This window comes from Eschrichtius robustus, chromosome X (assembly GCF_028021215.1).
Source record: "Eschrichtius robustus isolate mEscRob2 chromosome X, mEscRob2.pri, whole genome shotgun sequence".
NCBI lineage: Eukaryota > Metazoa > Chordata > Mammalia > Artiodactyla > Eschrichtiidae > Eschrichtius > Eschrichtius robustus.
Genome location: NC_090845.1, coordinates 106,438,178 through 106,510,266, shown reverse-complemented (window position 1 = coordinate 106,510,266; position 72,089 = coordinate 106,438,178).

Below are 72,089 nucleotides of genomic sequence, written 5' to 3'. Positions count from 1 at the left end.
TAAAAAATGGACACCAGCGGTCCAACATTCTCAAGGAAGAAAGGCAATAGTGTGGGGATTATACAAAGTGTGATCCCAGGCTCACGTACATCAGAATCACCTGGAGATGAATATTAAACCTACAGATCTCTGGGTTCCACCCCAGATCTGTTAAATCAGAATCTATAGGTTGGAGTCCAGGAACCCATATGTTATTAAGCTCCCCCAGGTGACTTTGATGCTCACCAACATTTGGGAATCACTAGCTTTTTGCAAACTCATCCCCACAACTAGACCTCAAGTAATCCATCAAAAAAGTATTTTGCTGCCCAGATAACAGACCTGATCCTCTCAGTAAGTCTTCTGTTTTCTTTCTCTAAAATAGAAGTAATAATAGTACCTACCTTACGTAACTATATTACCTCATCTCCAACCACACCCCCCGCCCCACCTGACAATTTGTACTCAAGACAAACAAAACCAATTGGAGTTTCCTCATACACTATGCTACTTTTTATCTCCACTCCATTGCTTATACTCTTTCCTTGGCCTGGAAAGTCACAGGACGCAGCTTCTTGACTTAGAAAGCTCGTGCTTGATCTTCAAGGCTTAAATCATTGGCTTCTTCTCATGGATTCTTTTATTGGATGCCTAGATGTAAGTTAGGAGCCTCTCCTCTTTGATCTCTCAGCACCCTGAACTCTACCCATTTATGTGTTTGTTTATCTGTCAGTCTCCCCCATTCGAGAGCAACCTCTTTGAAGTCATGGACAGTGGGATTTTGTGGTTGTTGCTCTAGTTGTTGGTGGTAATTTTAAAACATCCAGAAAAGTACAAAAAATAATACAACAATCATCTATGTTTCTAACATCCACAAGTAACCATTATTGATGTTTTGGCATTTTTGCTTCCAATATTTTTCTATCTATTTCCTTTAAAAATAATTTATGAGAATATGGTCCACTGTTTCAGAATAAAATATTAGAGGTAAAGCCAAATGTCCCCTTGACCTCCACTTCCAGAGCTCTATTCCCTCCCTGCCTTTCCATAGGCAACCAAATACTAACATGAGTTTGATATGTATCCTTCCAGTCCTTTTTATACATTTAGAGACATACCTGTATCCATATAAAATATACAGTATTGGCTTGAACATCATATCCCAAATGTCATGTGGCTGTGTGCATCATTCTCTCATTTCCTTCTTTCATTCCAAAATGGTTTTGAAATATATCCATGTTGATGCATATATCTGGTTAATTCGTTTTAATTGCTGTATAATAATCCACTATATAGATGTACCCCCATTTTATTTAACCATTCCCCTGTTGATGAACAGTTACGTTGTTTCCAAGACTTTGCTAGTACAAAAAGTCACAACAAATATGCTTTATTACATATCTCTTGGTGTATATGTATAAGTGTTACTTTAATACAGAGACCTAGAAATAGAACTGCTGGATTGTAGGGTATGGGAATTTGTAGCTGTAGCAATGTTGATGCCCATCAGCATTGTTCAAGAGTTGTCATTTCCCTATATCCTTACCAACACTTGCTGCTGTCAGCCTTTTAAATTTTGCTAATACTATCAGAGCAAAAGGATATCTCATTGCTGTTTTTGACCATTTTATTCATCTCCATATACCCAGCTACCAGCAAGTAGTTGGCACATGTTAATTGCTTGGTAAACATTTCTGATTATGCCACCTATAGGTCCTGGCTCTGCCTTGCTGATCATTCTGAACACATCTAGGTGTCTCCTTTCAGCAAGAACCAGAGAGAGATCCCAGTTTCCTCACCTCTAGGCAAACCTGTGAGGAAAAGGTAAAGGGAAAACTGCAGGTGGCATAATTTCATTTAGAGATTTATCATTCCCTAAGATGGCATTCAGTGGATGATTCTTGACTTCTGGATCAATAATCTTTTACAATCAATCAGGTTAGGGTCTAGCTCCTTGCACCTGAGAGCTAAGGGCACGTCTCAAAAGATGACAGAAGGGCTTCCCTGGTGGCGCAGTGGTTGGGAATCTGCCTGCCAATGCAGGGGACACGGGTTCGAGCCCTGGTCTGGGAAGATCCCACATGCCGCGGAGCAACTAAGCCCGTACGGCACAACTACTGAGCCTGCGCGTCTGGAGCCTGTGCTCCGCAACGGGAGAGGCCGCGACAGAGAGAGGCCCGCGCACCGTGATGAAGAGTGGCCCCCGCTCGCCGCAACTGGAGAAAGCCCTCGCACAGAAACGAAGACCCAACACAGCCAAAAATAAATATAAATAAATTAATTAATTAAAGAAACGTTTAAAAAAAAAGATGACAGAAGTGGGAAACAAAGTATCTGTTCCCCAGTGGCTGGCTCTGTTGCACCAGTGGAGCAAGACAGGTATAGAAGGAATGGTTTAGCTTTCTAGTGGTCTCCCTGGAGGTACTTGTTGTAAATATTATGTGTTCATGAAAATACGTTTCCTTTTCTTCCTGGGCATACATCTAGACCATATTTACTATATCCCCTATAGTTAGCTGTATTTATATGATTGATTTTTGCCCAATGGATATGAACCAAAGTGATATATAATATCTCCTCAAGGTAGTGGAGCAGAGATGCAAGTCAGTTGGCACCTAGAATACAGTGTGATCAGTACTCTCACAGATGAAAGGCAGGGCAGGTTGCTGTGGGAGCCGTGGGATGCCAGCTTGCCAAATCAGAGTAAGTGTTTCAGAAGAGACTCATTGAACACCCACCGTGTGCCAGGTTCTGTGCGGGATGCTGGAGTTACAGAGGTGCCTGCGACACTCACTCACGTTCTAGGAACTCTAGGAGCTCATGAGGGACTCAAGGGAGACATATCCACCCAATAACACCAAGGAAAAAGGCTGAACATAAAGTGTGCTGTGGAAGCACAAAGGAAGGTGCCGCTCACTCAATGTTTCCTAGCCTGTCTTTCCCAACGCAATTCCACTTACTCCACAACTACTACAGCAGAACAATGGTTTCATGGGGTAACACCCTGATGTGCCCAGGATGAGGATTCCCTCTTCCCAGGACTTCCTGGAGGTAAAGCCATTCAGTCCCAGAAGGAAAGCACAGTGATTTCTGAGCTCCTGTTCATTTCAGTGCTGGGTTTAGACATTTCCCTCAGATGCCATTCCCCAAGAAATCAGATTCACACTATTAGGCCCCAGTGCTTTTCCCCTTTTCCTCCAAAACTTGGTTGTTTGTTCTTCATTTAGGAAACTAAGTTTACAGTTAGGGACCTGAAATAATTAGTTCTGCTTATTATATCTTACAACCCCAAAATAGAGAAAACAAGCTCAAAAGGCCTTATTGTTTGCATGAATGATACAGAATACCTGTTGCACCAGTCTCTGGGGACTCAGTGATGCCCTCCATGGGACATAATCAGAAGACTCACGAATTTAGAACCAGAGAGCCAGAGCCAGAAAGCTTGGAGGAATCTTAGAGATCTGGAATCTATGTCAACCCCTTAATTTTACAGATTGCTCATCTGAGGAAAAGGACGCTACCCAAGGCCTAATGGGTAGTTAATGAGAGCACTGAAACTGCAATCCAGGCTTCTCAACCACTTTTGAGAACCTAAGATTCAGGTCAATGTAGGAACAAGAGAGATCCTAAGAGAGTAAGAGCTCTCCTAAGAGAAAGAAAATTGAGGGTGCTAAGACCCAGGTGGCCCACCCCACATGGAAATCCTCCCTCCAGTACTAACCCTGGAAAATAAATGGATTGGATTTCATTAAAGGAACTTCCAGATTTCCTTACATTCCTCCCTCATCCCACATCCCCAACATAAACAAATACAAATACCTACCTCCAGCTTGGAGGGAAAACAAGACAACTGTGTTGGATTGCTCTCTTTGGGAACAACCCTATTCATTTATACTGAAGTACAACATGTAAAGAATGAGAGAGGCCCTGATGTTAAAAGAAACACCCCTTCCTTTAGGGGTATTCCTCCACCACCACCAATAGACCATACATCAGCTAATGTACACTGAGGCACTGAGGCTGTTACAGAAAATAAGTTTACAAGTGCAACTCCCAAGACTCTCTCTCACTTCAGAGGGGCTGTGTCATGTGATAGGATGGATGGGGAAATGTTGATTCATCCTGTACAGCAGTGGAGGAGAAGTAGAAGGCACCCTGTGGGCCACAGACAGCACTTGACATGGCCAAACAAAGAAGTACAGGAATGAGGCCTGGCCTGATCCTCCTCCCGTGGGTCCCAGCCACCATTTGGAGGTTGTCAGAAAATGGAGAGAAGGAAGTAGAAGAGAATCTCAGACCTGAAAAATAAAAGCTCAGGACCATCACATTCCCAATATGTTTTCCCCCTCCCTTTCCAGTCCCTGAAATAAGAAGTGTCTGGGCCTAGGTACCTAAAAATATCTTTTGAAGATGGGGAACAATTGCCACATCAAAATGATGAAGCCCATCAAGAAATCTGAACATACAACAGTTCCACATCAAGATGATGGCTATGCAAGGATTCCAGCCCATACCGACTTGAAACAAGGAGCTGTCATGCCCCAGGGGCCCCTAGATGAGGCATCCACATATTTTTACTCCCTGACAGGCAGGGTCTATGCCCCTACTCAGCCTGGAAGCAGTTACAGAAGATGGACCTTCACCCCTCTGCCTCCCATAAGAATATGGGAGTAAAATCTCTGAGGGGGGAATGAAACAGGAGGGAAGGGGGCAGGGCACAACCTTTAAAAGAATGACAGCCATAGGATATGACAAAAACTGGTTAGAACCAACTAGGTCCAAGATGGCAGAAGATTCGACTTCCAGTAGACCTTGAGCCTCATTATATGCTCATTGTAATACATTAGCGTATGCTAAATGACACACCCACAGGTGCCATGACAGTTCAGAGGCTAACCATAAAAGGCCAAAAAGTGGGCAGTGGTCCAATTCCTGGAAATTCCCACCCTTTCCCTGAAATAGTTGGAATAATCCTTCCACTCATTAGCATATGGAATTACCCAGCCCATAAAAACTAACCACGCCACATTTCTGGGCCTCTCGCCTTCTGAGACAGCCCACACTCTGTCTGTGGAGTGTGTTTCTGTCTAAATAAGTCCACTTCTTACTTATCAAAAAAAAAAAGAAAGAAAGAAAAACAGAAATCTGAACAGAGAGATGCTGTAAAACATGGCTTTGAATCCAACAGTCATTACTAGTCAAACTCTTTCAAAAAAAAAAAATGAAAGAAAGAAACCTGCAAGCATTCCAGTTGAGTATTGCTCTTATCTCGAGACTTACACATTCAAACAGAAGGGAATTACATGTCTCTGATTGATAGCCTTGTCTTATTTCCACATTCAGCCAGTACCAAACAAGGGAAAAGATGAGAGGGTAGGGAGCAATGACAGAATAATTTATCTCCACGAAATAATGGTCTTAGAGGACCCTCCAAGACCCAATTTACACAGATGTTTTTTCCTTCAAACTCACATCACACTTGGGATTCTTTTTCACCTGCATGAGAGAAAATGGTTTTGAAAGTGTTGAGCTTAATTGATTTGCAGCTGCACTAACTCAGACCCCAGAGGCACCAATTATATATCCCATCATACCCAGGGCCCATGAGAAGCAGACTTTCCCCCTGAGATTTGTAGATGGGTTTCACAGTCAAGTATTATGATTAACCCAAAGTTCCTCCTTCAAGAGGGACGGGGGAACACCACAGTTCTCTCATCGTTTATGCAGGCTTAGGGAAACTGACTCTATTAGAAATGTGATACAGCAGCCTATGATAGCCAGAGAGAGTGGAACTCTGGAAAAGTCAAATGAATTGATAAAATGCTTTGTTTGCCTAGTTTATTTCTGCCACTTTGCTAATGAAGCAAAAGATGGGAGGTGACATTTTCTCTTCTATAGGCAAAGAGTTAATAGCTCTCAGATAGACCAAGCACTTATACCAGGTTGTGTATGCATTTTTAGGAGCTTGGAAAGCTTCAAGCACTTTCAAGTGCTTTCAAGCATAATAGTCTTGCTTCACACAAAGCATAATAAGCCTGGTTGACGGCAGAGAAATAATAATGTTGTTCATCTAAGCAGCTTGGAAGTGAATCATCCACTCCAACAAACCCAGATTGATTTTATGCCCTTTGGACAGCCTGACTCAGTCCCTTCTCGGAGAGCTAATGGACAATCACTATCTCATTTAGGTCCCATTCATAATCCTCTTTGTTTATTCATGGACAAACAAGCCAATGGCCTCCTGTGATCCAGCCTGAAATGCTGGCCTTAAGTGATTTTGTGCCTCCACAGGAAGAGCTCAGCTATTACACAAAACTCAGGGCTGCAAACACCTTCTTCCTTAAATTTATCAGCCCTCTTTGGTAATTGCTATTACCTAGGGAAGATGGTAAGGATAAGGTCAGTGTGAACCAGGGGAAAATCCAAATAGGAACATTGAAAAGAAACGCAGTTTTATTACTCTCAAAGAAAAACAACTTGAGCTGGACTCAAAATGCTTTAAGGAAGTGTTGTTCCAGAATGACCCCAAGAGACCTATCTAATGAACAATTAGGAATTACTTGTAATTGATAGATCAGTTACTGCTATGTAAAGTAAATACTAAAGTATTTACAGTTTCTTAAGATAGTTTAAAGTCTTAAGTGCATTAAACAGTCCTATATGAAACCAAGATGAAACTCTGCATGAAGAAACATTTTGCTAATATGGGCAAAATGGTAATAAATGTTGAAGTTGGGTGATGGGTACATGGAGGTTCATTATACTATTCTCACTATTTTTGCACATGTTTAACAGTTTCCATAATAAAGTTCTTTTTGAATACATTGCTGAACAAAGGTAACTTTCAAGCCAGCCCTCTGAGTTATTACAAATTTGGAATTACTGGGATTAATATTAGAGCTTTGACTCTATTAAAAATTTTTACCAAAACTCCCAGACCCTTGAACTTCACTCTCCCAAACTCAGCCTGCCTATATTCAAGCTCAAGGCAAGGGTAATTGGGATCCGACAGAGCCATACTTGTTCTGCTTCTTGTGAAAATATGAAGGGAAGCCTGGGAGAAGGGAAAGAGAAGGTATTGGGCCAGGAGATGAAGGGCTACCTTTGAAAGCCAAAGGCTGTTTTGATGGCATCACCTGCTGTCAGCTTCCCACTGTCAGAGGGGTTTGTCATAGAGAGAAATTGTCCTACATTCTCTCTCTTGCTTTGGTGCTGTTAACCACCATCATAAGTAGGCCACTTTCTCGTGGACAGAATAAGCTCAGCTAGATGGAGAACCCATGGGGGACTATGGCTTTGGTCCATTGCTTTACTCTAATGAGGGAAAGACTTTCCAGGCTCCAGAGTAGCTTGCATACTGGGGCAATTCTTAGTCAAGCACATTTCTCATTTGCCTTTGTTCTACTGAACATCTTCTTGGAGGAGCTTGGAGGGGCAGTGAGGCTTAGAAATCCTCCTATATGCAAATAGTTTATTTTACCAAGAGAGTATTTCCAGGCAAGAAGCTATAATTCCTATAAACAAATTGCACTCTCCCTAAGGCAAAGTAAACTAAATTCAGGAAGGAAGATATTTTACAAAGTGAATTCCATACAAGTCATGCAGTCCAGTAGGCTTTTTCAAGACTTCTGAACTGCAAAAGAAAAAGAAAAGAGAGAGAAAGTGTTGGCTAAACTGTCTGCTGTGGTTAGTCACTTGGAACAACCAGCACACTCACAAATCTACCCTTGTCTCCATGGAGACTGCGGGGCCTAGCAACTATCTAAACATTATACTACAAGGTATTACAGATAAGCATCAGGGGCCACAGGGGAATACTATAAAGTAAAAAGAAAAACATGTCCAGCCATCTCAAACTATAGTCCTACCATAACACCATGGGATTCTATGATCTTGCCTTGTTGTGCTTTTATTATTATTCCCACTGAATAAATTTCCTCCCCTTTAAGCAAAGAGGACTCTAAAGCTGAAAGATTCAGGGTGATTGAATTGACCTTAATGTTCTTGAGGGAAATTACCTTAAAGACAGCCTTAGGTGTACACTGTGTTGAATTACCTTTGGCATGAACATTTTGGCAAAAATGTTTGGCAAACATTTTTGAGACTTCTTATATGCTACTCATATAAGTAGCATAAGTACCTGCTACTACGTGGCAGGTACTGTGCTAGGCACTGGGAAAATGACACTTTAAATTTTTAAAAGGTGCTTTCACAACTGTAACTACATTTGACCTCCTGGATAATGTAGGAATTGTCATTGACTGTTTTATACAAATAAGGAAATTAAGACTCTGAGAAGTGAAAAGACTTGCCCAAGGTCACAAAGCAACATTGTAGTGGGTCCAGAATCTGGACCCTGGTTTCCTGACACCAAATCCCACTTTATTTATTTATTTTTTTTACTGAGTATCTATTACATGGCAGAAAAATTTCTAAGCAGTGAATGAAACAAGTTCTTGGTCTCACAGAGTAGGGGGGGAAATACACAAATAAATCAATTCCTACTTAGATACCAAATCCCACTTTAGTTTCAACTGTATAACACCTTAACACTCAAAGACCAGCCATAGAATTCCACAGTGGGGGATGCTAGGGTGAATTAAGTCACTTGACTCAGCATGGTTCCCAAAGAGCACTCTGACTATGAATCCAAAACAGTAACTCTTATCGCTGGTTTTCAGTTCGTGAAAGTTTATCAAGCTGTGTACTTATGACATGTACACTTTCTCTGTACGTGTATTATACTTCAATAAAAGTTTTTCAAAAAACCCTTCTCCCCTCAATGTCCTGAAAGTGTGCTTTCCTGTGTAGACTGATCCTCAGACTTTGCAGGCCCCATGCATTCAGGCTTTATGCCCTAGGGTCAAACAGGTATGGTTTTTCACCTGCAAACCCTTTTGGAGTTCTCCTTCCTAAACCACCATCTACCACCTTAAATTTGTCTCTCTCTCTCATGGGGACACTATGGGGTCAGCAAATCCCTAACGCCTTTGCTGCCCTGTCTTACTCTGAGCCAAAGGGGAAGAAGTGCTCTGACTGGTTCCCTATAGACTGGATCCCGTGCCCACCCCCCCCGCCAAAAAAAACCCACTGTAGTTCATTTTTCTAACAACCCTTTTGAGAGTCTTTCCTATTGACCAGAGGAAGCTATGCAGTCAAAACTAGCTTTTTCACACAGCACCTGACTCTTGAGGGCAAAATGCTGAGTGTAGATTAAACTGAACTGCAATTTGTGAAGGAGAGGATAAAGGGGACCAGGCTAAGTACCCTTTGCCTTTGGGCTTCTAGACCCCCTGAAGCTTACTTCCTCACTTCCAATAACTTACCTGTTCTACTACTGGCACAGGAGCTGTGCTCAGCCACTTCCCACCCTATCCCCACAGCAGTTACTCTTTCCAACTGAGCCCAGAGAACCAAGGGGCACAGGAATTGAAATCCATTTACCATTCTTGTTTTCAACTCTCATTTCTTCATCCATATGATCTCTTTCAACATCATAACCTTGTCAGGGTAACAAAGAGCAGACATGTATCACTATCTTTCTTATACAGATAAGATAAACCAAGACCCAAAGACGGAAGCAACTGTCTCAAAAGCACCTGGGTAATTAGGGTTTGGCACCATTTTTGTCCTTGATACAACAGGAATAAAGTTGTCTAGAACTGGAAAAATAGCACCAAGTCTTTGCCTACAAGTAGCTGGGGGATAGCTCGTACTATTTCAGCTTTCTTTACCCTTCTACTGGCCAGAGCAGCTGATTGGCGGGAGCACAGGGATCTAGGCCAAATCCACAGATTTCTTCTTAACGACCTCGTGTTTAATAGCTAGTCAATACGAAAAAGGCAGCAGGTTGAATCTGGAGATAGAAATTGGGATTAAGAATTGAAAACCAGGAGAGGACTTCTGTATCAGAGTGATGGAATACCTCAACTCTGAACTGCCGTCACCCAAATCACTGGATGTTTTGGTCATTTCAGTAAAACAACAGGGCTATTTTCTTGGATGGATGATTTGGTGGGTGAACATTTGTCTAGCAAGTTATTTAGCATTACATCACACAGATCACAGAATGAATCATAGAGACAGAAATAAACCAAATATTAAGGCTTGATTATTATATTAGAGATGGGAATATTAAGGCTCAGATTGGTTAAGTGACCTCCTAAGCTCAAGCAGCTATTTAGTGAAAGAACTGGGATTAGACTTTATGTCCCCTGACTCCCAAGCCAGTGCTCTTTCCACTTCATTGGCTGAATCTATCACGATTTAATTGTATGTTTGGTCATCAGGCAGATGTGGCTAAAATAGGAAACATGAAAAATGGTCCTATTCCTGAAAGAAAAGAATAACAGAAAAGACCAAATAACATAGGCATTTCCCATTTCACACCTATAAATTGAGATGTAGGTCTACAACCTTAAGAAAAATAAGTTTCCCTCATAACCCTAGAAAAGGCAGCTCTTCTAGGAAAGAAGTAGGTCTATTAAAGGCCCTAATATCCTGACAGTTATTAATCCTGACTTGACTTTGACGAATTATAAAATCCCCATGCCTCAGTTTCTCCATCTGCACATTGATAACTACATACAATAGTACTATAGCTCTCAAGCATCTCTGAAAGGGAACCATAAAGACATCTTGACTCTTAATTCTCATTACCCGCCCCCCCCCCACCATTTACTTAGTTACTAGTCTTGTTAACTGGGTTTCTCAAATATCCCTTAAATTCAAACCTCCTTTCCCTCTTTAATGTTCCTGTTTTAGTCCAGACCCTCCTTATCACTTGCTTAGATTACTTCATCAAGCTCCTGACCACTCTCCTTGCCCCCAATCTCTCCCCACTCCAGCCCATCCTCCACATTGCCACCAAGGTAATCTATAAAACACCCAACCTAGCTATGTCATGCTTCCATTAACTCTTTATTCCCTGAAAAAGTCCAAAACCTCTTAGTATTACAAATAAGACTCTACTCTGTCTGGCCGTCATCTACTTCTATTTTTTTTAATTTTTGTTTTATATTGGAGTATAGTTGATTTACAATGTTGTGTTAGTTTCAGGTGTACAGCAAAGTGGTTCAGTTATACATATACATGTATCTATTCTTTTTCAGATTCTTTTCCCATATAGGTTATTACAGAATATCGAGCAGAGTTGCCTGTGCTATACAGTAAGTCCTTGTTGATTATCTATTTTATATATAGTAGTGTGTATATGTTAATCCCATACTCCTAATCAACATCTACTTCTTATGCAGCTTAACATCTCCTATCACTCTTCCTGATAGCCTATCTCCTATGCAGACAATGCTTCAGTCACCTTGAATTTCTTACCATTCTATAAACACAGTATAATGTTTAATGTCTTTTTACCTCTACCTGACATATATGTCTCCTCCTTTCCTCTTTCAAAAATTCCTACTTATCCTATAAGACTCGGCTCAAGTGTTACCTCTTCTGTGAAACATCACTAAGCTTTCCATGAAGAATCCCTCCTATATGCTCTCATAGCATCCTGGACATAAAATCATCATAGTATTTGTGTTCCTTATGATAACCATACTGTATTGTCAGTTTATCTCCTGAGTTTCTTGAAGGGAGGGCTGTAATTTTTTTCATCTTTGTATCACAAATATATAGCACAGTGCCTGGCCCCAAATGTTGCTCAATAAATATTGTTAAATAAATGAATGGATGACTTATGATAAGAACTACTATTTATGGTCAACATACAGCCTATATGGTCAATAAATAAGGCATGACTGGGCTTCCTTGATGCCCCCATTCTTTATTTGAAGCTTTTATCTAAGGATTTAGGGAATTTAGAATTGCCAGCTGGAAGAAAGAAAAGTTTGTCCTAACTATATCTTCCTTTCAGAACTGTTGATTGTTTTGTGGATATGAGGGAAAGGGATTGACCATCTGTCTATATTTCAGTCTTTCAGCAGCAACAAACCTCTCATTGTACCACTCCACTTCTAATTTTGATTTCAATTCCCTGCCATTATATCACATCTCCTAAAAGTTAGAATTTATTTTCCCTTTTCCTCTTTAATATCCCCCAACTTTATCCTCCCACACACACTGATTTTCACTGCATGTATTTAAGTACACTGTCAACCCATTATGCAACTTACATCAGAAGCACCTTCTTCAAGGTCATTTGTGTACTCTGATATCTGGGAAACTGCCGAGAGAAAAACAGGTAGATAACTCAATCCATCATGTGGACCTAAGGAGACTGTACAAATACCTCATTTCCATAACAACATTGTACTTGGTGTCCCAACATAATGAATGAATATGCTATGACTGAAGACTAAACAGAGGCTAATGGTGAATGCATTAATTAGCGACCTGTTTACACTTCTCCTGGGAAGGATGGCCATTTGTTACAGCTGCTGTCATGCAAGAATACTGACTGGGTTTGGGTCTCCACTCTGGGAATGCATATAAATTTGTGAGAATCTCCCACATTATCATTTGCTGACAGGCATTAATGACACTAATGAAGGCAGAAGACCTTGATTCAAACACACAAATGATTAGAGTTGATAATAGATTTCTGAACAGGGCCCTCATTAATGAATTTATTAATGATGCAGAGATGGAAGTTAAAAAAGGATGTCTAGACATGTATTTATAGCCCCTCCACCTCCTTCAATCAAAGGTAATTCTTCTATCTCTTTGATTTATCCGTTTTTCACTTATATACCTAAGAAAGCAGAATAATCATTTTCTGGTAAGAGAAATCCAGAGAAAAGAGGATAGGTCCAGCTCTATTCAATTAATGACAATTATGAATGAGAATATTTCATGAAATCAAAAGATCACCAGCTCTTGTCTTAGGAAATATGTGGTGATGGATGCAAACTGGAGGGTTCATTCAGAGCAAAAGGAGCATTTACCAATCATGCACAAACCTAGTTGAAGTCTTCTAGTTCAGAAAAAGATGAGTATATTATTACTAATTTGCCTCCCACATCATTGATTTCTTAGGTAACTACACCCTTGACAAATAGTCACATTTTAGTGAGGGAAGTGGTATGTGTTGACAACATTTCTGTTAACAATTTACACTGCCATTATCTTTTTTTAGCATGGTTGAATGGCCAAATCTTTCTATTTCTGAGCAAGAGAGAACAACAGAATGCCAATGTTTGCACAGGGTCATGCCTGTAGTCATTCAACTGTTTACACTGCTTTGACCAACTCGTAGACAGGTTTTATCAAAGACAAAATTCAATACAGAATGCCAAAACAACTGGTTGGGGCAAACAATTCGAAAAAGGCAACTGGTTTGTCCAGTGTAGAAAGAAATGAACAAAGCCAGCTGCATTATTAAATTAGCCTTTTACTAATTACTTTACTGAAGAGACCCATCACTTCAAGTGAAGTGCTCAGACCAGGGGTCCTGAGTAGGTATAATTGTATTAAACAGTGAATAATACATTAGTTCTATCAAGTTGCATTATCAACCCGAGAATTCCAATGATTAAACTGTAGTTGTAGCTCTGTATTCTGAGGCACAAGACAGACAAGCCGGTCTCTGCCATCTTTTAAGTGAAAATTTATTCTCTTAAAACTTTAAAAATTGTTTAATGCCACATAAGGGCCCCAGAGTGAAGGCAGAGAGATTGCATTTTTAAGAGAGTGATTACCCATTTAGGCTGTTAGGCATTTTTAGGAGTCTGTTTTAATAGGAATCTGGTTTGAATTAAGAATAAAATGGAGCTGTAACACACAAGAGGCCTAATACTAGCCCTGAGTTTGGTCTCAGAGCTGAGAGACAGATGGTTTCTCATTGCCTCTCAGATGCTTTTATGTTATAAGCATGTTGATTATTTCATTCTGCTAAGAATCCGTATGCTCTGTGATCACATGATCAGGCAGTTCTCCAGAGAACATGCACGATATGGATAGTTTCCAGCTGCTTCTTGTTGCCTTTGTGTTACAGATCCGTATCTGTATGGATAATCATACAGATTTTTAAAATCATAATTGGGATTCTCTCCGCCTAGGGTCCTGCTGCCTCTGGGCCCAGTCACAAGTCAGCAGGTGGCATCTAGGGTTCAGATACAATTTAGAGCTGGGACTCAGAACCAGGGGATCCACTTTAGCAGATCACCAAAGCCAGGTAAAGCTGATGTTGTGAGCAAGGGCATTAAAGTACAACTCTAATTGCCAAGATTCTTGGCATCACACGAAACAAACTGGTCCTATGTTCAAGAAATTTCACCATTACTAATTAGCTAGCTGGTAATGGGACAGTTCAGTCCATACAGCCACACTGGATATTCATTGCAAACCAATGTTTATTCACTTATTTATTCCTGTATTAATGTAATGAATATTTATTGAGTATCTATTATCTGCCAGTCATTTTACTGGGTGATAGGGATTCAGCAGTGAACAAGAGAGAGACAGTTCCTGACTTATTTTTTGTTTATTTATTTTGTTGAGCTACACTGTGTAGAGGTTTAGGACTCTGCAGCCAGACAATGTAGCATGTAAGTCCTGGCTCTTCTACTTACTAGCCTTATGACCTTGGCAAATCACTTCCCCTGTGAGCCTTAGTTTCCTCATCCCCAAAACTGTGATAAAACCAGTACCTGACTCATTGAGTTGGTATGAGAAATAAACAGGTTAATATATGCTAAAAACTTAGGAAAACGTCTGTCACATGGTAAGCACTATGTAACTGTCCAGACGTTCTTGTTAACTATCTTGTGTAGTGTCTGTTGATCATACTGGAAACAACAGTACAAAATTCATGATTTGTTGTTTGCAAGGAACAGCATGGTTCCTCTTACCGCTCACAACGAGGATTCTCCAACTTCTGAGGTAAAGGGGCCAGTGTAACTTCAAAACCTACTACCATTAAACTCCTAAGGCAAATCTCTGCCACCTCTTGACCTCCATTACCCCATCTGTAAATGAGAGCTTGTAAATAAATGATCTGGTAATAGTGATTGAAAACACTCGATTTGAATACTGACTTCACCACTTACTAGCTCTATGATCTTGAGCAAGTTAATCTTAAGAGGTTTTGTCTTTGGTGTTCTGCAATTTCACCATGGTGTGTCTAGAAAGCAAATTTCTTTTTATTCATTCTACTCAGGATTCATGCCTCCTGAATCTAAAGGCTCATGTCATTCATCATTCTGGAAAATTCTCAATCATTCTCTTTAAAAATTGCCTCTCCCCCCATTCTCTCTAGTTTTTCCTTGTAGAACTCATTTTACACGTAATTTGGACCTTTTATTTATTTAAAATTTTAATGTTTTTAAAAGTTATTTTATTAAAGTCTAGTTGACTTACAAGGTTGAGTTAGTTTCAGGTGTACAGCAAAGAGATTCAGTCATACATACACATATTTTTTTTTCAGATTCTTTTCCCTTATGGGTTATTACAAAATATTGAGTCTAGTTCACTGTGCTATATAGTAGGTCCTTGTTGGCTATCTGTTTTATATATAGTACTGTATAATGTTAATCCCAACCTCCTAATTCATCCTTCCTCCCCGCATTCCCCTTTGGTAACCATAAGTTTGTTTTCTAAGTCTGTGAGTCTGTTTCTGTTTTGTAAATAAGTTCATTTGTATCATTTTTTTAGATTCCACATATATTTTTCTTTCTCTGTCTAACTTACTTCACTTAGTATGATAATCTCTAGGTCCCTCCACATTGCTGCAAATGATATTATTTCATTCTTTTTTATGGCTGAGTAATATTCCACTGTATATATTTACGATATCTTCTTTATTCATTCATCTGTCTATGGACATTTAGATTGCTTCCATGTCTTAGCTATTATAAATAGTGCTGTAATGAACATTGGGGTGCATGTATCTTTTCAAACTATGCTTTTTCTCCTGATATATTCCCAGGAGTGGGATTGCAGGATCATATCGTAGCTCTATTTTTAGTTTTTTGAGGAACCTCCACACTGTTCTCCATAGTAGCTGTACCAACTTACGTTCCCACCAACAGTGTCAGAGGGTTCCTTTTTTCCTACACTCTCTCCAGCATTTATTATTTGTAGACTTTTTGATGATGGCCATTCTGACCGGTGTTAGGTGATACCTCATTGTAGTTTTGATTTGCATTTCTCTAATAATTAGCAATGTTGAGCCTCTTTTCATGTGCCTTTTGGCCATTTGCATGTCTTTTTTGGAGAAATGTCTATTTATAACTTCTGCCCATTTTCTGATTGGGTTGTTTGGGTTTTTTTTTTATTTTGAACTGTATGAGTTGTTTGTATATTTTGGAGATTAACTCCTTGTCGGTCACATCATTTGCAAATATTTTCTCCCATTCTGTAGGCTGTCTCTTCGTTTTGTTTATGGTTTCCTTAAATCTATCCTCCATGTCTTTTAACCTCTCTTTAAAGATCTCACATTACTGATTTAAACAAAAGATGCTAAAATATCAAGATGTATGCCCTCAGTAACTTTAATTAAACACTCTGTGAATTAACCTAGTGAAAGAGACAATTCACTCAGACAAATAGATTGGCTAATTTTTTTTAATGTGACTAATCATCTGAGTGAACTAACTGTTTTTAATGCCCTAAAGATGGCCATAAAGAAAATGGACTATCCAAGGATTTCCAAAGTTATTCTCAAACCAAAAACTAATTCTCATTTTGGGAGACGACATGAAAATCGTAAGCTAAATGGAGATGCTTTTGACAATAATTACTCATCTCCCATGTTATAAGTTAGAAAAAAAATTGCTAAAGCATTTAGAAACAAGCTTATGCTATTTTCACACACTACAAAGAGGACCAAGACAGCACTCTCCAGTTAATTATTTGCTTCCAAAATGGAGAGCAACCTCTTAAAATATTTTATAGGCATCAAATTCTAATACAAGAGACTTCTTTAAAAAGGTATTACAAATATAAGGCAAATGCTAACAGCCATAAGAGGGGAAATCGACAGTAACACAGTAATGGTAGGGGACTTTAACACCCCACTTTCACCAATGGACAGATCATCCAAAATGAAAATAAAAAAGGAAAGACAAGCTTTAAATGACACATTAGATCAGATGCACTTAATTGATATTTACAGGACATTCCATCCAAAAACAACACAATACACTCTCTTCTCAAGTGCACATGGAACATTTTCCAGGATACATCATATCTTGGGTCACATATCAAGCCTCAGTAAATTTAAGAAAATTGAAATCCTATCAAGTATCTTTTCCAACCACAATGCTATAAGACTAGATATCAACTACAGGAAATAAAACTAAAAAATACAAACACAAGGAGGCTAAACAATGCACTACTAAATAACCAAGAGATCACTGAAGAAATCGAAGAGGAAATCAAAAAATACCTAGAAACAAATGACAATGAAAACACAGCAACCCAAAACCTATGGGATGCAACAAAAGCAGTTCTAAGAGGGAAAATTCTGGCCATACAATCCTACCTCAAGAAACAAGAAACATCTCAAATAAACAACCTAACCTTACACCTAAAGCAATTAGAGAAAAAACAACAACAACAACAACAAAAAACCCCAAAGTTAGCAGAAGGAAAGAAATCATAAAGATAAGATCAGAAATAAATGAAAAAGAAATGAAGGAAACAATAGCAAAGACCAATAAAACTAAAAGCTGGTTCTTTGAGAAGATAAACAAAATTGATAAACCATTAGCCAGACTCATCAAGAAAAAAAAGGGAGAAGACTGAAATCAATAGAATTAGAAACGAAAAAGGAGAAGTAACAACTGACACTGCAGAAATACAAAGGATCATGAGAGACTACTACAAGCAACTCTATGCCAATAAAATGGACAACCTGGAAGAAATGGAAAAATTCTTAGAAAAGCACAACCTTCCGAGACTGAACCAGGAAGAGATAGAAAATATAAACAGAACAATTACAAGCACTGAAATTGAAATTGTGATTAAAATCTTCCAACAAACAAAAGCCCAGGACCAGATGGCTTCACAGGTGAATTCTATCAAACATTTAGAGAAGAGCTAACACCTATCCTTCTCAAACTCTTCCAAAATATAGCAGAGGGAGGAACACTCCCAAATTCTTTCTACGAGGCCACCATACCCTGATACGAAAAGCAGACAAAGATGTCACAAAGAAAGAAAACTACAGGCCAAATATCACTGATGAACATAGATGCAAAAATCCTCAGCAAAATACTAGCAAACAGAATCCAACAGCACATTGAAAGGATCATACACCATGATTAAGTGGGGTTTATCCCAGGAATGCAAGGATTCTTCAATACATGCAAATCAATCAATGTGATACACCATAATAACAAACTGAAGAATAAAAACCATATGATCATCTCAACAGATGCAGTAAACACTTCTGACAAAATTCAACACCAATTTATGATAAAAACTCTCCAGAAAGTGGGCATAGAGGGAACCTACCTCAACATAATAAAGGCCATATATGACAAACCCACAGCCAACATCGTTCTCAATGGTGAAAAACTGAAACCATTTCCTTTAAGATAAGGAACAAGACAAGGTTGCCCATTCTCACCACTATTATTCAACATAGTTTTGGAAGTTTTAGACACGGCAATCAGAGAAGACAAAGAAATAAAAGGAATACAAATTGGAAAAGAAGAAGTAAAGCTGTCACTGTTTGCAGATGACATGATACTATACATAGAGAATCCTAAAGATGCTACCAGAAAACTACTAGAGCTAATCAATGAATCTGGTAAAGTAGCAGGATACAAAATTAATGCACAGAAATTTCTTGCATTCCTATACACTAACGATGAAAAATATGACAGAGAAATTAAGGAAACACTCCCATTTACCACTGCAATAAAAAGAATAAAATACCTAGGAATAAACCTACCTAAGGAGACAAAAGACCTGTATGCAGAAAACTATAAGACACTGATGAAAGAAATTAAAGATGATACAAACAGATGGAGAGATATACCATGTTCTTGGATTAGAAGAATCAACATTGTGAAAATGACTCTACTACCTAAAGCAATCTACAGATTCAGTGCAATCCCTATCAAACTACCAATGGCATTTTTCACAGAACTAGAACAAAAAATTTCACAATTTGTATGGAAATACAAAAGACCCCAAATAGCCAAAGCAATCTTGAGAAAGAAAAACGGAGCTGGAGGAATCAGGCTCCCTGACTTCACACTACACTACAAAGCTACAGTCATCAAGACAGTACGGTACTGGCACAAAAAAAGAAATAGAGATCAATAGAACAGGATAGAAAGCCCAGAGATAAACCCACGCACATATGGTCACCTTATCTTTGATAAAGGAGGCAAGAATATACAGTGGAGAAAAGACAGCCTCTTCAATAAGTGGTGCTGGGAAAACTGGACAGGTACATGTAAAAGAATGAAATTAGAACACTCCCGAACACCATACACAAAAATAGATAGCTAGTGGGAAGCAGCCGCATAGCACAGGGAGATCAGCTCGGTGCTTTGTGACCACGTAGAGGGGTGGGATAGGGAGGGTGAGAGGGAGGGAGATGCAAGAGGGAAGAGATATAGGGACATATGTATATGTATAACTGATTCACTTTGTTATAAAGCAGAAACTAACACACCATTGTAAAGCAATTATATTCCAATAAAGATGTTAAAAAAAAAAAAGACAACCCTCAGAATGGGAGAAAATATTTGCAAACAAAGTAACTGATAAAGGATAAATCTCCAAAATATACAAGCAGCTCATGCAGCTCAATATCAAAAAAACAAAAAAAACAAACAACTCAATCCAAAATTGGGCAGAAGACCTAAATAGACATTTCTCCAAAGAATATATACAGATTGCCAACAAACACATGAAAGAATGCTCAACATCACTAATCGTCAGCGAAATTCAAATCAAAACCACAATGAGGTATCACCTCACACCAGTCAGAATGGCCATCATCAAAAAATCTACAAACAATAAATGCTGGAGAGGGTGTGGAGAAAAGGGAACCCTCTTGCACTGTTGGTGGGAATGTAAATTGATACAGCCACTATGGAGAACAGTATGGAAGTTCCTTAAACAACTAAAATTAGAACTACCATATGACCCAGCAATCCCACTACTGGGCATATGCCCTGAGAAAACCGCAATTCAAAAAGAGACATGTACCACAATGTTCACTGCAGCACTATTTACAATAGCCAGGACATGGAAGCAACCTAAGTGTCCATCGACAGATGAATGGATAAAGAAGATGTGGCACATATATACAATGGAATATTACTCAGCCATAAAAAGGAACGAAATTGAGTTATTTGTAGTGAGGTGGATGGACCTAGAGTCTGTCATACAGAGTGAAGTAAGTCAGAAAGAGAAGAATAAATACCGTATGCTAACACATATATATGGAATCTTAAAAAAATTGTTCTGATGAACCTAGTGGCAGGACAGGAATAAAGATGCAGACGTAGAGAATGGACTTGAGGACACGGGGTGGGGTGGTAGAGGGTAAGCTGGGACGAAATGAGAGAGTAGCGCTTACATATATTCACTACCAAATGTAAAATAGATAGCTAGTGGGAAGCAGCTACATAGCACAGGGAGATCAGCTTGGTGCTTTGTGTTCACCTAGAAGGGTGGGATAGGGAGGGCAGGAGGGAGGTGCAAGAGGGAGGGGATATGGGGATATATGTATATATATATAGCTGATTCACTTTGTTATACAGCAGAAACAATCTTTTTTTTTTTTTATGTCTGTGTTGGGTCTTCATTTCTGTGTGAGGGCTTTCTCTAGTTGTGGCGAGCGGGGGCCACTCTTCATTGCGGTGCGTGGGCCTCTCACTGTTGTGGCCTCTCTTGTTACAGAGCACAGGCTCCAGACGCGCAGGCTCAGTAGTTGTGGCTCATGGGCCCAGTTGCTCTGCAGCATGTGGAATTTTCCCAGACCAGGGCTCGAACCCATGTCCCCTGCATTGGCAGGCAGATTCTCAACCACTGTGCCACCAGGGAAGCCCCCAGCAGAAACAATCTTGACATTGTAAACAACACTGTAAAGCGATTATACTCAAATCAAGATGTTAAAAAAAATGATTAAAATCAGAAAAAAAAATATGATATGCAGAATCAAAAAAAATTGATACAAATGAACTTATTTACAAAACAGAAACAGACTCACAGACTTAGAGAATGAATTGTAGATGGTTCATTGTAAAGTGATTATACTCAAATGAAGATGTTAAGAAAAAGATTGAAATCAGAAAAAAAATGTATGATATGCAGAATCTTTAAAAAATTGATACAAATGAACTTATTTACAACACAGAAACAGACTCACAGACTTAGAGAATGAATTCATGGTTACTGGGGTAAGGATGAGGGAAAAGAATAGACTGGGAGTTTGTGATTTACATGTACACACTGCTATATTTAAAATAGATAACCAACACAACATTGTAAAGCAACTATACTCCAATAGAAATTAATTTTAAAAAAAAGTATTACAAGACAAGGATGCCCACTCTCACCACTTTTATTCAACTTAGTATTGGAAGTCCTAATCACAGCAGTTAGTTAGTCAAGAAAAACAAACATAAGCCATCCAAATTCGAAAGAAAGACGTAAAATGTCACTTTTTGCAGATGACATGATACTATATATAGAAAACCCCAAAGACCCCACCAAAAAAAAAAATATATATATATATATATTAGAACTAATAAATGAATTCAGTAAAGTGGCAGAATACAAGGTTAACATACAGAAATTGGTTGCATTTCTATACACTAATAACAAACTATCAGAAAGAGAAATGAAGGAAACAATCCCATTTACAATTGTATCAAAAAGAATAAAATAACTAGGAATAAATTTAACCAAGGAGGTGAAAGAGCTATACACTGAAAACTAAAAGACACTGATGGAAGAAGCTGAAGATGACACAAATAAATGGAAAGATATATTGTGCTCATAGATTGGAAGAATCAGTATCATTAAAATGTCCATACTATCCAAAGCAATCTACAGATTCAGTGCAATCCCTATCAAAATACCAATGGTATTTTTCACAGAACTAGAACAAATGATCCTAAAATTTGTATGGAACCACAAAAAGACCCTGTATTGCCAAAGTAACATTTCAGAAAGAAGAACAAAACTGGAGGTATCATGCTCCCAAACTTGAAACTATACTACAAATCTATAGTAATCAAAACGGTATGGTACTGACACAAAAACAGACACATAAATCAATGGAACAGAATAGAGAGCCCAGAAATAAACCCATGCTCATATGGTCAATTAATCTATGACAAAAGAGGCAAGAATATATGATAGGGAAAAAACAGTCCCTTCAATAAATGGTGCTGGGAAAACTAGACAGCTACATGCAAAAGAATGAAACTGGACCACTTTCTTAAACCATACACAAAAATGAACTCAAAATATATGAAACACTTAAATGTAAGACTTGAAACCATAAAACTCCTAGAAGAAAACATAGGCAATACACTATTTTTTTTGACATCAGTCTTATCAATATTTTTTTTTGAATCTCTCTCCTCAGGCAAGGGCAGCAAAAGCAAAACTAAAAAGTGTTTACACAGCAAAGGAAACCATCAACAAAACGGAAAGGCAACCTACTGAATGGCAGAATATATTTGCAAATGATATATCCGATAAGTGGTTGATATCCAAAATATATAAAGAACCCATACAACTCCATATCAAAAAACAAACAACCCAATTTTTTAAATGCGCAGAGAATCTGAATAGACATTTTTCCAAAAAAGACATACAGATGGCCAACAGGCACATGAAAAGGTATTCAACATTGCTAATCAGCAGGGAAATACAAATCAGAACCACAATGAGATGCCACCTCACACCTGTCAGGATGGCTATTAACAAAAAGGCAAGAAACAACAAGTGTTGGTGAGGATGTGGAGAAAAGGGAACCCTCATGCACTATTGGTGGGGATGTAAATTGATGCAGCCACTATGGTAAACAATATGGAGATTCTTTAAAAACTAAAAGCAGAACTACCATACAATTCAGCAATTTAACTTCTGGGTATTTACCTGAAGAAAACAGAAACACTAATTCAAAAATATATATGCACCCTTATGTTCATTGCAGCACTGTTTACAATAGCCAAGATATGGAAGCAGCCTAAGTGCCCATTGATAAATAAATGGATAAAGAAGATGTGGCATATATATACAATGGAATATTACTCAGCCATAAAAAATAATGAAATCTTGCCATCTGCGGCAATATGGATGGACCTGGAGGGTATTATACTAAGTGAAATAAATGAGACAGAGGAAAAACAAATACCATATGATTTCATTTATACATAGAAACTAAAAATCAAAACAAATGAGCTAACAAAACAAAATAGAAGCAGACTCGAATATAGAGAACAAACTGGTGGTTGCCAGAGAGGAAGAGAGAACAAAATAGGTGAAGGGGATTAAGAGGTACAAACTTCCAGGTATGAAATAAATAAGTCACAGGGATGTAATGTAGACATAGGGAATGTAGTCAGTAATACTGTACCAACTTTGTATGGTGACAGATGGTAACTGGTCTTACTGTGGTGATTATTTCATAATGTGTAAAAATATCGAATCACTATGTTGTACACCTGAAACTAATACAATATTTTATATAATTCATTTTTTAAAGTATTACATAAATACAAAAAGTGTTAATACAAAAAATTATTAATTGACTTCCTATAGTGTGCCTAGCACTGTATATGATACTGAGTCTATACAAGACACAAAAGACATGGCCTCTGTCCTGAAGGTATTTGGAGTCTCATTGGAAAAACACAAGCTAGTCACCTGAGAGAAGGAAGAACAGATGGAGAAAACTTTCATCTAGTATCTGCTATGTGCTGGGCATGTTCACATCTAATCCTCACCACTCTGCTGCAAGATATGTTGTTTATTCATTCATTCATTCATTCCCCCATTTATTTAAATGATGTAGGTGTGCCCAAGGTCAAACCACTAGCAAGAGGACAAGTTCAGATTCAAATTCAGGTCTGATGCCAGAGCCATTGTTTCCACTATATCACACTGCCAAATGATTAATTAAATCATACAGATTAAGTAAGGAATACTGACAATAGAGGCAGTACAGCATGTGGTTGAAATCATGGAATTTGGAGTCAGACTGACCTGAGTTCAAATACCAGCTGTGTGACTTTGGGCAAGCTACTTAACCTTCCTGAGCTTCTTTCCTTATCGGCAAAGTAGGTACAGTAATAATATCTACTCATGGTGCTAAGATGATGAAACAAAATAATATACATAAAGGATTTCACGTAGTATTTTCCATAGCAAACAAGAAATAGCAAGCGTTCTTAGTATAACACTGATTTTATGTTACCTTTTTAAACGCAAAATTAACTTTTCTGTTTCTGCATTCTAAAGAAGGAGGCATATTTCATACCAGTAACGATATGTTCCCTTCCTCTCACAGAGGTTGGTGGGAACAGAGAAGAAAAATACATTTCATAGCCTCTGCCAGTTCTCTTGAGCTACTAAAGTAAGGGACTCCAGAAAAGATGGACTACGAAACATAAAAGATATTTTGGATATGCGAAAGGAGGCCCTAGGCAATAAGAAGTGGAAAGCCAAATTGTTCTCAGTTAACATGGCAATATAATACTTCTCCATCAACCCAAATCTTGAGTTGACATCTGGATACCATACATAAGAAGGGCAGCTAAGATGGGAGGTGGTCTGTGCCACATCACTCCACTCATCACCATGTTTCATTCAGCTAATTTGGCTGCATAGGAGAGACCCCTTCTTTCTTCATTGCTTCACAGATGTTGGTTTCAAACCTTCCCAGGTAATGAAGGCTCATGTTTCCTTCCATCAGGGAGCAGCAAGAAGCTGGATCTCCCTGCTAGAACCACAGAATAAGCTGTTTAAAAAAAGCTAGAATAATCAGAGAGGGTTGTCTGAAGGACATGGATTTGGAGGTTGGACCTGACAGGGTCGATTAGAGTCAATGTGTAGTGGGAAATGGGAAAGAAAGATTCCAGGAAGAAAGATGGAAATAGAAATGGTCAATGAGTCTAGAAAATAACTCTGCCTTGGAAAACAAAGGGCGCTAACTTCCTCTTCAATACAATTATCAATGTGGTCCCAGTCTTCTTATGACTTCCACACAGAAGGAAAAGGCAGCTAATGACCCAGCAGCTCTGCTTGGGTTAGAGGAAGAAGGTGAGGACAGGACTGGGATAAAAAGGGACACCTCTCCCCAAAAGCAGGCCTGGCAAATTTCCCTCATACCAGGTCACAAGCTGGACTACATAAGGGTTAGTTAACCACTGCCTTCTGCTCAATCCAATATTCTGACTCTTACTGGGGAGCTTTACTGTATATAATCTCTCAACAGTAAAAAGAGGGTAGTACCTCCTGTCACACTTACAGAATCAGTATTAAGTTTGGCTGCTTATAACAACAAAAAATAACAACAGTATCTTAAACAAGTAGAAGCTTCTCTCTCATGAAGAGAAGTCTGGAGAAAGGCAGTCCAGGACTGTTACAGTACCTCCACATCCATCAGGGCCCCAGACTCTGCCTTGCTATTCCACGATCCTTAGCTTGTTGCCTCCTGTTCCAAGATCGCTGTTCAAGCTCCAACAACATTCCAGCTGTGAGGAAGCAGGAAGGAGCACCACTTCCTAGATATCTCACACAACACTTCCACCTACATCTTGTTGGCCAAAATAACAATACAAATAATAGAGTGTTTACTATTGTGCTAGGCACTGTTCTAAAGGTATTACCAATACAAACTCGTTTATTCATCATAGAAACTCAATATAGTAAGTACTGTTATCATATCATTTTACAGATGCAGAAACTGAGGCACAGAGAAGTAAATTAGCAGTTAGTAAGAGATGAGGCGGAGATCTGAGACCTACATAGCCTGATGCCAGAATCTGTGTGCCTAACCACGGTGCTCCATACACTGCTAAAACAAGCTAGGCCTCACCTGGCCCGAAGGAGGACTAGTAGTCTTTTAACTGGGTAGCAATTAACTCAGCAAAATATTGAGGGGTTTTACTAGGGAAGAAAGGGGGAACTGGTATTAGAACACAAATAGCAGCCTCTGCCACACCTACGTCAAAAGTTCAAGATGACGTCTGGGACAGCACTTTGAAATACAGTAAAAAGCAGTATATATATAATGCAGGTAGAGCAAGTTGCCCTGTCAGTCCCCAGAGAAATATTAGGTAACCCTCTGGGAATTCTGGGACATTTTCTCCTGAATTGAGGTAGGAAAACTCTACCTGACACACCATTGTTTTCTCTTTCCCAAATAAGAATGTGTAAGTGAAGTAGTGTTTGGTAGGGGTCCCTGGGAAAATCCCCTTTAAGGGGAATGTAGGCCTTTCCAAACACAACTCATGTCATAAGGAAAATTTCTCTCATCACCAGACTGTTCCCTAGAGTAGTTAAAGCCTATAGGCCTCAGACAGAAAGCCTGCTGATACAAACTGACTGCATGACAGCAGCTTGACTTTAGATACTGTATCAATAAGGGTTCTCCAAAGAAACAGAACAGACAGGATATACATGTATATGTATATTGAGAGATTTATTTAAAGGAATTGTCTCACGTGACTGTGGAGGCTGGCAAGTCCAAAACTTATAGGGCAGAATATCCTCAGGCAGAATTTCTATATTATAGTCTTGAGGCAGAATTTCCTCCTCCCTGGGAAACCTCAGTTTTTGCTCTTAAAGCTTTCAACTGATTGGATGAGGCTCACCCACATTATGGAGGGAAATCCCATCCCTTATATCTACCATGCTTGGGCAGATACTTAAGCTCTTTAGCCCTCTAAAGTGGAATGATAATACCTTCCTCAAATAAATGTTGATAGGATTATATGTAATAATGAATTTTTTTAAGTTCTACCGAAGTTAGGTATTATTTACTACAAGGATGCTTTGGAAATCAAGGCCGTGTCTGAGTACAATGTGATATCCTTCAAGCTGGCCCCAATGGTTAAGGAAGATTCTGTAGTCATAGCATCCGGGCTCATAAACCTTGTAAGAGGGAGAGCTGCCCAGGTTAGCCACTGCATCCTGATCTGTATGTCTGAAGTGAAACACTGAGCTCAACGAACCTATCTGGGTTAGTTGATCCTCTGGCACATTTTGCTTCCATTTGAAGAAGCTGGTTAACTGAAAGAGGCTAATTAAATTTAGGAAAAAAACAGATTACACGAAGTTAAACATGACTTTATGGTAGGACTTATCAGAGCCTTAACATGAATCATAAATCTCTAAACGGACCTTCTAGTATGCAGCATTGCAAACTTCTCTAACAACAGAACGCTTTTTGTTAGCAGAACCACTGTTTCCATTTTGTAGAACACCTTATGTAACATCATTTGAGAAACAGTGCTTCACAGAGATGCACAGTACAGGGCTATTTTTTTAATCACTATTTATTAGAATGTGCTATCATTTCTACCTACTGCTTGTCCTTAATCCTGAGAGATCGTGGGAGATCCCCAGAATGTTTCAAAGAGTATCATTAGAGAGCTTCACAAAGTACTCCATGATCTTTCCCTAACTAAATTTAAAATGCCAGCTATGAAACAAATGGGACCTACTGAAACTTAAAAGCTTTTGCAAAGCAAAGGAAACTACAAACAAGATGAAAAGACAACCCTCAGAATGGGAGAAAATATTTGCAAATGAATCAACGGACAAAGGATTAATCTCCAATATATATAAACAGCTCATGCAGCTCAATATTAAAAAAACAAACAACCCAACCCAAAAATGGGCAGAAGACCTAAATAGACATTTCTCCAAAGAAGACATACAGATGGCCAAGAAGCACATGAAAAGCTGCTCAATACCACTAATCATTAGAGAAATGCAAATCAAAACTACCATGAGGTATCACCTCACACCAGTGAGAATGGGCATCATCAGAAAATCTACAAACAACAAATGCTGGAAAGGGTGTGGAGAAAAGGGAACCCTCTTGCACTGTTGGTGAGAATGTAAATTGATACAGCCCCTATGGAGAACAGTATGGAGGTTCCTTAAAAAACTAAAAATAGAACTACCATATGACCCAGCAATCCCACTACTGGGCCTATACCCTGAGAAAACCATAATTCAAAAAGACACATGCACCCCAATGTTCATTGCAGCACTATTTACAATAGCCAGGGCATGGAAGCAACCTAAATGCCCATCAACAGACGAATGGATAAAGAAGATGTGGTATATATATACAATGGAATATTACTCAGCCATAAAAAGGAACGAAATTGGGTCATTTGCAGAGACATGGATGAATCTAGAGACTGTCATACAGAGTGAAGTGAGTCAGAAAGAGAAAAACAAATATCGTATATTAACGCATATATGTGGAACTTAGAAAAATGGTACAGATGAACTGGTTTGCAGGGCAGAAATAGAGACACAGATGTAGAGAACAAACGTATGGACACCAAGGGGGGAAAGGGGTGGGGCAGGGGGTGGTGGTGCTGGGATGAACTGGGAGACTGGGATTGACATGTATACACTAATATGTATAAAATGGATAACTAATAAGAACCTGCTGTATAAAAAAATAAATAAAATAAAATTCAAAAATTCAAACAAATGCCAGCTATGATTATACTAGACTTGAAATTAAAGCTGAAATGTTTCTGTTAGAAATCTAACACACAAACGGAAATTCAAAAATCAAGAAGGAACTAAGAGGCTTCTTGACAAAAGGTACCTTCTAGAATGATGACCTTATGCTTCTCTTCGACAGTAGCTCCTCAGCCTGGAATGGGCCTAGTCATGGAGCTTTTCTGGAAACAATGCCTGTGTCTACACATGCCATCTAGCTTTCTAAAGAATGCTTAATGTCAGCCAAACAATCAGGGGGGTTCCCCTGGCCATTTTAGTGGGGGTGCAGAACATTTTCTTTTCAAATTCTTTTGCACATTTAGACACAACCCTTGACATAGGTAACCTCACTTCTACCTGGCACCCCAGTGCCATATCTTACTCATGCAGGACTGAGAAAACCCTATGAGGGCATGACCAAGACCACCAAGACAGCCAAATCTGCAGCACTCACCTGAAGGACTTGCTGTACACAGATTGCTGGACCATCCCCAGAGTCTCACAGGCAGTGTCCCCATGGCATTCGTATCAGCATGGCAATCAGCTTCTCCCCACCCCTGATGTAGACGGTCTGTGGCCCGCACTTCAATATATTGTCATCTTGGACACATCAGTCAACTGCCACCACATAAAAACTGGTGCTTAAGCTAACTTAGACCCAACACATGAGCTTTCTTCAGATGTAGAAAACTAAAATAAGGGTTGTAACACAATTCACTTGCAGGTTCACTTTCTAATAGTGATATAATTGTTTTATTGGGAAAATGTATTATTAACTTGTTCATTTAGCAAGAAAATAAAAATATTTAGTTTAACCCTTACTTTTAATTATAAGAAATCATTACTTAGCGAAAGCAAAAGCTAAAAGAATTAGAAACTCCTAAGTATCTTTGCCTTTACTGAAATGCTATAATAAACTTTATTCACCTAAAGACTTTCTTTTTTCCTTCCTTTCTCTTCTTTATTTCAGAAGAGACATCTTCAAAAAGGCCATTCTCTTTCTTAGTTGCTTCTGGACTGTTCTGGAATCCTTTCAGGGTACTCGGTCCTGCCACTTGAGCCTGGAAACTGGAGTCATTCTTTCCTTATTTCATGCAGCAAATGTTCACTGAGCATCAACAGAACATCTGATAACATCACTAGGCAACAGAGGTAGAGTAGTGATTGAGAAAGACAATGCCTCACCCACGTGGAGCTTACAGTCTAGTGGGAGAGACAGACAAGTAACAGACCAATTACAAAATACAGAAAAAAAAAAAAAAAAACCACAGTTACAGAAAGATAGACAAGATGAAAAGGCAGAGGGCTATGTACCAGATGAAGGAACAAGAAAAAACCCCAGAAAAACAACTAAATGAAGTGGAGATAGGCAACCTTCCAGAAAAAGAATTCAGAATAATGATAGTGAAGATGATCCAGGACCTCGGAATAAGAATGGAGGCAAAGATTGAGAAGATGCAAGAAATGATTAACAAAGACCTAGAAGAATTAAAGAACAAACAAACAGAGATGACCAATACAATAACTGAAATGAAAACTACACTAGAAGGAATCAATAGCAGAATAACTGAGGCAGAAGAACGGATAAGTGACCTGGAAGACAGAACGGTGGAATTCACTGCTGCGGAACAGACTAAAGAAAAAAGAATGAAAAGAAACGAAGACAGCCTAAGAGACCTCTGGGACAACATTAAACGCAACAACATTCGCATTATAGGGGTCCCAGAAGGAGAAGAGAGAGAGAAAGGACCAGAGAAAATATTTGAAGAGATTATAGTCGAAAACTTCCCTAACATGGGAAAGGAAATAGCCACCCAAGTCCAGGAAGCGCAGAGAGTCCCATACAGAATAAACCCAAGGAGAAACACGCCGAGACACATAGTAATCAAAGTGGCAAAAATTAAAGACAAAGAAAAATTATTGAAAGCAGCAAGGGAAAAACGACAAATAACATACAAGGGAACTCCCATAAGGTTAACAGCTGATTTCTCAGCAGAAACTCTGCAAGCCAGAAGGGAGTGGCATGATATACTTAAAGTGATGAAAGGGAAGAACCTACAACCAAGATTACTCTACTCGGCAAGGATCTCATTTAGATTTGATGGAGAAATCAAAAGCTTTACAGACAAGCAAAAGCTAAGAGAATTCAGCACCACCAAACCAGCTCTACAACAAATGCTAAAGGAACTTCTCTAAGTGGGAAACACAAGAGAAGAAAAGGACCTACAAAAACAAACCCAAAACAATTAAGAAAATGGTCATAGGAACATACATATCGATAATTACCTTAAACGTGAATGGATTAAATGCCCCAACCAAAAGACATAGACTGGCTGAATGGATACAAAAACAAGACCCATATATATGCTGTCTACAAGAGACCCACTTTAGACCTAGGGACACATACAGACTGAAAGTGAGGGGATGGAAAAAGATATTCCATGCAAATGGAAATCAAAAGAAAGCTGGAGTAGCTATACTCATATCAGATAAAATAGACTTTAAAATAAAGAATGTTACAAGAGACAAGGAAGGACACTACAGAATGATCCAGGGATCAATCCAAGAAGAAGATATAACAATTATAAATATATATGCACCCAACATAGGAGCACCTCAATACATAAGGCAACTGCTAACAGCTATAAAAGAGGAAATCGACAGTAACACAATAATAGTGGGGGACTTTAACACTTCACTTACACCAATGGACAGATCATCCAAAATGAAAATAAATAAGGAAACAGAAGCTTTAAATGACACAATAGACCAGATAGATTTAATTGATATATATAGGACATTCCATCCAAAAACAGCAGATTACACGTTCTTCTCAAGTGCGCACGGAACATTCTCCAGGATAGATCACATCTTCGGTCACAAATCAAGCCTCAGTAAATTTAAGAAAATTGAAATCATATCAAGCATCTTTTCTGACCACAACGCTATGAGATTAGAAATGAATTACAGGGAAAAAAACGTAAAAAAGACAAACACATGGAGGCTAAACAATATGTTACTAAATAACCAAGAGATCACTGAAGAAATCAAAGAGGAAATCAAAAAATACCTAGAGACAAATGACAATGAAAACACGACGACCCAAAACCTATGGGATGCAGCAAAAGCGGTTCTAAGAGGGAAGTTTATAGCTATACAAGCCTACCTCAAGAAACAAGAAAAATCTCAAGTAAACAATCTAACCTTACACCTAAAGAAACTAGAGAAAGAAGAACAAACAAAACCCAAAGTTAGCAGAAGGAAAGAAATCATAAAGATCAGAGCAGAAATAAATGAAATAGAAACAAAGAAAACAATAGCAAAGATCAATAAAACTAATAGTTGGTTCTTTGAGAAGATAAACAAAATTGATAAGCCATTAGCCAGACTCATCAAGAAAAAGAGGGAGAGGACTCAAATCAATAAAATCAGAAATGAAAAAGGAGAAGTTACAACAGACACCGCAGAAATACAAAGCATCCTAAGAGACTACTACAAGCAACTTTATGCCAATAAAATGGACAACCTGGAAGAAATGGACAAATTCTTAGAAAGGTATAACCTTCCAAGACTGAATCAGGAAGAAATAGAAAATATGAATAGACCAATCACAAGTAATGAAATTGAAACTGTGATTAAAAATCTTCCAACAAACAAAAGTCCAGGACCAGATGGCTTCACAGGTGAATTCTATCAAACATTTAGAGAAGAGCTAACACCCATCCTTCTCAAACTCTTCCAGAAAATTGCAGAGGAAGGAACACTCCCAAACTCATTCTATGAGGCCACCATCACCCTGATACCAAAACCAGACAAAGACACTACAAAAAAAGAAAATTACAGACCAATATCACTGATGAATATAGATGCAAAAATCCTCAACAAAATACTAGCAAACAGAATCCAACAACACATTAAAAGGATCATACACCACGATCAAGTGGGATTTATCCCAGGGATGCAAGGATTCTTCAATATACGCAAATCAATCAATGTGATACACCATATTAACAAATTGAAGAATAAAAACCATATGATCATCTCAATAGATGCAGAAAAAGCTTTTGACAAAATTCAACACCCATTTCTGATAAAAACTCTCCAGAAAGTGGGCATAGAGGGAACCTACCTCAACATAATAAAGGCCATATATGACAAACCCACAGCAAACATCATTCTCAATGGTGAAAAACTGAAAGCATTTCCTCTAAGATCAGGAACGAGACAAGGATGTCCACTCTCACCACTATTATTCAACATAGTTCTGGAAGTCCTAGCCACGGCAATCAGAGAAGAAAAAGAAATAAAAGGAATACAAATTGGAAAAGAAGAAGTAAAACTGTCACTGTTTGCGGATGACATGATACTATACATAGAGAATCCTAAAACTGCCACCAGAAAACTGCTAGAGCTAATTAATGACTATGGTAAAGTTGCAGGATACAAAATTAATGCACAGAAATCTCTTGCATTCCTATACACTAATGATGAAAAATCTGAAAGAGAAATTATGGAAACACTTCCATTTACCATTGCAACAAAAAGAATAAAATACCTAGGAATAAACCTACCTAGGGAGACAAAAGACCTGTATGCAGAAAACTATAAGACACTGATGAAAGAAATTAAAGATGATACCAACAGATGGAGAGATATACCATGTTCTTGGATTGGAAGAATCAACATTGTGAAAATGAGTATACTACCCAAAGCAATCTACAGATTCAATGCAATCCCTATCAAATTACCAATGGCATTTTTTACGGAGCTAGAACAAATCATCTTAAAATTTGTATGGAGACACAAAAGACCCCGAATAGCCAAAGCAGTCTTGAGGCAAAAAAATGGAGCTGGAGGAATCAGACTCCCTGACTTCAGACTATACTACAAAGCTACAGTACTCAAGACAATATGGTACTGGCACAAAAACAGAAACATAGATCAATGGAACAAGATAGAAAGCCCAGAGATTAACCCACGCACCTATGGTCAACTAATCTATGACAAAGGAGGCAAAGATATACAATGGAGAAAAGACAGTCTCTTCAATAAGTGGTGCTGGGAAAACTGGACAGCTACATGTAAAAGAATGAAATTAGAATACTCCCTAACACCATACACAAAAATAAACTCAAAATGGATTCGAGACCTAAATGTAAGACTGGGCACTATAAAACTCTTAGAGGAAAACATAGGAAGAACACTCTTTGACATAAGTCACAGCAAGATCTTTTTTGATCCACCTCCTAGAGTAATGGAAGTAAAAACAAAAATAAACAAGTGGGACCTAATGAAACTTCAAAGTTTTTGTACAGCAAAGGAAAACATAAACAAGAGGAAAAGACAACCCTCAGAATGGGAGAAAATATTTGCAAACGAATCAACGGGCAAATGATTAATCTCCAAAATATATAAACAGCTCATGCAGCTCAATATTAAAGAAACAAACAACCCAATCCAAAAATGGGCAGAAGACCTAAATAGACGTTTCTCCAAAGAAGACATACAGATGGCCAAGAAGTCCATGAAAAGCTGCCCAACATCACTAATTATTAGAGAAATGCAAATCAAAACTACAATGAGGTATCACCTCACTCCTGTTAGAATGGGCATCATCAGAAAATCTACAAACAACAAATGCTGGAGAGGGTGTGGAGAAAAGGGAACCCTCTTGCACTGTTGGTGGGAATGTAAATTGATACAGCCACTATGGAGAACAATATGGAGGTTCCTTAAAAAACTAAAAATAGAATTACCATATGACCCAGCAATCCCACTACTGGGCATATACCCAGAGAAAACCGTAATTCAAAAAGACACATGTACCCGAATGTTCATTGCAGCACTATTTACAATAGCCAGGTCATGGAAGCAACCTAAATGCCCATCGCCAGACGAATGGATAAAGAAGGTGTGGTACATATATACAATGGAATATTACTCAGCCATAAAAAGGAACGAAATTGAGTCATTTGTTGAGACGTGGATGGATCTAGAGACTGTCATACAGAGTGAAGTAAGCCAGAAAGAGAAAAACAAATATCGTATATTAATGCATGTATGTGGAACCTAGAAAAATGGTACAGATGAGCCAGTTTGCAGGGCAGAAGTTGAGACACAGATGTAGAGAATGGACATATGGACACCAAGGGGGGAAAACTGCGGTGAGGTGGGGATGGTGGTGTGCTGAATTGGGCGATTGGGATTGACATGTATACACTGATGTGTATAAAATTGATGCCTAATAAGAACCTGCAGTATAAAAAAACAAACAAAACAACTAATACTAAAGTTTCATTGGGTTATTTGTATGGAAATATGTTAATATAAATGTTTCAGACATTACATGAAATTTCTAAAAATCTTATATTTGTATTTGTATGGAAATATGTATGGAAATATGTTAATATAAATGTTTCAGACATTACATGAAATTTGTAAAAATCTTATATTTGTATTTGTATGGAAATATGTATGGAAATATGTTAATATAAATGTTTCAGACATTACATGAAATTTCTAAAAACAAAAAAAAACAAAAAAAAACAAACAAAAAAAAAACAAAATACAGGAAGTTGTGCAGGGTGTAACGAGATCACATAAAAGAAGCACCTAACCCAGATTTGAAGATGGGGGTAGACAGCCAAGTTTTCCCAAAGAAAGTGTCACCCAAAATGAATCCCAAAAGATGAAGTAAAGCTGAAGGAACAACAGAAAGAACACAGTGGTTTTAAGGAATTGAAATAATTTCAGTATAACTGGAGCATAGCATGTCCTGGTGGGGCGGGACCACCAATGGAAGGGAAGGCAAGTGACGATACTGAAAAAATGTACGTTACTTCCTTAATACCTTCGTTTCTGTGTGGGCCTTCTTACCTTATAACTTTGTTTCATTATCATCAGGTTACTAAATGGAAAAACACAAATTCGGTGACTAGCTGGTTCACAAAGATGCCCCAGTGGCCCTGTCTGTGCTGCTTCTCTCCTCACTTCTTTTGGAGAAACACTCCTCCTCCCCTCCAGCTCTAGGCATGTGGCCCAAACTGTAGCTGCCATTCTTTTTACATGATTCAATATCCCTGGCCATAGTAACTGGCTGAGAAGTGAACTTGGCTTGCTCCGAAACTGGTCATGGATAGGGTCCCATACTCTTGGCCATGGGGATTAATCTGGTATTAGGCACATAACTCAAGACAAATCCATCAGAGCACTTCCCCGAGTCTTGTTGGACTAGAGCTGGCAAGGAAGGATCCCTTCCTCTCTGTTCAAAGAACTGTGAGTATGTGAGCTCAGAGCTAGTGCAGCCATGTCCTCCACCACAGAGGGAATCCTGTCTTCAGTATAATAATGGAGCCAACACAGAGAGCGAAGCAGAGACAAGAAGCCAAGAGAATCCTGACAGCTTTTGAGCCTCTAGTTTTCAGTCCTGAAGGCCAACACCAAGACTGCCCTATTGCCTGTCCTTCCCAAGGCCTGGCTGCTCAGCATTTTCTCCAAACCTGTGAGCCACCGGGTACCCTTCCTAACTAATATCAGCTCGTTCCACTTGGGTCTCTGTCACATGCTTGTGTGCTCTCTACTTGGCATGTTCCTCTGAACTGCTTTGCTCGAAATGGGTATGGGACAGCCATGAACATGTAGCTTGCTTCCAACTTGCTCAAGGCTTTCTCCATTTCTTCACCTCATTTCTTTACATCTTTACTCATTTTCTCCCTTCTGAAGACTTAGAAAACAGCAACCAAAACAGAATCAGGTTTCACACAGGACTGGAAAGGTCTCCTCACATCTGCCTTCCTTTCTGCCCTCCTGGCAAAAACCATTGCTCCATGGGACCAATTAGCTACTTAAGGGTGAAGGAGAAAATGAGTAAAGTAGACCTTTTCAGAGAAGCTCTCCACACACCTTCTAGCCCCTGGCTTAAGTCACCTGAGCCACTCAGGACTCTACCCTAACTGGGTGTCCAAGTTAGGGAGGAAAGGAGGTCACCAAGCACAGGACACAACACAGGTCACCGAGTTGGCCAATAGAGTCCACTGTTGACTCATACTCAACATGGCAAAAACAGAACTCACTGTCTTCCCACTAAACTAACTCCTTGGCCCAGCTCACTTATTCCTTGCTTTATCATTCTCCTAGTCACCCAGACCTGAAATCATGGGATTTATCATTAATTTCCCTCTCTCTACCTACCCTGCAGTCAGTGAGATACTGATGCCTACCAATTTTTTTTGAAATATCTTTTCTAGTCATTCCTTCCTCTTCATTCTCACTGCCAGAACCCATATCCAGGATCCATCACCTCCTGCTTGACCAATCTCTTATATGGTTTCTCTGACATCACCTTCCCTCCCCAAGCCTGGACTGAAAGGACCAAGGATAGGCCCCTGGTCCAAGGGCTGCTGACAGAGCCTGGTACAAACATATGAACTAGGACAGTCAGATTCTCTCTCAGAAATGTGGCCTAACAAGAATTTTTGAAGTAGCATGTAATCCTAACAATGTTGACCTCTAACCTTGCTCCACATTCCTTTTCAAAGGATTATGCAATCATATGTGAATTAAATCTCTGGATATTTCCCTTAAAAATAAAAAAGAAATTTGGCCTAAAAATACTAGAGGGAGAGGGAGAGAGGGAGGGGGGTGAGGGAGAGAGAGAGATGAGTGAGGGGGAAGGGAAGGGTAGGGGGTGGGGAGAGAAGCAAGAGCTGAGGCTGAAAGGATGCCTGGAGAGAAGGCATGAGGAAAAGTCAGAACTTTAAGGGGAAAAGTAGAAAGCTGGAGCCTTGGTGGGCTATAAAAACCAAAATTATAAGGAAGCAGAGATGATGAGTAAAATAAAACTGGGAACTATAGAAAGGATAATAACCTGAGCTGAGGGGGAAAGGAAGGCAGTCAGGAGTGAGGGGGAATAGGGCTGAGTGGTGTTACTAGTACAACACTCCAGTGACAAGTCTCAAATCCTGCTGCTGAGGTCGCCGAAGCTGCCATGGATCCAAGTACAGTTCCCATGAGGTTCCACTGCACTCTGCTTCCTGATCTTTGAGTCCCCTAAAATCTCTTTCTCCTTTACAGTTCTTTTACAATATCCCCTACCTCTTTACTTCAGATCATTTGAAAGAGTCTCTATCCCTTGCAAACAGAAGAACCTAATGAACACAGTTCAAATCAAAGCTTCTCTGGCTTCTGAGATGCTCATCTGGCCACACCTATGCATATCCAGTCCCACAACTCCTCAGTGAGGACACTCCACTTCAGAAACATCAACCCCGCTGGACCGCCACGGACTGCCCCCATGCATATATACACCATGGCCAGTCCCCCGTGCCTTTGCTGGCCCTTCTGCCTCACATGCACTCACTTCTCTTCACCCGACCAGGTTCTATTCCTGCTTTAAGGCCTGCATCCTCTGGAAAGACTTTCCTAGCCTCGCCAGCCCATATCTCTTCTCCCTCATCTTCCCTACTAAGCCCTATAGGCTGACTCATGTGGTCTAGCCCCCCATTTTATGCTGACCTGCATTTTTCTCTATTTATTCCATGTTTTTTAATCTCCCCAACAGGCTCTTGAACTCATGAGGAGCAGGAACAGATTTCGTACGGTTTTCAACTAGCCCACTGTATCATGAACACAGTGGGTATTCATAAGTATCTGTTGTTCAAAGGGGATCTACACGGAGCACTAAATAGCCCAAGAGGCACATCATAGAACCTCATTACTACAAAACCACTGCTCATGAGAAGGTTGCACTAAGGGGGCCTCTGCTGAGAGTGTGGCCATTGAGATAATATCCAAAGAGAGGGGCTCAGCTCAAGGCAAGGCTGCCCTCAGACCCATGGGCCTAGTGAGAGGACCACACTTTTTATTTCCTCCAACAGGAGAGAGAGAATAGCAAAGGCCTGAGCCCTGGAAATGTTGCCTGACGGCTTGATGTCATGAGGTCTCTCCATCTACTCTAGGGAAATCATAAAACCCTGACCCTATGCTCCTTTGGGAACAAGCACCTCAAGACACAGGCCAGGGAAATGCCAATCTTTTCCTCCTTTCATCCTGGAGCTGCCCCCTACCCACCCCCCAGAGAAATGCTCTGCTCCCCTCCTCTGAGGACAGCTGCCTTTCCAGGCTAAACCCAAGTCACCTTTGAAAAAGGCCACCATTCCATGTGGGACTTTTAAATATCAAGAGATGCTGAACGTTCTTCTTAGAACTTTTCTCAATCATGGCATTTTAATACAAGAGGTGAGTGTGGCTCTACCCAGTGCCATTTCCAAAATTGACAAAGGACCCATACATCAGCAATGGCTATTCTGACACTCCATTATGAGTCTTAAAATCTCTATTCAACACCCACTCCCTGAGCTGAGGGTATTATTTATTCCGAGGGTTCCATTAAGAGGTCTCCACTAAGTGCAGCATAATCTGCTTCTGAAAACCAGAGTTAAGAAAAGGGCAAGTTTCTTGTCATCCTCAGAAACTAATATGCAAAAAATAAATCTGACTAAGAACATGTGGGTGGGAAGGTACATAGGAAGAGGATTTAAGAAAAACTTCTCCCATGTTACCCACTCAGAAGCTATTGCTGAGCTGTGCCTTTATTTCTTGGTTTCCTGTTTTTGCTTAGAGCAGATAAAAACTTGATGGCAATGATCTTAATTTTCTCTGTCAGCCTTCCAAGCTCATGGGGAGAGGGTAGAAATTGTTCCTTTCTTCAGGCAGGAAACCAGGGTTCAAGAAAAGGGGCTCGGGCTTCCCTGGTGGCACAGTGGTTAAGAATTCGAGCTCTGGTCGGGGAAGATCCCACATGCCGTGGAGCAACTAAGCCCGTGCACCACAACTACTGAGCCTGCGCTCTAGAGCCCATGTGCCACAACTACTAAAGCCCGTGTGCCTAAAGGCCATGCTCCGCGACTGCAATTAGAAGCCGGCGCACCGCAACAAAGAGTAGCCCCCTCTCACCACAACTAGAGAAAGCCCACACGCAGCAGCGAAGACCCAACGCAGCCAAAAATAAATAAATTAAATTAAAAAAAAAAAAAAGGGCTCCAGCAGCAGATGGAAAATGTGGATGATCCCCAGAGGCTGCTATGCACACATCTAGAACTGCCTCCCGATCTAGGACAGGGACAGCATGTTAGCAAGGAGTCTAGATGGAGGTACAGACATGAGACATCTTGAATCTGGAAAATGTGCATGAGAGATGTTAATAGATTTAAAGGGGATTTCTCCTTTACCTAGTCAACCCGGGGTTTGAAATTTCAACATACCTTGTTTTGAGAAAATGACAGTCATTTCATTCATTCATTCCTGTATTTGTTGCCTTTTCCCCAGGAGTCTTCTTTAAAAAGGCAAATACCCACAGGAGGAATCACATACAACCACTAACATTTTAGTGTGAATTAATCTGTCAAATTCTTTCACTAAATGTATATAGAGAGAAGAAAGAAGAGGGAAGGGAAGGGTGAGAGAGAAAGAGAGAAAGAGAGAGAGGGAGAGAGGGAGAGAGAGAGAGAGATGGAGGAAAGGAATAAAAGTCATGCTTTCCTGACTCCTAAAAGTGGATTCACAATCATCTCTGCCAACTCCTGAACGTCAGAATGGATGTCGGAAACTGAAAGCCTCACTTTCAGTTTCCTCTGTGTCTGGGCAAGGGGCCTGCCAGCTATCTGAGTCCTTATACGTTTGGAGGGATGTTGATGAAAGGAAGTCTATTTGAGACGCCCTCACAGTGCCATCTCCTCCCCTTCCAAAATCCACAACCACAGCCTTCTGTGAAGACTGAGACACCATGGCTTTATTTATATTCTGCCTAGAATGCTGAGTCCCAGCTCATTGCCTCAGTACTAGCTATTCCCTCTGCTTAGAATGCTATTCCTCCTGAAATTTACATAAATCCTATAACCCCTTCTTAGACAGGCCTTTCCTATCTAGCATGTGTCTACTCTAGCACATCGCCAATTTATTTTCTTTATAACACTTGTCAGTACCTGATTTCATCTGATTTATTTTTGTTTACTTGTTTAATGTTTTCTTCCCTCCATATCACCAGCTAGAATTTCATGAGAATTTAAATAGTGTCTGTTTCATTCACTTATGGGCCTAGAACAGTGCCTGGTCCATAGAAAATACTCAGTAAATATTTGTTGAATAAATGAATGGATGGATAGATGAATAATGAGTTGCTGCTCTCAACCCCAACCATAACTGGATGCCCCCAAGATTGTTTTTAAATAATTTGCTCAGTGTATGAAAAGATGTTCCACATCGTATGTCATCAGACAGATGCAAATTAAAACAACAAGATACCACTACACACCTACTAGAATGGCCAAAATCTGGAACACTGCCAACACCAAATGCTGGTGAGGATGTGGAGCAGCAGAAACTTTCATTCACTGCTGGTGGGAATACTAAATGCTGCAGTCACTTTGAAAGACAGTTTGGTGGTTTCTTACAAAACAAAACATACTCTTACCATACAATGCAGCAATTGTGCTCCTTGGTATTTGCCTAAAGGAGTTGAAAACTTATGTCTACACAAAAACCTCCACACAGATGTTTATAGGAGCTTTATTCATAATTGCCTAAACTTGGAAGCAACCAAGATGTCCTTCAGTAGATGAATGGATAAATAAACTGTGGTACATCCAGACAAGGAAATACTATTCAGGGCCAAAAATAAATAAGCTACCAAGCCATGAAAAGACATGGAGGAACCTTAAATGCATATTACTAAGTAAAAGAAGCTAATCTGAAAAGGCTACATACTGTATGATTCCAACTATATGACATTCTGGACAAGGCAAAACTATAGAGACAGTAAAATGATCAGTGGTTTCCAGGGGTTGGGGGGAGACAAGCAGGGAGGGATGAATAGGTGGAGCACAGAGGAGTTTTAGTGCAGTGAAAATATAAATCAATTTTATACACATCAGTGTATACAGTGTATACGGGGGGGGAAGCTGTGCATGCGTGGGGGCACAGGGGTCTATGGGAAGGGAAGTCTCTGTACTTTCCTCTGAATTTTCCTGTGAATTTAAAACTGCTCTAAAGAAATTAAGTCTTTAAAAAAAGATAGCCATCACTGGAAAGAATCACCACTAATCCATTCATTCATAGTAGAGGGAGTGAAAACCTGGTGACTTTTCGTACCAAACTCCCCTGTCCTAACTAAGTACTGTCTGCCGGGGTATGACCTCCAAGGGAGCAGAGCTGCAGTACATCCTACTTACTTTAAGTAGCCCTAACTGCAGTATCTAACAGAAAGAGGAAGTCTTACATCGTAGGACTGATGCTGAAGCAATAATACAAATACAGTGGTGTCCTATCAGAGCACAGATTTTGGCCAGGACTTACACATGGTTCATAGTCTCACTGTACTAGATTAGACTCTTTCAACATGTCGCTTTATGAAAGCTGGTAGTCTAAGAACACATGCAGGAAGACCCAGGGCAGAAAGCCAAGATCCAGAGAACCATCAATACGTCAAAATGAGTCTCTAGACGAGGCAATAGGTTGGCATCTGGGCGGGGATCAAAAAGCACATGTGATAAACAGCTCATGCAGCTCAATATTAAAGAAACAAACAACCCAATCCAAAAATGGGCAGAAGACCTAAATAGACTTTTCTCCAAAGAAGACATACAGATGGCCAAGAAGCACATGAAAAGCTGGTCAACATCACTAATTATTAGAGAAATGCAAATCAAAACTGCAATGAGATATCACCTCACACCAGTGAGAATGGGCATCATCAGAAAATCTACAAACAACAAATGCTGGAGAGGGTGTGGAGAAAAGGGAACCCTCTTGCACTGTTGGTGGGAATGTAAATTGATACAGCCACTATGGAGAACAGTATGGAGGTTCCTTAAAAAACTACAAATAGAACTACCATACGACCCAGCAATCCCACTACTGGGCATATACCCTGAGAAAACCATAGTTCAAAAAGAGTCATGTACCAAAATGTTCATTGCAGCTCTATTTACAATAGCCAGGACATGGAAGCAACCTAAATGTCCATCGACAGATGAATGGATAAAGAAGATGTGGCACATATATACAATGGAATATTACTCAGCCATAAAAAGAAATGAAATGGAGGTATTTGTAATGAGGTGGATGGAGTTAGAGTCTGTCATACAGAGTGAAGTAAGTCAGAAAGAGAAAAACAAATACAGTATGCTAACACATATATACGGAATCTAAGGGAAAAAAAAAAAAAAGGCCATGAAGAACCTAGTGGCAAGACGGGAATAAAGACACAGACCTACTAGAGAATGGACTTGAGGATATGGGGAGGGGGTGGGGTGAGATGTGACAGGGTGAGAGAGTGTCATGGACATATATACACTACCAAATGTAAAATAGATAGCTAGTGGGAAGCAGCCGCATAGCACAGGGAGATCAGCTCGGTGCTTTGTGACCACCTAGAGGGGTGGGATGGGGAGGGTGGGAGGGAGGGAGATGCAAGAGGGAAGAGATATGGGAACATACTGTATATGTATAACTGATTCACTTTGTTATAAAGAAGAAGCTAACACACCATTGTAAGGCAATTATACTTCAATAAAGATGTTTAAAAAAAAAACAACATATCACAAAAGATTGAATGCTGAAACAGACATGAGAATTTAGATATTTTCCATTAAGCCATACATTAAAGAGATTTGCAAAAGTGAAAAAAAAAAAAAAAGACACATGCACCCCAATGTTCATTGCAGCACAATTTACAATAGCCAGGTCATGGAAGTAACCTAAATGCCCATCAACAGACAAATGGATAAAGAAGATGTGGTACATATATACAATGGAATATTACTCAGCCATAAAAAAGAACGAAATTGAGTCATTTGTTGAGACGTGGATGGATGTAAAGACTGTCATACAGAGTGAAGTCAGAAAGAGAAAAACAAATATTATATATTAACGCATGTATGTGGAACCTAGAAAAATGGTACAGATGAACCGGTTTGCAGGGCAGAAGTTGAGACACAGATATAGAGAACAAACGTATGGACACCAAGGGGGGAAAGCTGCAGGGGGGTGGTGGTGGTGGTGTGATGAATTGGGAGATTGGGATTGACATGTATACACTGATGTGTATAAAATTGATGACTAATAAGAACCTGCTGTATAAAAAAATAAATAAAATAAAATAAAATAAAAAAAGAAGCACATGTGAACCCGAGGTCAAGGTAGAACAATGGAACAGAAACCAGGCAGGAGAGTGAAAAGCTGTAGGATCTCAGTTTGACAGCCCAGTCAAGCTGGGGCTCCAAGGCTGGGCAAAGCAGTCAGGAACAAGAAGGACATGTGTGACAAAGTGTAGGGAAAGGCCTCTGGTCAAAAGCCATACGTGTGTTCAGAATCCTGAAGACCTGTGGAAAGCAAATGTTCAGGATAAAGTGAGCAAGAGAGCAAACCGGAGAGGCCAGGCTCAAGGAGACCCAGATTCAGAGGCCAATCCCTGTCCTGATTAGGAAGATTCTTAGATGCTTCTTATGATGAAAGAACCCTGGATGAGGAAGCAAGGAAGTGAATCAGCCTAACTTGAGTAGGGAGCATAATGGTCAGGATGAAAAATAAGAATGAGGGCATAATGTATAGATAGTTTTGTTGGCAACTACCTAAACTCTGAATCTAGAAAAGGAGGTGTGTGTGTGTGTGTGTGTGTGTGTGTGTGTGTGTGTGTGTGTGTGTGTGTGTGTGTGTGTCGGCTGCAGTGGGAGGTGGGTGGGTACTCTTCAGAACTTTTCTATATGCAGAAACCAAAGTTACCATCAGCCAACATGTGACTGGGCTCCAGAGAAGGCACCAATGAGCCGTGCTGGGGAGCGGCTCTGCCCCGGCAGCCTGGCCGCCTTGCGCACATCCACATACATCACACAGGCAAAGGGTGGAAATGCAGCCTGAGTCTTGTGCAATGCTTTGTGATCCTCCTGGTACATGAGAGGATGGGAGGAGGCCTGTAAGGAGCTACTATGAGGCCGTCTCCCACTAGTCTACCTTCCCCCCTCACCCCCACACTCCCCTCCCACCCCACCCCCCGCCCTGGAGGCTACCATGAGACAATTTCTCTTTGCCTCCCGGGCCCCAGCGAGGTATGGAGTTTTCTGCCTTGCCTTCTCAGAATATCTAACTGCTTCAATATATAATATATAAACATAAATTTATAAAATATAAATTTTATATAAATATAAAATACAATTTCTAGAATCCTTTTTTTTTTTTGGCTACACCATGCGGCATGTGGGATCCTAGTTCCCTGACCAGGGATCAAACCCGCGTCCCCTGCAGTGGAAGTGCAGAGTGTTAACCACTGGACCACAGGGGAAGTCCCAAAATATAATTTCTAATATAAATTTATATAAATATATATTATGCAGAATATAAAACTACTTTGTGGCAGTCTAGATCGGGCTTCTCAGCAATGGGGTGTCCCAACTTGCATTGCTGTCATCCGGCCCCCTTTTGTTTCCGGGTCATCCTTTTTAGTGTGTGGAGCGAGGACCACAGAAAGCTGGCACCTTCAGCTTATTCTTCTTTTCACTGCCCATGTAAGTACTAAACTGTCTAAATCTAAAAGTGGCTCACTGTATTCTTAGCAGTCGAATCAGTCAGGTCTTGGCCTTGGCCTTGCCTTGTGTTGTATGTGTGAGACTGACAGGCCTCAGACAGGAAAAAAAGGCAAGCTTGTCATTTGTACTGTGATGTTTGTTGTGAAGGATTTCCCTGCAGGGTAGTTTGGGTGAAAACATTCAGATACGTGTTAATCCCCTCTGAAGAAAACGTGATGTGGTCCAAACCCACTGCTGAGACCTTACTCAACCAGGTCCCTGCTGACACATGTACTTCGAAGCTATTGGCCGTTTGCTACAGGGGGGCAGGGCATCCCAGCAATGCAGGCTCGGGACCCACAGACATTATCCTTAGAGAATCGCTACAGTTCATTTTGTGGCAAGTCTCCACTTCACTCATCTCAGTCCAATGAGGACACAGCCACTTGTAAAGATTTCTAGAAAAGATCTACCACCTTCTCCATCAACCACTGCAATCCTTGATCTACCAGGACATTCTTACTTCATTCTTAAATGATTCTCACACTGCGGTGGTGACCAGTAAAGTCCCTCCCTGCCCCCATAAAGGCAAGGTGCCCCATACAAAATACCCACAGGGAGGCTAGCATGTATAGCACAGTCCTTGACCTCCAGGGATTTATACTCCAAGAAGAAAGTCAAATTGAGCCACAGAAAACAAGCATTTAGGTATACAATATATGGTGCTATGTAATAAAAAGATTCAAACCAAGGGTTATAGAAGTGAAGGAGGGAAGGAAAATTTGCTTCTAATTTGGGGGATTAAGGATGACATTATGGAGGTTGTGGCATTTGAGGTGGGCCTAGAAAAAAACATAAAATTTTAATAAGCACGGAAGGGATAATAATTGAGCAAACAGGAAAAACTAAAAGACCCTGGAATACAGATAATTCTGGAAACAAAAGAGAATTTTTTAAATTTAATTGTTTTCTTTAGAGTGATTGGAGATGACCTTTGCATCTATAAAATATGGACAGGTTACTACAAGCAAGAAACTGAGAACAAGAAAAATCTTGGGAATTTAAAATATAATTGCCAAAACAAGAGGCAATGAACAGTGAGTAAATGTAAATGAGCAAATGTAAGGAGAACCCAGTCATTAGAAATATTGAACAGTTAAAGGGAGAAGAGAGAAAAGAGAGCAGGCAGACAATTAGTAGAATAGTCAGAAACAAGAAAATTAACAGCAGCAGCTATGGATCCCCTAACTCCAACAAAGTGCTAGTTGCTTTACATACATACTTTACCTCATTTAATCTTCACGAAACACAGCAAGGTAAGTACTGTTATTAAGAAACCAGAGCTCAGAGAAACGAAGGAACTTGCCTCATGTCAGACAGGTAGCAAGTGGCTGAGGTATGTCTGACCTCAAAACTATTGCTCTTAACTCCCTCATTTGCAGGAAGGCAGAGGGGAAGCAGCAAGGAGAGGAAGAGGTTGAAAGTGCCAGGCTGGAAGCTGAGGTGTACAGGAACAAGGTCCTTCAGGAGCTGGGAAGGGACAAGGCCTCAGGCACAAGCAGGGAAGTGGCAAAGTGATGGAAAATGAGCCTGCCAGAGGGTGAGGGGCCTTTCTTCCTCCAAAACTCCAAACACCGCTGAGGAGACCCAGGGATGCTGAGACACAGTGAAGTGGGAGCAGACAGGCACCAGATCCAAGAGGACCTTTGAAACCAACGCCAGGCCTGCCTCCAAGAGCAAGGCTATGCCTGATGACTCATTCCCCAGGACAAGGTCAGCTCCTGGCCAGCAGCCACTCAGGATGCTGCAGCAGGGCAGTACTCTGCACCAGGAGGTGCTGTCACATCCAGCCCCCCTCCACTGGTCTCCAGTAAGTGTGGCCAAAAAAGAAAGCCACCTTTGACTTTGTGTCACCAAACCATTTTCTTCCTGTTGGCCAACTGGAGGGCAAAAGGGACAAAAGTAAACCAAGGAAGGGATGTTGCAATTCCAAATTCCTCCACAAAATGCTTTCTAAATGCGTCTGAGCCGGCCTCCTATAAAGGGCAAGAGGGGCACAAAAAACTGACTACCCACCCTTGAAAATTGTTCAAGAGGAGTAGCCCCGCAAGTGTGAATTCTAAAACCCCAGAGCAGGTGGCCTTTTCAAAGAGCTAAGTTGATTTTATCACTAGCTTTACTCTGAATTCGCTGCACATTTCCTCCATAATCCAGGATGTGATAAGAAACCAACATAACAGGAATTCATTCATCTTCCCCCAAGGAAAGGTGAGCATCTCTGAGCTCAACAGAGATAACTGGAACCTAATTACATCGCCGCTTTTCAAGACTTCCAGTAAAAGTGTAAAATGAAAGAGGACTGAAAGAGGCTGTTTAGCACAGCTACAATGTGACCACGTTTTCTTGAAACGTTTTCTTGGTGTGACACACCAAGTAGCTGCCATTTTTAGAAAGCGATCTGAAATCACAGCAAGTGTCACTCAGTAGCAAAAAAATAAAGACCCTGATTCGAGAACTTTGGAACCTGGGTGCCCCAGAGCAGTATCTCCTTGTTAGATGTGATTAATTTTACACAAAGGGTAGGCCAGGAAGGCTGGTCTGGAAAAAGAAGAGCACCTTTGTGAAGAAAAACAAGTATGTGGCCTTCAGGGAGCTAAGCACATGTTTAATTTTGTGTTTTAAACTTCTCAGCAGACTGCAGATCTATAAAGGGAATCACTGAAAGTGAAGATAACGGCGACTTACCCAGAGCATCAGGCTGTTTTCCGCAAGACGGGGTGAGAAGTGAGAAAGCAAAATCTTCGCTTCACTTACACAAACTCCCTCTCCTTTGCAGAGAAACTTGATAGCTGAAATGGAGCCAGACGCTAATGCAGGAGTCTCTGCCAATAACTCTGTGCTTGTCCAACACTGACATCTAGTGGTCAGTTCTGAAACATATTTTTTTTATTTCTGAAAATGCTCCATTGGAAGCACCAAGTAGATAAATCCCCCCTATGCTTTTTATTGTGAAAGATGTTTCTTCTTTTTCCCTTTGGAAAATATTGAACTATAATTTAATTTTTATTTCTGTAAAAATACAGTTATTCAATTTATATTTTTAGTTTAAAAAAGTTATAAGGGTTGTCATTCTCATTAAATAAGACTTGGCAGGGCTTGCCTGGTGGCACAGTGGTTAAGAATCTGCCTGTTAATGCAGGGGACACGTGTTCGAGCCCTGGTCTGGGAAGATCCCACATGCCGTGGAGTGGCTAAGCCCATGCGCCACAACTACTGAGCCTGCCTCTAGAGCCCGTGAGCCACAACTACTGAGCCCTAGTGCCACAACTACTGAAGCCTGCATACCTAGAGCCCATGCTCCACAACAAGAGAAGCCACCGCAATAAGAAGCCCACGCACCGCAACGAAGAGCAGCCCCCCTCGCCGCAACTAGAGAAAGCCCGCGCGTAGCAACGAAGACCCAAAGCAGCCAAAAATAAAATAAATTTTTTAAAAAAGACTTGGCAGGTGTGTGAAAAAAGCACGGGATCTCTAATCCGAATTTGTTGGGTGTCATAATTATCTCTTATATCCATAAAGCACTAATCACTTTCCAAAGCATGACCAGTTACATTATCTCTTTAGATATTCAACAACTCTGAGAGGGCGGAATCAGGATCATTCTATTTTGCAGAAAAGGACACAAAGGCCCAGAAAATGTAACTAATACATCCAAGGTCATAGAGCAAGTCAGAGGTGATGCTAGTTCTAGAATAAAGGTTTTCCAATTTACAGGCCAGGATTCTTATCCTTAAGGCATATTTCCCTTTGCAGAAAGAAAGAAATTACTCTCAGCTGGTGAGGGAAAAGGCAAATGGGGACACACAAACACACACACCCTTCCTTTTGCTCTGCACTGTTAAAGCCCTGACATTAACTAATGAGCAGAGGGAGAGAGCCACAGTGGATGATAGCTGCACTCCATTTTAGTCCATCGAGAAAGACTTGGCTGAAGCTAATAGGCATTATTAACCTTCCCCTCCAGCCTACCAGAATCAGCCACCACAGTGAAGTGCAGGGGTTGATCTTTACAAACACCTTGGACCGTCATCCAAAGAGCTTGAGAGTTGGTTACCTTATGCCCAGATTTATGCACCTTCCCCCAGCCAGGGCACAGAGCTGCATCCTGATGACGCTAACAAGCGTCCTAATTATCATAAAAACCAGAGGTATACAGTGGAGGCACACTTGAGGGCATGATGAATGGACTATAAACTTACACATTTCTTCTGTGGGCAACTTACCAAAGGCTTCAGAATTTTAAACTGGGACTTTTTTTTAAACAGGATAATTAGCTGGGACTCTAAAAAAGAGAGATCAAACCATGAAGGTTTGAACACAAGTGAGCACTGCATAAATGTTCTCTGGAATGAAAATATTGCCATGAGATTCCCAAAGAGGCATGGAGCACCTGCCTTAGAGGCCTGTGGCCAAACTTGTACTGTTACCGCTTTGCTAGGTGAGGAACTGAAGCATGTTGTAGGGTGGAGATAGGAAGTAAGAGAGACCAGTCAACCAGACAACCGGGAGTGCAAGTCAACCCTTGGGGTTTAGATCACTCCGCCCCAAAGCAGCTCCATCTCTAGAAAACCAAGGTGTCAAATCCTACCGTTAATGTCCATTTAAAATGGCAAATTAAAAGGAAGTGATACAGCTTGCCATGTCAATGCTCTTATCCCACTTCTAGGGATCCTGTGCCAACTCAGTGGCCTGACCTCTTAATAACAATAATAACAACAATAGTAACAATTAACACTAATACAGTAAGTACTATTCTAAGGGCTTTATGTATATTAACTCATTAATCCTCACAACCCCATGAGGTAGGTGCTATGATCTCCAATTTACAGATGGGTAAGCTGAGGCACACAAGTAAGTAACTTAACCAAGATTCCACATCTTTTAAGTGGTGGGACTAGAAATTAAACCCAGGTCTGTCCAATTTCTGTGCCCATTCCCTTAACCTCTATATTAGTGGTTTTCAAAGTGTGGTCCCTGGACCAGCAGTATTAGCATTACGTGGGAACAAAATCCTCAGCCTTCTCTCTCCACACCTGCCCCCGATCAGACCTACCGAAACAACAACTCTGAGGTTGGGGCCCAGCCCTCTGTACTTTAACAAGCCACACAGGTGATTCTGATACACATGATAGCTTGAGAACCACTGTTCTATATGATACCACCTGTCTCTAAAAGTTAGTTGCAGGTGTAGAACATCAGCTCACAATGAACACTCTGCCCAGTCAGGATGCAGCTTGATTTCTTGCCATTTGCCATTTTCTGATGAAACTGAACTGTGAGAAGGTAATTCAATTTGACTGTGGGCTTGGATTAATCTTGAATGTTTTGGTATCATTCCTTAGTCCTACCAAAATTCCAAGACACAGTTCAGTAACAGTAGATCCATTTTTTAGATGCAGAAATCAAAGCCATTCAAGTCATTGGATTACTGACAAAACCTCTCAGTCATTTAGTCCATCCTCCTTCCTCCAGAAATATACACATAACCAATTTGAGGCTGGTAAGCGATTATCTCTTAAAAAAGAAAAAAATATCTGGAGATGGGGGGAAGGAAATAATCTTTGAGATTTGGACTTCAGAGCTATAGTCCTTCAGCTCAGGCTTGATTTGACCTCCTTTACTTGCTTTCTTCCCTCATGCCATCCCCCTATAGTCTTTATACCAGAAGAACCCAGCTCAGGTTTGCAGGAAAAATTACAGAGTCAAATCATATTAGCTTGTATTTATTGAGCATCTCCTAAGAGCCAAGAACTCTTTTAAGCACTTTATATATCACAACCACCCTGTGACATAAGTATCATCATTATCATCCCCATTCAACAGACAAAAACAATCAGGGCACAAAAAGGTGAAATAAACTTTTCCAGGTCCCATAAGTAGCAAGTGACAGATCCTAGCTGGGTTCTAAACCCAGAATGTCTGCTGCCAGAGCCCCCCACGCATAACACCATGTTTTGCTGCCTCTCTTTGGGAAATTCTTCATATTTCACCTATTATTTCCCCCTCCCAGTCTCCATACGTTAGCCCACCGGGAAGTCCTATAGTAGAGAAACTGTATAACCCAATTGCATTGTATAATCCATTGTATAACCCAATGTCTCCCAAACTTACTTGATCAGGGAACCCTTTTTTGTCTACCACGTACTAAAGTTCCCTGGAACAACTGGTCTTAGAAACACATTTTGGGAAAACCTAGTTTGGTCAGGAAGACAATTCTCTCACCCAATCTTTAAGCCACTGTGAGAAGGCAGATGGACTAATGGAGGAAAAAAGTGTGTGTGTGTGTGTGTGTGTGTGTGTGTGTACCATAGAACATGTATGTTTACTTGTGTTGCTGGTGGTGGTGGTGTCATTCTTGACACGTACCTAATGCCTTTACCACATCTTTGGCTAACCTTGAAGGACAAGAAAGACAATTAGGTCATCATGAGGGAAAGAAGCTTGTTTTATTTCTCTCAGAGTAGGCAGATGTAATTTGTATCACTGACAGCAAAGGCATGATGCCACCATCTCAGCCCTTTGCAAGGGCAACACTTTGTAAGAGGGAAGCACAGCTATGCCACCCACTACAAGACAAATGGCTAGCAGTCTCTGTGCACATTGTTCATGATGGGCAGTTTCCCCACCCACCCACCTCAGAAGTTCCAGAGTGCTTACCACCTTCATCCAAATCATCATGGAAGTTTTAGCCTATTAGCTTGAGTTACTCCAAATAGTCAGATGGAGATTTGGAGCAACATTCAGAAACCTCTTTCAAATATCTGTGCTCCCAGGAATTCTGCTTGATAGCATAGAGTATTGAACTTGTAGGATGTTGGAGCAGGAGGAGGGAGGGAGGATTCTACCTTTGACAATTAGCACCTCTCACACTGGGGAACAGGAGCAGGAAGGGCTCCAGATTACAGGGTAAATTGTTATCCGTCTGACTTTTGGTGTCTAATCTGGAATTCCCCAAATCATACCAAGCTACAGGTTCAAATAAAATTAATCGTCATAAATAGCATTTCTCTGGTTTTCACCCAAACCCATTATTATGGTACCTCTAGGTCCTCCACTATTTCTCATACTCCCCAGTGGTTGTCTCAAGTCTATTCATAAGGAAGCCTTCTCAACCTTATGGACTTCTTAGGCTTCCACTACCTATAGAAGCCACATCACAGGCATCTCATCACTGCTACCAGTGTTCACCATGAATAACAAGGGCATTAATGCTTGTACCAAGGATACTGCTTGCACCTGTTACCAAAGCCTCCAGAGCTACATCAAGCCACTGATGCTGCCTTGCACTACTCTTAAAACAAAATGGCCGGGACTTCCCTTGTGGCGCAGTTGTTAAGAATCCGCTTGCCAATGCAGGGGACACGGGTTCGAGCCCTGGTCCGGGAAGATCCCACATGCTGCGGAGCAACTAAGCCTGTGCGCCACAACTACTGAACCTGCGCTCTAGAGCCCAAGAGCCACATCTACTGAGTCCACGCGCCCCAGAGCCCATACACTGCAACTTCTGAGCCCGCATGTTGCAACTATTGAAGCCCGTGCATCTAGAGCCCATGCTCTGCAACAAGAGAAGCCACCACAATGAGAAGCCCGTGCACAGCAACGAAGACCCAATGCAGCCAAAAATAAATTAAAAAAAAAAAAAAGGCCCCAGGTGCTACTGCTGTGCCAATGACTGGAAGCCAGGTAGCATCTACAGCTCTGTGCTGCCCCTGGTGTCTCTGATGTACCACAGCCCTCCAAGCGCCAAAGCTGAGTTCTGTTCCCTGGAAACCCCATGTGCCAGGGTTGGCTATGTTCTGAGCCAACTCTCAATTAGGTCGGCATAAAAGCTGTGCTGCCTTATCTCCTTTCCATTGTCTCACAAAGCTCTTTAGAGAAACTACTTTTTTTCCTGCTTGTATCTTGTTTTTACTTTCACTATCCTCAACCCTTTGAGTCTATTTAGACACAAATCCTTGGGGAACTAGGCCAATGGGTAAATCTGAATGGTAGGCAATAGACTATACTCAGATTTGCCCAAACCCTCTAACAACTAAGGCACTATTGTTGGACCTAGCAAGTGACCATGACTCTGAGAAGTCTCCTTGGTAACCCATGGAGGAGTGGGATGGGAGGCTCTCTACAGCATGCCCAAAGAGATCTGAATCCTAGTGCAGAACCCAGCATAGGCTCTCTTCTACAAGAGATTTTATTCCCAGTACATCATTCTTACAAACCAATCCAAAAGACCATGGGAAGATGCATTGGACTAGGCAGAAAATGACCAGAATTCGAATTCCGGTTCTATCATTTATCAGCCATGTGAGCCCTGGGAAGGCCATTTAACCTCCACCTACTAGGATAACAATAACTTTCCTGACTACCCCCAGGCTTGCCCATTCAAGAAGTATGCATTGAGCTTCTTTCTAAAAGACAGAAGACACAGTGCCAGGCCTGTTGCAGATGTAAAGAATAGTCACAGATTTTGCTAGGTATCAGCATGCAAACTAACAATATTTTTGAGAAAATATTAGTTGAGTCCTTATTAATTGTCCTTCACTTTACATGTTATCTTATTCCTCACAACAGCCCTATGAGCATGACTAAGCACATTTTATAAATGAGGAAAACAGAAGCTCAGGGAAGATCATAAATTTATTCAAGCCACACAGCTAGTAAGTGGTGGAACTGGGATTCAAATCCAGGTCTATCCGATGCCAGAATCTGTGATTTTTCCACCAGACCATACTGCCTCATGTATATAAATAGCTATAATACAAGATAGAAAGTCATTCATCTCATAAGGCATAGATGAAGTGCCATGGAATCAAATGAGATGCATATGAAAGTGTTTTATAAACAGTCAAGCTGACACAATTGTAAGGTGTTTCTGTTATTATCACTAGGGTAAGTGCTCTATAAAATATGCTAGCTGTAAAATTCCATCTGTAAATAGGAGTTAACCAAGCCTTGTAGAGGTATAAAAGAAAGGAGTATTTAATTTCAGCTGCAACAGACCATTGGAAGGCAACTGGTGCCTCAAATTCAGTCACTATTCTAAATAGCCCAGCATCTGTATATGGGCGTGGGTAACCCATGTGAACAGATCAAGAGCCCCCAGAGCTCAACGGCAGCATCCAAGCAGAATGAAAATGAGTTCAGCACATTGCAACGTGCTGGATGAGCCTCCTGAGAGGACATATTGGGATGGGTTATTAAGATCACTTGGTGAAGCGGGAACTTGTTCAGGGTGTGTGGACCACTGTGACCACTATGGGCAAGACCGCGTACCCTAGCAGGGTGTGAGGAGCTGGTTTTTAAATGCAGACTGACACAGAGGCTCTTTATCGTGAGTTCAAGGTGTAATAATTATAGCTCACCTATATTGAGCACCTCCTATGTGCCAAGCACTGAGCTAAGCACAGCGTACATCTTAAGTCATCATATTGTGATGAAGCCAATTGTATTTATCTGATTAAGAGCACGTGTTTTGAAGTAATACAAGCCACTATTTGTTTTACATTGGATAAGTTGATTCAGCGCTCTGAGACTCAGTTTCCTAATCTGTAAAATGGAGATCATAATGCCTACCTCAGAGAGTTGTCATGAGAATTAAATAAGTTAATGAATTTAGTACAGGAAAGCAATTAATACTATACCCAGCAATATGAAATGTTCAATAAATGATAATGTTATTATTGTTATATTTTTCTATTGAAAGTTCAGCGTGGATCATTCTTTTGACTTCTAGGAAATAGTACTAGAGTCCATTCTAGGCATATTGGTTACCTATTGCATAACAAGTTACCCTAAAATTTAGCAGCTTACAATAACACATTTACTATCTCACAGTTTTTGTGGGTCAAGAATCTGGGCATGGCTAAACGGGGTCCTCTGCTCTAGGGTTTCTCACAGGCTATAATTAAGGTGTTGGCCAGGGCTCGGGTCACATCTCAAGACTTGACTGAGGGAGGATCCTCTTCCAAGCACATTTGTGTGCTTGTTGGCAGGACTCAGGTCTTGCACAGGCTGTCAGCCTGAGGTTCCTCACTGGCTATTGGCTGGAAGCCACCCTTGGTTCCTTGCCAAATGGGCCTCTCCAACATGGCATCTTGCAAAGCCAGCAAGAGAGAGTCAGCTAGCAAGATGGAAGTCACAGTCTTATAACCTAGTCACAGAAGTGATATTCCACCATTTTTGCTGTATTCTATTCCTTAGAAGTAAGTCGCTGGATCCAGCCCAAAGAGGATTACACAAGGGCATGACTACCAGGAGGTAGGGATCACTGAGAGTCACCTTAGAAGTTTGCCTTCCACACTGAGAAAGGTAAAAAAATCAAGAGTCAAATGTATAAAACATGGTTCTTCACACTTAGATGTACTCTTTTTGCTACTTCAGGTTTGTGCATTCATACTAGGAATTCTAATAAATTTCATGGTCTCTTTAAAATATTTAAAAAAAAAGAGTCAAGGAGAAACTCTTAAAGGGCTTTGGTGTATAAAATTAAGATTCAAAGTGAATTGTGAAAATAAGTATAGGCTATTAAGGGAACAATTAACAAGGAAAAATATTACTAGGTGTTTTGGAGGTTTTGTTTCCCTCAATGATAATAAAAGGATTGTTTTTTTTTTCTTTGATGAATGTTTAGCTTGCTTAAGCTCATTTTATAATAAGAAGATTTTCACAGGGAACTGTATTCAATATCTTATAATAACCTATAATGGAAAAGAATCTAAAAGAGAATACATACATAAATATATGTATGTATATGTGTGTGTATATATATACATGTATATGTATAACTGAATCATTTTGCTGTACACCTGAAATTAACATAACATTGTAAATCAACTATACTTCAATTTTTTAAATGTATTAAAAAAAGAAGATTTTAATCATGATCATACCCATTTTATAGATGAGGAAACTGGCTCTGAGAGAACTTGCTCAGGGTCCTTAAGAGCAAAGTTGGATTGAAATCCAAGTCTGTTCAACTCCAAAATCTCTGCTTTTTCTGCTATAACCATTTGCCCCCCATATTTAGCTAATTAGTGTGATTTGTTCTAGTTTAGTGTTCATGTTTTAGTTTTGTTCAACGCCTTACTTTTGATTATGCACATATATATCCTACCTTTATCTCCCACACCCATAATCCTTATCATAAACTTTATCTCCTCCCAAACTGACAGTAGTTGTTATTTAGAAATTTAACACCAATTCTTTATAACTTAGAGCAAAACATCTTTTTTTAAAATAAATAGGTGATATTTTATTTGTGTTCCTGTGGTCCTCAGGTGCTAGGTAATATTTTGTCAATGCTTTTCTGAAAGTAAAAATACTAGTCAGGATTTCTTTTTTGTACAGTTCTGGTCCATACCAGCAATTCTTTGCCAGTGTGTAGGAAACAAGATTTTCAGCATGATTCAAAATTTGTACACATTAAGAGTGCAGAGCACCTTGATACTGAAAAGCAAATGTGGAGAACAAAAGGAGTTATCATACGAGTAACCCACACTCCATTGCAAGGATATTTTTTTTAAGCAAACAAAACAAATTTTGCAGGCATACATACAGCCATCATTGACTGAGCACCCAGTGTATACACACAAGGAATTAAGCTTATTAGATACTGAGCAGGATACAATCCTCTATAAGACATAGGAGATCCCTGCGCTCAGGGAGCAATGCCATCCAGCATGAACCCAAGTGAGCATAAGCTCCTCAAAACAGACATTTCCAGATGGAGTCACTTCCTATCCAGATTAACCACTTGAAACTACAGGATGAATTCTTTACATCACCAGGTTTTTCATGGGTATATAAAACATCATATCCATCCTGTCCTCACCTGTGTTTGGCTAGTAGACTTTCTTGGATCTTGGAGATGGTGTTATTTGCCACGGCAGGATCTCTCAGTTAGACTGGAAGCATCAGTATGTATCATATGCTTCCACTTATCTTTTAAGGGTATATATGGAGTAGTATATGCTCAGATTATTTTTGGAAGGACGTGTAAAACAATAACATTTGCCTCTAGAGAGGGGAAGATTGAGAACTGTGGAGGTGGGAGAGGAACACTCACTTTTCACTATATGATCTTTTGTATAACTTGAACTTGTTACTGTGTTTATGTATTACTTTTTTACTAAAATACTTCAAATAATTTTTAAAGATTCAAAAAATAAATCGAGTTCTTAACTAGGCATTTCTTATAGAGCTTTTGGCAAAATACACATAGAGGCAGTTTAACCTTAATAGTTGGGGTTCTGGAGCCAGATTACATGGGTTTGAATATCTCCACCACTGGGCAAGATACGGGGAAAATAACTTGACCTCTCTAAGTCTCAGTTTCCTCCTCTGTAAATGGTGGCTCTGTTGTAAAGCCTGCTTTTCTGAGAACTAGGATAAAAGGAGGCTTTGGCAAGAGGTGATCCTTCCTGGAACTTGATTCAACGGGTAAAGTAAAGGAAAAGATGGCTCTGATCCATCATCTCACATTTCCAGATGGGAGTAGGGGTAAATAATCATGTTGTGTCTATGGATTTGAAATTAACAAATGGTAATAATGAGACTTGTTTCACTGAAGCCTCAGTTGCTTCCACAACCGTCTCTATTGCCTTTACTTTGCTTCAAAATGGGGCCACTCAAGAGAAGTTGTCTTTCTAGTCCTTCTAGGACTTCGGTGGTGATCAATAACTGTAAAACACTATTTGCCCTTAATTCCTTGAGTATCAAAAGGCCTGCTTGGCTGCCTAATATCAGAGCAGAAGAAGGGTGTGGAATGAATTGAGAATTGGGCAAACCTCCACACAGCTGGCCAGAAAAGTCCCAAGTGCCAGGCTGCCCTTTCTACCCTTCTCCTGCATTCATGCTCCAAATCCAGGGTGCCAAAACTAATCCACCTGCCTTGCCATTCTAAATGAACTTTCACTCCCTTTAGTAGTCTACAACATACAAAAACACTTTGGTCTAAGAGTAAAGAAAAGAGAGGCCAGTGAAAAGAAAGCACTGATTGGATACTTCCAGAATAATAAAAGAAAGTTAGTCTGCTATCAAGAGAAAATAATCGCATTAAGGGATTTGTTTTCAAATTTGGTCCAAGTAGATGGCTATTGTTGGTAAGCAAATAGAAGACATTCCTCTTAATCTAGAATGGCGCAAATTTCCAGAGATGTAATCAATACAGAGATGTAACATAGCTTCCAGGACATGGCTATGTTACTGCAGTAGACAGTTCTCTGGTACGGACTACCCCGTTAAGAGTCACTACTGAAGTATTGGGCGTTACCCTGCAGTAGGGTGACTAGGGTGCCTTGTGGAAGTAGAGGAGACACGATCACATGTCACAGCAGGGACATGTGACAACATGCTTCCATTTAAGGCCTAGGAATCAACTGGAGAAAATTTCACAAAAAGAAGATCCCTAGGTCCCTCTTCAAATCTACTGAGTCAGAATCTCCAAGGAGTGGTAACAGAGCTTGTATGATATTAATAAGTATTATAGCTAATATCTGTTGAGAATTTGCTATGTGTACCAGACACCATGCTAAGCATTTTACGTGTATTATCTCATTTAATCCTCACAACAACCTTCATAAGGGTTCAATACTACTATTATCAACATTTATCAATACAAAGGTCCATGACTGTTTTCACTGTGCTCCTTGTTAAGCATCTTTCTTCAATATCCTCCCTTAATCCGCTTGAAAACAAATGCTCTTCTTTTTTTATTTTAATATTTATTTATCTATTTATTTGGTTGTGCCGGGTCTTAGTTGCGGCAGGCGGGCTCCTTTAGTTGCGGCTTGCAGGCTCCTTAGTTGCGGCTTGCCAGCTCCTTAGTTGTGGCATGCATGGGGGATCTAGTTCCCTGACCAGGGATTGAACCCGGGCCCCCAGCACTGGGAGCATGGAGTGTTAACCACTGCACCACCAGGGAGGTCCCACAAATGCTCTTCTGCATGGCCCAAATTGTTGGGGTTTTTTTTTTCTCCTAAGCTTACCCATTTTATGATACTGCTTCTTTGGTGGAAATAAAAGCCTTTTCTCAGCCCAAGATCCAAGATCCAAGCCCACAGCCCTGCGTGCCTTATACTGCTTCCCTATTCTTGCTTAATGTCCTGTAGAACTCACAGTGAGACTGCTTGGAAAATTAGATCTGGAAAGAAATTCTCTCTTTTCATGGGCAAAGCATTCAATAGGGGAAAGGCAGAGGCCATGAGACTGTCTTTTGAAGGCAAAGGGGTCTTCTTGTTCTTAAAGTAGCAATACACATCAAATTCCTCAACAGGTTGCTTGTAATAATAATAACAGCTAACACTTATTGAACACTTTACTATGTTCCAGGCACTGTACTACATACTTTAAATTCATTATCTCATTTAATATTCAATATAACCTTGTAAGGCAATTGTTATTCTTATCCCCCATTTTATGGATGAAAAGACTGAGGCCAGAAAGGCAAAAGGATTTGCCAGCGATCACTTAGCTATTAATTGACAGACGGGAATAAAATCCAGTTCTGTCCTGACTCCAAAGTTGATATATTTAACCACTCAGTCTCTAACGTCAAGACCAAAAGAAGAGGTATAATTGGGACTTGTCTTTGTGTTTGTGTTATGTGTGGGTTTGGGGGATTTTTTGTTTCTTTGTCTATAAAAAAGAAGAGGGTTTTATTTTCCAGTCTACTTGGCCTCAGGAAGCAAATATGGTGAATTAGAGGCATGGTAGATTTCTGGCCTGGCTAACTGATGTGTGTCAAAATCACAAATCAGTGTGTTAGAACTACTGTCTTTTTATCAAGTAGTATAAAGAAGTAATTTCTCCCTCTAAAGTGAACATCTGAAGAGATTACCTAGCACCCATTTCATTCTCAGAGGTGGAATCTCACCCTTGGTATCATCTCCAAAGCCCACATTTCTATCTTTTAGCCCCAATAACGACATAGAGATCAGCAATGCTGATAGTCTGTGCCCTACTCAGAGATCCTTCAGTCCTCTCCCCTCCTTTTCAGTATACATCTTGAAAATGCTCCCCCAAATACATTTTAGTCCCCCCAAATACATTTTAGTCCCCCCAAATATAAAGCCTTCTTCCCAACCACCCATGATCAAATTGCTGTCAGTGACAAACAGCCCTCATCAGTACATGTTACTACTTTTAGAAGGGAATGCAAGAGCCTAAAATCTGTTCCCTTGCAGCCAATGACTCTCTTCGTAGTGGGAAACCAGATATGGCCTCTCTGAGAGATAGGAAAGAGGCAAAGAGAGTTCTCAGCAGCATAGAAACACCTCCCTCTCAAGCTACTCTCCTTCAGGTGGCTGAGCTATCAGAGCTGAGAAGGGGAGGCAGAAGGTGGGCTAGGTATGAAAAAACTAGCTTTCCCATCAGAGTCAAGCAAAGGAGAATTCATGCCCATTGCAACCAGATACTTAAGTGCTCTCTCCATTTTGGTCTCTCACTCTACAATTTTTCTTCTCACTGTTTTTAGTCATTTTCTGTGTCCCTGCCACACACAGGCTCACATACACATCCTGCTCCACAGCTTCTGTCCCTGGTTCAACTCTGTCAATATGACTTCCAATGTGCCAGTGCAACTACAAAGAAATACCATAGATATGGTTTACATTTGCATACATTTGCATTTGTTGTACACGTGCACACACACACACACACACACACACACACACACACCCCTACACCTACACCTCCTACAGGGACATCTCACTTTTCACAAAAGAGTACTCCTGAAAATTCAGTAAATATGAAAATTTTTATAGATGAAAGTCAATTTAAACTCAATTTAAAGGACTTTCCTGGGACTTCCCTGGTGGCCCACTGGGTAAGACTCCATGCTCCCAATGCAGGGGGCTGGGTTCGATCCCCGGTCGGGGAACTAGATCCCGCATGCATGCCAAAACTAAGAAGCCTGCGTGCTGCAATGAAGATCCTGCGTGCTGCAACTAAGACCCAGAGCAGCCTAAATAAATAAATAAATAAATAAAAGAATGGTTTTAAAAAAATAAACAAATAAAAACAAATGACTTTCCTAAATCATTTTCACACATACAAGCATTTATTACAATAATTTTCATTGACAGTGGGCACAAAAGCATGGATGGAAATACTTTGCAAACTGTAAAACATTAACAAATACTACTTATCATCATTATTCACTAAGCAGGTAGGGGTGATAATGGGTACAATTTAAAGGGTTCTGCTGTAAACCATTATTATAACATGATTAATCCTTAATGTAAACATTTATACAAATGGATTAGAATACATTGAATACAATGTAAGTCTTCTTACATTGAAGCAAATCTACTTACATTAGACTGTGATTGCCCTTCATTTCTATTATATCCAAATTGGATTACACATTTTTTTGAACGCAGTGATGGGTATGGCATTAAAAGACAAAGCACTGAATGAGAAAGAGTTTTAATTCCTTCTCTATCATCAACTGACTGCTTTTCATTGCTCCAACTTCCTCATATGTATTTTTTTAAGTGGTCATAATACCATCCTGCCAGTTTAATATGGTTGTTGAAAAAATGAAATAAAAAATGAAATAATACATGTGAAGACAAGACTTCACATATAAAGCATAAGGCAGTATACTAGGTGGAATTCTGAGATGACCCCCTGGTGTACATACATCTTCTCTCAGTTATTCAAACACAAACCTAGGTGCTGCTGTAAAGAGATTTTGCAGATATAATTAAGGTTCCAAATCAGTTGATCTTAAAATAAGGAGATTATCTGAGTGGGCCTGACGTATGACATGAGCCTTTAAGTCTGAGATTCTGAAATACAAGAAGGACTTGATGCGCTGCTGCTGGCCATTCCACCATTCACCCAACTCAGTTCTACTCTTCAAGTCTGATTCTTTTTGTCATGTGACCAGTGGCAGATTCCTTCTTTGTGGAAGCAGGATGATATTGACATATTAACCATAGTGGTTCCCATCCCATTATTTCCTTTTATTCTTTTGCTTTTCTCATCCCTCCCACCCATACTAGAGGACTCCTTGGGCCACAGAGAGGATGAATCAGATGAGAAGCAAGAGAATTATATGCTAATGGGAATCCCTGTGCCCTACCAGCCTGAACCACTTTCTTGGGGACAACCATAGAACCCAACAGATAGATTTGGGGGCTCAAAAGTAAACAAGGCCTGTGCCAAACTTCCTGGGAGGAGCCCAGAGTAGTGGCAAGCCCTGCAGAGTTATTCCTCACCAACATGTAAAAAGGGAAATAGAGATGGCTGTGTGATGAATCTACACAAACAAACTTGGGACAGCCTCGTGGGACTTCCTCAGAGTGCTGTGAGATGCAGCCAGATGTTTCCCATGTATCCAGAGGAGCAAGGAAGTAGCTGAGAGAGAGCTGAACTTGGAGAGACTTAGTGATCAGGACAAGAAGAACTCAACAGTGATGGATACCACAGTGGAAAGAAGAAACACCTCAAACATAGATGTCATCTGCAGCTGGGGTGGAGGGAGTTGGTCCTCTGAATTCACTCAGGAAACCCTGAATTGACTGAGATTGCTTAAAGAAAAAAAGACTGAAGACTGAAAATAAGTTTCTGCCAACTGGCTGAATGGAAGCTGAAAACAAATACAGGAAAAAATTTTACATTTCCAGCACATGTAAGTAATATGGACTTGTAACCAAGCAGGACCCCATGGGGCCTTTAGGCAGTGGGGGGGGAACAGGCCCCTCCCCCATGTCCTCTGCTTTAGCTCCTCTCTGAAGTACCTAGATAACAGTATCTGATGCACATTTCCTGAGTTGTTTTACTGATTTGAAAGCCCCCCACAGAATGGAAGATGTTAACTACTTGATGACCCTGACCGCATAGCCCCCAGGCCTACTGGAGCCTGAGGATTGATAATGTTGACCCCTGTGACAGTGCCCTGTTACCTCACCATCAACCAATCAGAGAACTGTGCACCAGCTGATCACATACCCTGCGATCCTTCTCCCTCACCTGGCCTTTAAAAATGCTTTCCTGAAACCCATTGGGGAGTTTGGGTGTTTTGAGCATTAGCTGCCCTGAACTCCTTGCTTAGCGCCCTGCGATAAACCCTACACTTTCCTTCACCACAACCTGGTGTCAGTAGATTGGCTTTACTGCGCATGGGCAAGCAGACCCAAGTTTGGTTCTATAACAGACTGAGATTCATACCTACTATATTTGCTTCCAGTTGAGGGTCTTCATAAAGGAAGGAATCTGATGAACCCAGTTACATGCTAGGCCGTAGGGTCATGAGCCAGTGAGGATATTGCTGTGCCTGAAGGGTCAGGTACTCATCCCTGGTCCAATAAGGAGAAGCGGGTCTGAAGTTTACTAGTAAAGGTAGGTTGACTACTTTAAAAGAAATCTCTGTGGCTTAACATAAAAGGGTTTAATGGTTTCTTTCAATGGTGAGAAATAAACATGAGTGACATGGATTGTGGGGTCTGATATGGACTGTGGGGTGGGGTGGGAGGAGGGCTCTGCTCCAGGCAGTTATTCAGGTATCCAGCCTCCTTCCACTATGTGGCACCTTTTAGGGCCTCTGAGTCCTCCACTAGATCCTATTCATCCAGCAGGCAGCTTTTGAAAAGAGAGTGAATGGAAGGTTATGAGGGAGGTTCCGGCGGGCCAGGGCTAGAAGCGGCACTCATCATTTCAGGTCACGTTCCATTGGTGAGAACCGTGACGCAGCCCCATCTAGAGCAGGAGGGTAGGGCAGGGCAGTGTGGTGCTGTGCTCAGGAAGAAGAGACACAGACATTAGTGATCCCTAGTAGTCTCAACCAGGCCGTGAGGACAGAAGAAGGGCCAAGTCAGGTGGTGGTAGTTACTATCCTTGTTCCCTCTCCAAAAGGCTGTGTACAAGGCTTTTCACGAAGTAGATGCTTAAGGAGCAAAATCTATAGTCATACGAATTCCCTGAAATAGCATCTGTTTTTAGAGCAGAAGTTGCCAGAAGAGATAACTAACGCTCTGGAGAAGACAGGAAGAAGTGAAGTTCCTCACGCTAAAAGCTGCCTGACTGAAGGTTTCAGACAAGAGCAAAAAAGCGTGAACAAGTCACTTTGAAAACTGTAATGACATATCTTCATTACAGTCATAATGAGCCATAAAGCTTGGAATTTCATCCTGTGTCAAAGCCTCCAGGTATGGAGCATTCTTGAATCTCATTTTTATTCTAACCAAAATGTGAGAAGCCAACCACCAACAAGCCAGCCAAAAAAGCCAGAGTCCCCTTGACACATTTTGCTCTTAAGGGAACACAGACCAGAAGCACTCAAAAAGAACCATCGAGATGCAAACCCCAACCTTCCAAAGTGCAAAATATCAACAAATCATATCTACAATACAAATTGTGGTGTTTTCTTTTGTAAATTAAATCCCGTTTTAAAAAATAAATATTTCCAGAAAAATATGAAAATATTTAAGACATGTATGTATAGGAGTTGCAAGCTGAGGAATTCGTGCAATTGTTACTTTTTTCCTATTTGCCATGGATTTTTAAAACCTTAAGGTTTCTCTGAGAAGGGAGAAAAATATTGGCAATACCAATTTATAGCTTAAAAAGATAATTTTTTAAATGTACAAACATCCTTTTCCTTAAGGCTTTTAAGGTTCTAATCTGAGAATCAGCTGTAACAGTTGCATTTTCACGGTTACAGGTATACATGGTCAGCCTGCAGTTAGCCAGAAAATTCCATTCTGTGAGCATTTTGTTTAAAAGAGGCTTTGCTAGAAATGCTTATTAAATAAATAAATAATGAAATTGAACCAACTTGACTGCACATGTCCCTGGCTGATCTATAGATCTAAATGTCCTCTGAAGCATGAATTGCCTGACATTTTATCTTTGGATGAATATTGCTGCCAATCATTCACTTACCCTTTCAAAAGTTTCATTCATTTCCCCACAGGAAACTCTCTGAACCCCAAAACGCTAAAAGAAAACTGGGAGGATTTGTATTCACAGGCTTCTAGGGGCTGTCTGAGGGTCACCATGGAGGTTATCTTCATGTTGAATGGCTTTTCGGCCAAAGCCCACTGGCCACCCAGCCCAAGTCCCTTTAAGACAAGAGGCTAGTCTCCTCCTGATGAGGAAAAGCATCCTCTCTCCCAGGGAGTGACCTTGTCAAATTTGAAGGTCACAGCTTATCTCCTTCCTGTCTGTTAGAGTATTTGCTCAACAACTGAGATAAGTTATCTTTACTAGCTTAAGAGCAGACCTCCCTTAGAGCCTACAGAGCAAGGGCGCCACAATAATGTCCCTACTGAGCATTCTGAAAATTCTCTCTCTTCTTCCATCTAAACCTTTTATTCAGTCAACATCTATATTGATTTGACCTAAACTGCAATGGAGTACCTGTTGCTGCTATTTTGGAAGAAGGATTTATTGAGCAAATAAATAGTAAGTTTATTACACAAGTAAGTTGGGTGTGGGGCTTCATGAGCTCCAGTTTAAAAAGCTCCCTCGGGCTTCCCCAGTGGCGCAGTGGTTGAGAATCTGCCTGCCAATGCAGGGGACACGGGTTCGAGCCCTGGTCTGGGAAGATCCCACATGTCGCAGAGCAACTAGGCCCGTGAGCCACAATTGCTGAGCCTGCGCGTCTGGAGCCTGTGCTCCACAACAAGACAGGCCGCGATAGTGAGAGGCCCGCGCACCGCGATGAAGAGTGGCCCCCACTTGCCGCAACTGGAGAAAGCCCTCGCACAGAAACGAAGACCCAACACAGCCAAAAATAAATAAATAAATAATTTAAAAAAAAAAAAACATACTAAAAAGCTCCCTCAACACACACCTCATTTTATCCTCATAATCATCCTATGAAACAGGTTTTATTGTCCTTATGTTACAGACAAGGAAACTGGGGCTCAGAAAGGTAAGGTGACAAGATCCAGGCTACACAGATTGGGTTGTAAATAAGGACACAGACATCATTGCCATCAACATCATCATCATTATTATTATAAACAATAATAGCATTTAGTATGTATTGACCAGTAATTATGTAACAGGTATTTTATTAACTGTTTTACATGCATTACTGAATTTAATTTATATAATCAGCCTGTAGATTAGGTATTATTATCTCTCCCATTTTACAGATGAAAAACAGTGTCTCAGAGAAATAAAGCAACTTGCCCAAGGCCATACAGTTAATAAGTCTTAGGATATGTTTAACCTGTCTAAGAAAATAAACTGTATTTTAGAAATTTGACAAATTCATTTTTTAAACACAGTTATCAATTAAAAATAATTCTTACCTACTCATAAAAAATTGGGGAGGTGCTCTAGATGGAATATTATTGGTAGTCTGAGTTACCATAAGATATAAAACTGAATTTCTGTATTAAACAATTTAGATTTTTCACTACTCCAAAATCCCCACATATTGACTGAATTAGTGATACTTTATTATAGTTCTGGCATTTTGGAGGGATGAGAAACATCCAAATTATAATTTGAAAAAGCATATTCTTGCAATTGCTTTGATTTGCTTTAAGTCATGATATTTGTTTATTTATTTATTTATTTATTTACTTTTATTTTTGGCTGCCTTGGGTCTTCGTTGCTGCTCACGGGCTTTCTCTAGTTGTGTCAAACAGGGGCTACTCTTCGTTGTGGTGCACGGGCTTCTCATTGCAGTGGCTTCTCTCGTTGCAGAGCACGGGCTCTAGGCACACGAGATTCAGTAGTTGTGGCACGTGGGCTCAGTAGTTGTGGCTCGCGGGCTCTAGAGCTCAGGCTCAGTAGTTATATTTTGAAATTTCAAACTGCATGGAAAAGTTGTGAGATTCTATACATATCAAAAGGCAGTCAAAAGTTATCATTGCTATAGTTGATTCTCCTCTCCAATGCACACACACACACACACACACACACACACACACACACATATTCCCTCATCTCTGGTCTGGTCTTAGAGATTCTCACCAGGGCTTACAGGATAGTGCACACACACACAGACAGACATACAAACAGTAAACCCATAGCAAACTAAGCCCCTACTATGTGCCCACAAGCTCATGACATTAGAACACATAATGCTCCTCCTGGAGCAAACAATCTGACTGGAGAAATAAAACTCACACAAGAAGAGCTGAGGGAACACTTAAAGCAACAAGTGCTACCCAATGGTCAATTCTTTTGGCTGTTCATCAGAATCATCTTGGGAACTTGTTCAAATACAGGTACCCCAGCCACATCTCTGGAGATCTGGCTGCTCCAGGGAGTCTGACTAGTGAGAAATGGAATATTTCCCACCAAATCAGTAAACAAAGGATGTCACAGTCATCAGCAATTGCAGCCACCACCAGACAGTGAGCTGGTGAGCCCTGAGGGAACTCAGGAAGGAAAGAATACCTGCTATCTAGCAGCCATCAGACTGCAGCCACTCCCTATGGTGAGCCCTGAGGAAACTCAGGATGTGAAAATACAGGACACTTGCCCCAGATAGCTGAGGTGCATATCAAAGGAATGATTTCAGTGAGCCCAGACTCTTGCATCTTCCCACACATAGAAAAGCGCTAAATTCCTTAACTTGGGATATCCGGTTTTCTTTAATTATCAATAATCTTTCGATGCTCCCAACTACGTGCCCTTTGTTGCAAAACTCCTCTATATCCTAGCTCCCCCCTCGTCTCCTCGGAGCAGTTCTCTCAGGGTTACTTGAGATGCTGCCTCCCGGGCTTTAAGTCCTAAAAATTCCCGCCAAATAAAACATAACTCTCAACTTTTAGGTGGTGAATAACTTTTTAGTCGACACTAGGTACTGCTCGAATTCACTTCAAGAGGGGCTTATTAATGTTGTGGACAGAACCTGAGATTATGGTTTCCTAACACCTCGTTTTCAAAGCAAGGCCAAACGGCAAACGTGGCAGATCACGAGCCAATAAAGAGGGCATATTCACCCAATTTGCAGAGGAAACAAACCTGGAAGGACTAGTGAGTGACAGAAACTAACCCTAATAATCTATCTGCAATCCTATGAAGAATTGATCAAGTAGAATTCCTTGAGTGCCACCACATGCCTCACACAGGCGGCAGAAGTTAATACCCACGTTCACTCCCACACATGCACAAATGGAGAGTCATCCTCACACGTCACACAGGTAGGTACCCTGCTGCCAAGCCGAGTCCCTAGTCTAGTGTCTGTGTCCTAGTAGAGAACTGCTTGCCACTCTGCCTGGCCACCCTTACGTTACATGGCAGCAAGCCCTTTCTGCTTGCAAACCTCCAAAATCCTATCTGGACCTCGCATATAAAACCCCTGAGGCTGCCAGGCCTCCAGAGGAGCCTGCTATGTGCATTGGAGGAGACGGGAGACCAGATGTGCTGGTCACAGAGATGGACTCCCCAGCTCCTGCCTCAAAGAAGGACCTACTGCCCAGTTCCCAGGAAGGAGGTCAGCAGACAACCTCCAGCTGTCAGCGCCTTTCGGTTGTGCCTCAGCTGCAGAATGGCCTCACCTGAGATCACATCTGTCCAGGGACAACCTGCATCCAATGACTGAGCAAGGCACTGGTGGAAAAAGGCCAAGCCATTGCAGGTCTACATAGGACAGCTCTGATGGACAATCCTTATTACAGAACTTCCCCACCAAGTTGGCCAACGCTTTGACCAGCCTATCTCCCAGTTCACCTTCTGCCTCTGCCCAATCCTGCTTCTCTCCTTTCACTTCATGGGTATTAAATCCCTAACAAATGGCTTGCACCTCAAACTGTTTCAGAATCTGTCTCCAGAGAATCCACCCTGTGACACCAGGCCAGGCCAGTTCAGTGACAAGGCCAACTGTACTTGGAAGAGAAAAAGGCAAGGGACTTCTGGGGCCCTTGGTCAGGGCTGCCACTACCTTGGTGGTCCCCAAGATGCAGAAGTTTGCTTTGCTCCGGCTTCAAGTAAATCTCTGGCACTCAGAACTATGTACATAGATTTGTCCAGGTCCCTTTTACTGAGGATAAATCTGACGACAGAAAGGCAGCGGGAGGAAGCCTTATCCCTGGGGAGAATTAGCCATCTATATAGAGGACTGGTTAAATGCATTAGGATACACTGCTATCCTGGAGTGATCCACAGCCCTTAAAAAGAAAGGGTGGGACAAAGTGAGAGAGTGGCATGGACATATATACACTACCAAACGTAAAATAGATAGCTAGTGGGAAGCAGCCGCATAGCACAGGGAGATCAGCTCGGTGCTTTGTGCCCACCTAGAGGGGTGGGATAGGGAGGGTGGGAGGGAGGGAGACGCAAGAGGGAAGAGATATGGGAACATATGTATATGTATAACTGATTCACTTTGTTATAAAGCAGAAATTAACACATCATTGTAAAGCAATTATACTCCAATAAAGATGTTAAAAAAAAAAAGAAAAGGGGGGGAACCTTCAAGATGGCGGAGGAGTGGCATGGACATATATACACTACCAAATATAAAATAGATAGCTAGTGGGAAGCAGCCACATAGCACAGGGAGATCAGCTCGGTGCTTTGTGACCACCTAGAGGGGTAGGATAGGGAGGGTGGGAGGGAGACGCAAGAGGGAGGGAATATGGGGATACATGTATACATATAGCTGATTCACTTTGTTATACAGCAGCAACTAACACACCATTGTAAAGCAGTTATACTCCAATAAAGATGTTTTTAAAAAAGAGGTAAAAAGTTTATTTGCTGACATGAGTGTCCAAAATACATTATTATCTGAATTTTAAAAAGCAAGTTTTAGAACAGCTTTTATAATACAATGCCATTTTAAAGTTAACACAGTGTAGTCCCATTTTAAATAAATTTAGATTATAAGAATTTGAAATACAGTAAGTCCCCTACATATGAATGAGTTCCGTTCCGAGAGCATGTTCATAAGTCCAATTTGTTCGTAAGTCCAACAAAGTTAGCCTAGGTACCCAACTAACACAATCAGCTATATAGTACTGTACTGTAATAGGTTTAGAATACTTTTCACACAAATAATACATAAAAAATACAAAAAATCAAACATTTAAAATCTTACAGTATAGTACCTTGAAAAGTACAGTAGTACAGTACAACAGCTGGCATACAGGGGCTGGCATCAAGTGAACAGGCAAGAAGGGTTACTGACTGGAGGAGGGAGAGGAGGTGGGAGATGGTAGAGCTGAAGGATCGTCAGCAATAGGAGACGGAGGGCAAGCTGCAATTGCACTCACACCTGACGTTGATGGCACAGGTTCTGGTTCCTTGCTGGATTCAATCCTATCTACCCTCTTGAAAAAACAATCCATGATGTCTAGGTAGTACTGTACCGGCTACATCACTGCTGCTTTTACACTTCTTCCAGCCATCCTGGGCTTGAAATAAAGATACTGTACTACTGTACTCTATACAGTACTGTACACTAAATTACACAAAAGCACAACAACTTGCAGAAGATGCACGCACGTGACAATGTATGCCAGACACGTGAACTAACTTACGTGATTGGACATGTGAATGCACGTTCGCATCTTTGAAAGTTTGCAACTTGAAGGTTCATGTGCACGGGACTTACTGTATTTTGATATAAAAATATTTCAGTCCCGGTTTATGCACAACATTTGAAATAATGCAAATCTCCCCAAATTAAAACGTCATCAAGAATCACATAATTTCAAAACCTGAAGGCCAAGTGAATTGTAAGGCATATTTCTACTGTTGCCACGTGGTGGCGCCACTTTAGCTGATCAACAGAAATTCTGGTCTTCCTTTGTCAAGACTGGTCTTGAATTATGCAAATTTCTAATTATGTTGGGCCCTTGGGAACACATTCCTTGCATAAAACACAGATGCCCTGAATACTGGAAGGTAGAACACTTGGAGGACTATATACCAAACTTAACTGGAGTTATCTCTGGAAAGTGGAAATGGGGAGGGTGGATGTTACCTATGTTGTACACTTCTAATTTTATTATTTTTTTATTCAGTAAGAACGGATGTATAACAGGAAACAATTTCTGATGAAAATAAATACCTTCTTTGGATTCTTAAGTAAAATCCCAAGTGTATTTCAAATGCCAGGCAGATGGCAGATGGCAAACACAGGCAGAGCAGGACGCAAGTCATCCTCTGGCCAGGCATCTGGTGTTGCATATGAAAGAGTCAAAGCCAGAGGAATGCGAATGCCTCAGCCCCTCTGGCCCTAGCAATGTCTTTGCCTTGCCGCAGGTTTCCTCCCAGGCTCCCTCAGCCCTGCAGCCTCTAGCCCAGAGCCACTGCACAACACAACCTTGCCCTTGTCCTGATTCTGAGCCTGGAGCTTCCATCAACCTTAGAGGTAACACCTGGAGAGGAAAACTCCTGCCAGAATTGGCCAGAAGCCCCAGTGAAGCTCTACGTCACCATGCCACTCTGACCCTCAGAGGAGGCCTCAGGGGTTAGGCTGCCCAAAATACTAATAGCAGCAGCTCTCATTTGAGAGCTTACCCCATACCAGGGATTGTACTAAGTGCTTTATATACATGATCTCATTTAATCCTCATAACTACCCTGAGATGGGTACAATTATTACCCCATTTACAGATATGGAAAATGAGACGGACCAGAAAAGTTAAAGACACCTACCCAAGGTCGTACAATAAGTGACAGATTTGAATCCAGATCTATCTGACTGGGGTGCCAATGCTCAAGGTTTGCAGCTATTGCTTCTCCGTCCACACTTGAGCCCTGAAGCAAAGCAGAGCTGAATCCTCCATAGCTTGCCTAAATTTCAATGGATGAATATTATTCTATGGCTTGGAGCCTTTGAACCAAAATCATAATAAATTTCTGAGCCAGAGATGGACCAGATACCTAGAAATACTGCCTCTCCATCTGTTCATTCATTCATGCATTCACTCAAATCTCTAT